General features: G+C 49.2%; 1 protein-coding gene across 1 annotated transcript; it reads right to left on the bottom strand.

The window, feature by feature from the left end:
* Positions 1–24,372: 24,372 nt before the first annotated feature.
* Positions 24,373–41,330, bottom strand: LOC120393595 (C-type lectin domain family 4 member F-like). The gene is made up of 8 exons (XM_039518224.1): positions 41,163–41,330; positions 38,688–38,841; positions 30,431–30,550; positions 29,178–29,285; positions 27,552–27,650; positions 26,607–26,761; positions 25,699–25,817; positions 24,373–24,798 (listed from the first exon to the last, which is right to left on the bottom strand). Exons 2-8 carry the CDS (start codon positions 38,746–38,748, stop codon positions 24,648–24,650), a joined length of 813 nt encoding a protein of 270 aa, XP_039374158.1. The 5' UTR covers positions 38,749–38,841; positions 41,163–41,330; the 3' UTR covers positions 24,373–24,647.
* Positions 41,331–71,104: the final 29,774 nt, after the last annotated feature.

Here is a 71,104-nt window from a genome sequence, read left to right as displayed (position 1 = left end):
GGACGAGCCCCAAAATTGTCGGAGAAAAACTCAGTTCTCGCTTTTTGTTTGGGTGCAACAAAATCAAATACTTTATTATTTCTCCAGTAATTACAATGGAGGGAGAGAGTGCCATAGGACACAGGGTCGCCCCAGTCCTGGACAGGTCTCTCAACTGGTAAACAATTACAGCAAGCCTTTATACCTTTGTTACAGACAATAACTAACAATAATACAGACACTACATTTTGTTTATACATAAGCCATTCTGCAACACTACATTTTGTTTATACATAAGCCATTCTGCTATCTTATTTGTCTCACTCCTAAGAAAAGCAAGCCTGCATATTTGGTTATCAGTTACAAGGTCGTAATAACTTTGTACACAGTTCTTGTCCTCTCGCCTCGCACTATCCTTGCTTCTACAAGTCTCACGTCATTAGGGTTACAGTATGGCCTAACTCTTGCTAACTGACTGACATGCATTAATATCCCCTTCAAATCCTTATTAATTCTTTCCCTGCTTCCACAACTCTTAACTGTTTCTTAGCTAAAAAAAGCAGACCCCAAGCATCTTTCTCGCCATGTAGCACATTTACAAAGGTGTGTTAATAAAGGTTAAAACCATAAGCCCTTACTAACTAAGAGTTTTTAAAAGCTTTAACCTATGTTTTAGACAAACATTGGTCATTTTTTAGTGAGGACAATTTGAAATATTATGCTTTTGCAGCAAAGCTGCTGTTAACAAAAACAGCTTCTGTGAGCCAGTGGATCAGAGATAAGAAGGCTGCTTCCTCCCCTGCTTTTTAACAAATACAAGTGAAAGTTATATTAAGTTTAGTAAAAGAAAAAACACTTTAAAAGACAAACAGGAGGGGGAAGGATAGCTCAGTGGTTTGAGCATTGGCCTACTAAACCCAGGGTTGTGAGTTCAATCCTTGAGGAGGCCACTTAGGGATCTGGAGCAAAAATTGGTCCTGCTAGTGAAGACAGGGGGCTGGATTCAATGACTTTTCAAGGTCCCTTCCAGTTCTAGGAGATTGGTATATCTCCAATTATTACCTAAGCCTATATCAAGACAGAGCCCTTTATTTAACATTTTTATGTGTGTGTTTCAATTTTAAAAAATGAGCATGCAGCAACACCCTAGAGTGAAAACCACAGAACCTTAGTAACAGCCAGTTTATATTCCCCTTATTCGGTAAATCAGTGGATCAGAGAGAAGTTTATTTTCCTCCCCACTTTTTAACAAATCCATGTGAAAGTTAGATTAAGTTTTCATTTTCTTAGGACTTCTAGATTGAAATTTTCTGTTGCCTTATCAGAATGTCTGTTTTTAAATGTTTGCAACCCGTGTGCTGAGACACAGGTACAAGCTCCTGTGTTTGGTTTGGGTCCATAGATTTTATTAAAATAATACATCCCAGGCTGGAGCTGTGGCGTTCTCTACATTTTAAAGCAGATCAGACTAGTAAGGCTGCCAGTGATCCATGCACGATAGTCTGCCTTAGCAATGCTCTAGGGTCGCCCTGCCGGTTTGCTTGTTTTTACACAGACGTCTTTCCTAGCCTTTTTAAACACTGTTACAGTTGTAAGAAATGGTGAGATTGCAGTGAAAGACACTTTGTGAAAGTTATAACAAGTGTTTTATTCCATTTACTGATAGTAAAAGACAAAAGCCGTCAGCGTTGTGACCGCATGAAGCCTATCTGAAGAACACCCCACCCTTGACTTTCCCCTTTATCTGTTGGTTTGATGATTTCATCTAAAATGCCATTTGGGTCCTCGGCCTCTGTCACTTTCTCCACCAATTCTGCCCCTAGAGCTAAATGTTCCTGGGTTAAACAGAGGCACTGCAGTGCCTATCCCAACGTGATGACGATATTTAACACACTCTCCAGACACAAACTACTGCTAATTTCTTTCCTTTTACAGTTTAAAGTCATGATGCCTCTGACCAGGGCATCTATGGGGCACCCAGGACAATCCTCATTTTGTTTCGCTCTCAGGCAGTGTTTGATGATTCCGTGCACAGCTGCTCACACCATTGCACTCATTGTGGTTTCTGATTTATGAACTCGCACAGGCTTAATACCGAATTTCCCCCTCAGCTTTAGATAGTACAGGCCTATAGGATAAGCATCCCCCTCTGTTTCAGCATTCTGTTGAGCATCTGCTGTTGGGTCTGGGCCACAACAGACTGGGCCCAATCCGCTCAGCCCTTCGGAGCTGTCGGTGTCCAGAACCGCCAAGTCCTCTGAAGACCCATCGCTCAGCTGCTGAAAAATGTACAGTAAGAACTACGTGTGAGGCATCTTTGCACTTTGTCACAGCATGCAGCTTTTAAAACCTTTTACAACCTTTTAGGCCCCTTCTGCATGCAGCTTTTAAAAACAACAAACGACAACAAATGCAGCATGTCTCTGTGCAGGCTTGATCCAAAAGGCTCCAGCCAACCGAGCACCAGTGACCGGGTCCCTGCCAAACCATCCCTTGAACATTCTTACATACAATGTACCAGTGCCTCATCTCTGTACAGCCCTTTGTTTGATTTGTTTGGGTTCTCCTCGCCGGGGGCCGGAGTCTCAAACAAATCTTGGTCAGCGGTCTGGCCTCGTGTTTCTCCACCACGTTGTTCTTGTGCGTACAGGCTGTGTGATGCTGTTCTGGTGGGACCCAACTGAGAGTGCCAATTCAGGACCAATTGCTTAAACAAGGCAGTTACAGCCCAAGGCTGGGGTTTTTCCACCTCTAAGGCAAACCAAACCAGCCAGAAAAAGGGGACTTTGGTTTCACCCCACTGGCTAACAACAAGTCACACAAGCAATTTCCTTAGACACTCCAGTTACCCAGTATCACCACCAGTGCCATTTGTCCTGGGGATGAATGGTTATGAAAACCAACACCCCAATAAAGAAAAAGGTTCTCTCGATCCCAAAGAATCAAGCCCCAGACCCAGGTCAAAATACAAATCAGATCTTACCCAAAAATCACGCTCTTGCCAATCCTTTAGAATCTAAAATCTAAAGGTTTATTCATAAAAGGAAAAAAGTAAAGATGAGAGCTAGAATTGGTTAAATGGAATCAATTACATGCAGTGATGGCAAAGTTCTTAGTTCAGGCTTGTAGCAGTGATAGAATAAACTGCAGGTTCAAATCAAGTCTCTGGAGTACATCCCCCGCTGGGATGGGTCATCAGTCCTTTGTGCAGAGCTTCAGTTTGTAGCAAAGTCCCTCCAGAGGTAAGAAGCAGGATTGAAGACTAGATGGAGATGAGGCATCAGCCTTTGATAGTCTTTTCTAGGTGTAAACGCCTCTTTGTTCTTACTGTGGAAAATTACAGCAAAATGGAGTCTGGAGTCACATGGGCAAGTCCCTGCATACTTTGCCGAGTTACAAGGCTTATCTGCCTTCTCTCAATGGGTCAATTGTGTAGCTGATGGTCCTTAGTGGGCCATCAAGCAGGCTAGGCAGAGCTAACGCCAACTTGTCTGGGGTGTCTCCCAGAAGCACAGCATAAGTTTGAAGTACAGACAGTGCAGAGCCAATACTCATAACTTCAACTACAAAATGATACATACATACAGACAGCATAATCATAACCAGCAACCCATAACCTGGTCTTAGACACCTTATATGTCTGCCTTTACATAAGATGTAGTGTCACTACACGACCTTGGTTGCAACCATGTTCTATATGGTCTCAGATTATATCAATAACGTCACACAGGCATCATTAACTATCCCTGTTTCCGCTCCCATGACCCATCTCAAACACTCTTCAGGTCCATAGCAGTGATCGTATAATGTCTGTTCATGAGAGGCTTAACTGCGGTGTTGGCCAGGGCCTTCTAGGTGCAGCCATCTTTCATCATCAGACCTGTTTAAATAGAAGCTCCTCCTTATCTTATCTAGTCTCTTATCCACTGGCTCACAGATGCTGTTTTTGCTACCAGTGGCTTTGCTGAAGAAGCACGCTGCTTCAAATTGTCCTAACTAAAAATGACCAATGTTAGTCTAAAACATAGGGAAAACATTTTATCATTACAAATTACTTTTATAAACAGGTTAGCTCTGTTTTAACCCTGGGATGTTTCTGCATGGTCACTTTTTATTGAAATGCATATGCAAAAGTGCTAAATGAAGGAATGTGTCTTCAGACAGGCTTCTCTTTTAAAGTGTTTATTCCTTTACAAAACTTAATATAACTTTCACAGTCGGAAGGGTAAGATCTAGCTCCTCACTCTCTCTCACTCAACCACGTGCTGTTTATCTTTGCCATTTGCAAAGGGGCTTTCTTTTCTCTCCTGTTCTCTCTTTTAACCTACCTTTATATGTTTCTCTTTTATTTAACTCTTTTTAAATGCTCTTTTCTTAACCTATCCTGCTATTTAATAGTTTAAATGGTTCTTTCTTAACCAAGCTTTAAATTTGTACCATGAGCTTACTAAATAGTCTCTGCCTTAGTAAATGCCCTGTTTTGCCATGTGTTCTTTTTTAACCTATTTTTCAATATTATTTAATATTTTTAAATGCTCTTTCTTAACCTACCCTTATATTTAATACACCTTTTACATTTCTTTCAAATATTTTTATTCTTTAATAACATACCAAACTCGCCCTTGCGTCTATTCTTCAAACTATCCCTTTAAAACAAAAATCTTCATTTTCTTTAAGTTCTCTTTCTATTCTTTAATAACACGTCAAACTAAATATACTGGCACTAGAAAAGGTTCAGAAAGGGCAACTAAAATGATTAGGGGTTTGGAGAGGGTCCCATATGAGGAGAGATTAAAGAATCTAGGACTTTTCAGCTTGTAAAGAGAGGAGACTAAGGGGATATGATAGAGGTATATAAAATTATGAGTGATGAGGAGAAAGTAGATAAGGAAAAGTTATTTACTTATACCCATAATAAAGAACTGGGGTCACCAAATTAAATTAATAGGCAGCAGATTTAAAACAAATAAAAGAAAGTTCTTCTTCACAGCGCACAGTCAACTTGTGGAACTCCTTGCCTGAGGAGGATGTGAAGGCTTGGACTACAACCGCATTTAAAAGAGAACTGGATAAATTCATGGAGGTTAAGTCCATTAATGGCTTTTGGCCAGGATGGGTAAGAATGGTGTCCCTAGCCTCTGTTTGTCAGAGGATGGAGACGGATGGCAGGAGAGAGATCACTTGATCATTGCCTGTTAGATTCACTCCCTCTGGGGCACCTGGCATTGGCCACTGTTGGCAGACAGGTTACCTGTTGTAGTCTCCCATTTAACTGGGTCCTGATCCACCTTTCAATGGGATCAGGAAGGAATTTTCCCCCAAATCAGATTGGCGAGACCCTGGGTTTTTTTGCCATCCTCTGCAGCCTGGGGCATAGGTCAGTTGCAGGTTTGAACTAGTGTAAATGGTGGATTCTCTGTAACTTGAAGTCTTTAGATCATGGTTTGAGGACTTCAGTAACTCAGCCAAAGATTATGGGACTATTACAGGAGTGGGTGGGCGAGGTTCTGTGGCCTGCAGGAGGTCAGATTATGATCATGATGGGCCCTTCTGGCTGTAAGGTCTATGAGACCTGTCTCTGCCTCAGTTCTCTACCTGTGAAACGGGGAGAGGAGACTTCCCTACTTCATAGGGGTGTTGTGCGACATTAAATAATATATGAAAGGCTGTGAGGTGCTCAGATCCTGCCGTGAAAGGAGCCAGAGACGTACGATGGATCACGGGAAAGATTCCGCAGGCAGCACTTAGATCAAAGGTCTGTTGATGATGCACAAGCTGGAAGAGAAACTGGCTCCCTGGGGCATCGCTGTGTTGACCCTGCAGCACTAAGGGGAGTGAAAGCTGATTTTTAGGGACAGATGTTCTGCAGGTGTAAATCGAAGTAGCTCCTCTGAAGTCAGATTGACACCATCTGAGCAGCTGGCCATTAGTCTGCAAGCCCAGATCCTCAGAGGCATTTGGGCTCCTGGTTTCCATAGAAATCACTAGTAGTTTGGGGCCTGAACACCTCTAAGGGTCTGGGCCGCCAGTTAGCAGACAGGCCCCTGAGACACACCAGGAGCAGCGCTGTCACGAGCGGCACTTGGACAGCCACAGTGCCCAGAAGCTGCACTCAGGTCCTGCTTTCCATAGCACTAGGTGCTGCACAAACACACAGGAAAATGAGATCATAGAATCACAGAACCATCGGGTGAGAAGGGAGCCCAGGGGCATCTAGTCTAACCCCTGCCAAGATGCAGGATTTGTTGTGTCTGAAACATCCCACACAGACGGCTCCAGCCTCCTTTTGAAAACACTCCGTGAAGGGGCTTCCATGATGCCCTGAGGCGTCTGTTCCTGAGATTTCATCTCAATCTGTTATGCTGGAGTTATGACGGTGCAACATAGACCAGCCAAGAGACCCGAGCAGGGCCTTGGCCTTGCCGGTGTCCCTCCTCAGGAGGGGAGCTGTCCAAGATTAAAATAAAAGACGTCATAGAGAACAGCCTCGCACTCGGAGCATGTTCCTTCTCTGGGCGTGGCTGGTCTCCAGCCGCAGTTCGGTTCAGTTGCTGACCTGCAGACGTGTGATTTCTAGAACTCCGGGCACAGAGCAAGCTGCAAGCGGTTGAAGAAGCTCCAAGTCTCTCTGCAGCCTGACAATGCCTCGGACGCGTCAGCAAAGGGATCAGACAGTAAGTCGCAGGAGGAGGCTCTTGGGGACCAGTGTCAGTTCCTGACTACAGGGATGGTGGGTGCCTGGCATCCTCCTGCTCCTCTCCATAGACTTCCCTGCCAGGTGGTCCCGTCCCCCGTCTAACGAGCTGCTGCTCTGCACCTTCCTCTGCCAGCGGAGGCTCTGTTCCCAGGGATGGGTGGCTGCTCCAGGCTCCCTCCTAGCTCCCTTCCTGGCAGTGGCAGGCTGGCTGCATCCGCCCCATGCTCCTGCGCAGGATGCCTAGTGGTCACCATCTTCCGTCCTTTCACTGTTGCTCCCTTCGCTCCATAGTTTTCACCTTGGCCCCTGTATTGTCAGGGTTGCATTGGCGGGAAAGATGGATGCAGCTCATGAGACACACAGGGCCGAATTCAGACCCTGGTGTAAGCAGGACGTCAGTGGAGCTGCACTCGTGGGTCTCCATTTGCCCCCCAGTCCCAGAGCCCTCCCTGTGCAGCTCCAATAATTTGGGTACCTGCCACAGTCCCATTGCTGGAGGCAGAGCGCCCCCTTGTGGCCGCGTCTCACAACTGTCTGTCTGTCTGGCACAGGGCTGCACATACAAACCCGTCCATGGATCAGGTTATTCAGCGTCCAGTCAGAAAATGGGCCTGAACTAAACCCCGGCACAGAACTCGCCTGAATGCTGGGCTGTTCAAAATCCTGGCCTGGAGCCCCAGGCCAGGGCTCGAACCACGGATGTTCTTGCAGCCCCAGCTCTGCCCCATGCTGCAGGGGACCCACTCACAGCTCACAAGGGGGGAGCGATTAGGAAGAGGTGGCTGGGGAGACTGGGGGGACAGGGCTAGAATTCAGGAGAGCTGGGGTCAATTCCCAGCTCTGCTGCAAACTTCCTGTGTGATCTTGTGCACCTCTCCCTGCACCTCAGTTCCCCTGCAGGAAAATCATCCTTTATTTCTCCCACCTCGCGTCTATTCTGACTGTGAGCTGTTGAGAGCAGGGACTGTCCCCTTGTAGCAGGGTGGACCCTGCTCCGGGGTTTTAAGGGGTTTAAAATGTGGCCTGACAGAGCTGAGCTGATTGGGGAAGTGGCTGCAGATGGGGGCCACGCCCCAAACTGAGTAGCAGGGCCTTATAAAAGGCCAGATCAGCCAGGAAGCCAGAGAGTCTCTCTCTGTGGTTAGAGAGATGGGCCTGGCTGCTTAGACGTTAAGATAAGTACCTAGGGTGAAGCAGGATGGGGAAAAGGCTGAGGGGCTGAGGAAAGCTCCAGCCTAGGAAAGCCCCAGGCCTGCGGCCTAGTACGGGGCTAAGAGGTACTGGGGTTTGCAGGGGGCAACCTAAGGCTAGGCAAAGCAGCAGGTCCGACCCCCGTTGCCAGTGATGAGAAGGCTGACACTGCAGTCTGTCCCAGGATATGGGGCTCGATAGTGACTGAGCAGTAGCCATTCTGAGGCAAGTGGGGATAGCGTGGTGGCGGGGGTTCCCCTGAGAGGGAGACCCAGTTAGAGTCAAAGGCACCGGGTCCAGGGAGGGACATGGGGCTGAGAGTAAAGCAGGTGGATCACCAGCCTGCAGAGGCGCTCGGACTGGAAAGAGCTAGGTTGTGGAGTAACCAGTAGGAGGCGCGCAGGGGTGAGTCCGACCGTTTACACCCCTCCTGTCCATACAGCGCCTGGCACACAGGGGCCTGCAGGTGCTGCTCTATGGCACGTGCTGATAATCAAGTGTTCTGCATCTCCACTGACGTCGCTGTGACTTTGTTCTAGGTCTGCAGCTATTGGATGAAGCACAGGCAGGAGTCCGGCTGCTGAAAGCCCAGCTGGGTAACGTCAGTGCAGCGTATGGAGAAATCCAGATCCATCTGGACAACGTCAGTGCAGCACGAGCAGCAGTGCAAAGTCACTGCAATAAGTACTAGCTGCAGTGCTGGCTGGTGCTGTTTCTGCTGGTGCTGAAGATGAACGGAGGATTTCAGCTCCCAGGCTTACAGCGCAGTGCCTTTCTCCAGCACCGAGTTCTCTTCCATTAAAAATCACCGTGCACCTGGGCCCACACCGTGTGGAGTTAAATTACACCATAGGCCTCGTTAGCCTAATGGGAGCATCCAGCTATCAGGTCTTCTTAGATGCTCCAAACCCGTCAGGTCACAGGCAGAAAGTGATCCTGGCATTTCAGCGTATGGGGCGTTACTTTCAGAACCATCCCTGAGCCAGCGTCCCCGGCAGGGTGTTGTGGGAGGTGCCAAAGTGCAAAAGACCCGAGACCTTCACCACTTATGATCATTGAAAATTGTTGATACTGAACCGGGAGATCTTCCACCTTGGGCAGCTAAATTCCCCCTCCTGAATTCCCCCTGCCAGCTCAACTGAACAGTGAGTCTCCCCTTTCCCATTACAGCTGTGCTGCTCTGCACTGGGACCAGCGCCCATGCTCCAGCCCAGATGCAGCTGCATTTCAGTGCTGGGGCAGTGACCCCGTGGTGTCTGCTTTCTGCAGCGCTCTTTGGGATCCATCACGTGGCCACAAAAGTTTCTTATTGTGATGCTGGAGAATCAGTATTCAGAAGCTCCCTGGGCTTTGGACAGCTGAAGGGCAGGGGAAATGCAGCACTAGAAACCCTGAGTTCCCTGCGTGTGTCCCCGGGCATCTCACCTCAGTATCTGCTCCTAGGTGATGTGCTGACAAAGCTCCCCAGGGGCTGGAGGTTTTACGGTGGGAACCTCTATTACTTTTCACAAGAAAGGAAGTCGTGGGATGAGGCAGGTTCCCGCTCTCCTTGGGATTGCGCTGCGCTCTCCCCTTGGTCAGGCTGGGCACGGGGAGGCTGTGGGGCCGGGGGCATGGCCGGAGCCAGCTGCAGTCGGTGCAGTGACCTCAGGGGGCCGTGGGTGGGGCCCATAAGCAGGGCCAGGGAGAAGTTAATGACTGGCCCCCGCTGCCCTCTCTCCCGTTCCTGCGTTCCCATCTCGGGGGTGCCTGGGATGTGCTGTGCCACCTGCTCTGGTTCTGGGCACTGAGATCCGAGTTGCTGCTGCTCAGCGTTTGGAGCCACACACTGACTTTGGCTCTTTGCTGGCCTGTCAGGCGCAGGGCAGGTGCTACCCCCGGCCGTCAGAAGCCCTTCGTTACCATGGCCACAAGAGCTGTGGAGAACTCTGAGGGGTGGCCGGGGGGTGCGTCGCTTCACCGCGTCACTGCTGGGTGTCTTGGTCCCCTGCCAGCAACAGAGTCCACAGAGCAGAACTGAGCTCAGGAATTGGCTGTGGTTCTCCACGGAGACGTTAACACTCTGATCCGCAGGTTCTGGGCGGAGAATCAGCCAGACAACTGGCATCAGGGGACAGGAGGCAGAGAAGACTGTGTTAAGACACGCGCAAAGAAGCTGAATAGGTGGAATGATGCCAACTGCACTCTGCCTTCTAGGTGGATTTGTAAGCAGGCCCATGGACAGGCTGGGCTGTGACATGCAGGTCCCAGCACCTCAGAAAGCGCCTTAATTTCCAAGCTATGCAGCATGTTTTCCAGCCACCTGCCGATGAGGAGCCCTGTGCACGGGGTGGGGCCGCATGGGATGTGCATTGCAGGGACGCTTTATCTTGCTGTGATATTTCTGGCTGTAGCAGAGAGAGCTGCCCTTATGCCGCTCAGTGTGACTGGCTCTGTAATTTGTATGTTTCCAGGTCTGTCACTGGATCGTGGAGTTATTGTTTCATAATCACCCAATAAATGATTTGCTTGACTTGAATTTCTAATTTTTGCACCTTTTGATCAGATGTTATGATGTTGTCAGAACCATCGATATATCCTTTTAAAATGTCCAATTGTATGTGCTAAGCAAGGGGTCTCAAAATATGTTTGGGCCACCGAGGAGATAAATTCAGGCTCAGCTGGGAGACCGGCTTCAACAGCTGTTCAAATTCTCCTATCCCTGCCTCGCTGTGCCATGTATCAAAACGTATCTGTCCCTTCCAACCCAACAGGTGCAGTCCCTCCCAAAACTGTCACGTCCTTGGAAGGGCCCAATCGGATGTATTTCTGCATCTCAGGCTGCTCTTCCTTCAAAGCCGTGGAATATTTATTTCCAAGGGCATTTATTACTGTGAGAAAGATGACAGCTCTGAGGACTGATGTCTTCAGCAAGTAACTCAACCGATGGACCTCTATCAACACCCCGCCCTCCTCATGGGGATGGGGTAGCTCCATCTCTGAGACCCACTCAGTTCTTAACCAATAAGCTACTAAGCTCTGAGATGACAGACAGGGGGTCGGAGTTCTTTAAAATACTCACATATTTTTGCTATTGTGTCCATATTAAAGTAAAACAGAACAGCAAGTGAAGTAGACAGCACAGGTACCCAAAACTGCCCAATAAACAGAGAATTGCCCATTTCAGACACTTCTGAAAGGAAAAAAGTTATTCTAAATTGGGCTGACCCTCAACCCAGCTATGCAGAACCTGCCCAGAACCTGCCCCAACAGCCAGAAGGCCATTTAAAGCTTCCCCATGATTTTTGAAAGGGACAGTGTCATGACACACTTCTTAAGGCTGCAACGCTCAGGCCAGGCTGCAATTAGATGGGGAAAAGAATCCTGAGCTGGGTTTATACGCTGGGGTCTGACTCTGGTCTTTCATACACAGGAGTAACTCAAGCCAATAGAATGAGACTAGTGTGAGAACAGAACCCGGCCCTTGCTTTTCAAAGCAATAGCTCAGTTCCAAAGCCAGCATGACTGTGTCTTGACAGCAGAGTGAGTCTTATGCATCCCTGGGAAATTCTTCTTCCTTGAGGATTTTGAGTCGGGTGACGATATTTCCCGGATAAAAGAATGTTATTGTCTCAGTGGAGAATCAAAGCCACTTTCTGAGCTCGGTTCTGCTGCACAGATTCTGTTGTGAGCAGGGGACCAAGATCCCCAGAAACATTGTGGCAAAACGTTCTTCCCCTTTATCTGCCCATTGCAGAGTTCGCTGGGATGAAATTCAATAGTGCAAATCCAAGGTCATGCACTTAGGGACTGACAACAACATTAATCCCCATCTTCTCCAATTTGACTAATAATTCCTCATGTGGAACTGTTTCAAATGCCACTGAAATCCAGATAGATGAGATCTGCTGCATTTCCTTTGTCTAAAAAATCACTTATCGTCTCAAAGAAAGAGATCAGGTTGGTTTGGCACCATCTACCTTTTGTAAAACCGTGTTGTATTTTATCCCAATTACTATTTACTTCTGTCTTTCCAAATTTGTTCTAAAACCATGTATCCAATTGAGGTCAGACTAACAGGCCTGTAGTTTCCTGAGTCGCTTTTCCCCATTTCTTGAAATCTCCACCTCATCCTCCATGTTTGGCAGTTCCACTCCTTCCTTCCTTCTTTCCTTTGTGTTTATATGGCTAAAGAACTGTTTACTATTGGTTTTAATTTCCTTTGCAAGGTCCAATGTGCTTGGCTATTGACAGTTCACGTTGTCCCTGCACTTTCTGACCTCCAAGAGGTGGCTTTCGTGCTGATCCATCCCATCTTCCATTCCTTGTAGGATTTCTGCTTTCGCTTAATCACCTGTGTGAGACGCTTCTTCATCCAGCCTGGTCCTCAACCCTTCCCTAGGAAGTTTTCCCCCTTGCTTGGGATGCAGGCGTCAGAGAGCTTCTGCAACTGGGACTGAAAGTAATTCCAAGCCTCCCCCACTTTCAGATCCTTGAGTTCTTCAGCTCAGTCCATTCCCCTCGTTAATTGCCTTAATATTTTAAAGTTTCCCCTTTTGAAATCAAGGCCCCTAGCTGCAGACTAGTTTTGTTTATCCCTCCATTTAGTTGAAATTGAAGTAGCTCACGATCACGCAGGGCCGCTCAGAGGGGGGGCAAGTGGGGTAATTTGCCCCAGACCCCAGGATCCGCAGAGGCCCCCACGAGAATGGCCCAGCCCCAGCCCGACCCGACCCCGGCTCACCCATCTCCCGGACCCACAGCGCATCCAGGAGCTTCTGGACAGCTGCAGCGTGGCTCCGGCGCGGCCCCGGGCTCCACCCCGCTCAGAGCCACGTGGTCAGGGGGCGGGGCTGCGAGCTCCAGCGGGGCCTGAGTTCCCTCCGCTCGGCCTGGATCTCGCAGCCCCACCCCCGTTACCACGTGGCTGTGAGCGGGTGTAGCTCAGGCCCGCCGAGCCACACTAGCGCTGTCGAGGAAGCTCCTGGATACACTGAGGCTCCGGGTGAGGGGAGCCAGGAGTGAGGGCCGGGGCCAGGGGTTGGCTAAGGGGCAGGGAGTCCCAGGGACAGTCAGGGGACAGGGAGGGGGCAGAGAGTGGGGCGGTCGGGGACAGGGAATGGGGGGGTTGGATCATGGGCGTTCCGAGGGTCTGTCAGGACTCAGCGGGGGGGTGGATAGGGGTCGGGGCAGTCAGGGGACAGGGAGCAGAGGTGGGGTCCCAGGGTGGTGGTTGGGGGGGTGGGGTCTCTGGGGGACGGTGAGGGGACAAGGAGCAGGATGGGTTGGGGATTCTGAGTAGGGGCGGGCAGTCGGGGGGCAGGAAGTGGGTGGAGGTCGGATAGGGGGCAGGGCCAGGCTGTCTGGGAGGCACAGCCTTCCCCACCCTAAAGCTCATTCAGCAGTTTGAGGTTTGCAGAAGAGCCAAGCTGTTAGCTTTTCCACTAGGGCTCCCATCCCTTTCACTTCTCAAATGCCAAATTACAGTCTGTATGTAATTTCAGTGCCACAGGGAGATTCATGTCAGGGGAGGGGAGCTTCCTTTAAAATTAGCCACTGGGGTAGGGATCGCATGAGAAGAGCAATATCCTTCCCAACCCTACCAAGCGAGACCCTCCCCGCCCCCCTGCATTCCCTGAGGCTTCAGAGGGGTTAATTCAGTGGTTCTCAAACTTTTGTCCTGGTGACCCTTTCACATAGCAAACCTCTGATGCGACCCCCCCCTTATAAATTAAAAACACTTTTTTATATATTTAACACTATTATAAATGCTGGAGGCAAAGCGGGGTTTGACATGGAGCCTGACAGCTCGTGACCCCCAGTAATAACCTTGTGACCCCCTGAGGGGTCCTGACCCCCAGTTTGAGAACCCCTGGGTTAATTTAATTTTAGCACCCTGTGTCCATTCACAGGCATGTGCTATTTTGAGCATTTCAGTGTTCACAACATAGGCTCATCCCAGATTCTGGAACAAGCTCAAATGCTCAGTTCATGGAGTATGTACATAGTCTATACTAAAGACAAACCCAGAGTAACCGTCTCCAGTTTGTGAGGGACCCCATGGAGCCAGTCTCTAGGAAACAGATAAATGCATGGAGGTTAAGTCCATTAATGGCTATTAGCCAGGATGGGTAAGGAATGGTGTCCCTAGCCTCTGTTTGTCAGAGGATGGAGGTGGATGGCAGGAGAGAGATCACTTGATCGTTACCTGTTAGGTTCACTCCCTCTGGGGCACTTGGCATTGGCCATTGTCGGTAGACAGGATACTGGGCTGGATGGACCTTTGGTTTGACCCAGTCTGGCTGTTCTTATGTTCTAAGCTAAATGAACCCAAAGTTATGGAGACAGATATGAGTCAAGGAAGCCAGCAGAGTATCAGAAACCTGGAAAAATCTCTGCCTGGATGGGCTCAGGCGTTTGGTCACAAGCTGAGGTGGTTCAAAAGTTTTGGATTTTTTTTTTAAGCAGAATTTTTTTATTGTTTCTTTAAACAATCAAACACAGCAAGCAGCAGATATTTGGCCACACACTTCTGAAACCCCAAACCATAGTCAGGTTTTGGCAGACTAATTTCAGCTTTTCAATTAAAAAAAACACAACAAATTTTGAAGGAAAGCAGACATTGTCCGTGCTTTTTTAAAAAACCCTAGTTTTCGATCCAGAAAAAGTTTTGATGGAAAATATTTGTCCAACCCTTTTAATGAGCTTTAGTGCCTTTTAGCTCTAGCTGATGCTGAGAACCAGTGATACCTTGTAAAGAAGTTTTCTCAAACCTGGGTTTGTGCCGAGATGCAGAAGGTTTATTTTTCCCAGGGCTGCCTGTGGGTGCGGAGCAAGTGGGGCAATTTGTGCTGGGCCCCGCAGGGGACCCCACGAGAATATAGTATTGTATAGTATTGCAAACTTTTTTATGGAAGAGGGCCCTGAAATTGCTTTGCCCCAGGCCCCCTGAATCCTGTGGGTGGCCCTGGTTAGAGTGAGAGAAGCCACTTCTGCAATGTAAGGGGATTATCTGGGCATCTGAGTGTTGTCTGCTGGTTCCAGGAACCACACCCCATGGGGAGCGCGAGCTAATGGCTGAGGGCCAGATCAGACAGGGAGGGGTGTGGCAGGCTGAGACTTTCAGGGAGAGGAGAATCTGACAGTCTTGCGTCTCCAAGCAGCTGCCGTTCACCCTGGGGAGACCAAATCCAGAGCACATCGAGCACACTTACTTTTGTCCACACATAGATCCTGGCTCGAATGCAGCTCTAGTCTTCTCCCTTTAATGTGCAGGGGAGACGTAAGCCTGGTCTACACTAGGCATTTAAACCGGTTTTAGGAGCATAAAACCGATTTAACGCCACACCCATCCACACTGAGAGGCCCTTTATATCGGTATAAAGGGCTCTTTAAACCGGTTTCTGTACTCCTCCCTAACGAGAGGAGTAGCGCTAATATCGGTATTACCATATCGGATTAGGGTTAGTGTGGCCGCAGATCGATGGTATTGGCCTCCGGGCGGTATCCCACAGTGCACCACTGACTGCTCTGGACAGCAATCTGAACTCAGATGCAGTGGCCAGGTAGACAGGAAAAGCCCCGCGAACTTTTGAATATTTCCTGTTTGCCCAGCGTGGAGCTCCGATCAGCACGAGTGGCGATGCAGTTAAAAATCAAAATAAAGAAAGAGCTCCCGCATGGATGATGCGGATGTGATTGCTGTAAGGGCAGGCAAATCTGTTCTATCAGCGCTCCAGTACAGAAGACGAAATTCAAAATCATTTTTAAAAAATCTCCAGACAGACGCCATAGCAGGGGCTCAGCGCACTGCTGCGTGACAAGCGTAACGGAAAGCCAAAGAATCAAATGGACGCTCATGGACTGGAGGACTCAAGCTATCCCACAGTTCCTGCAGTCTCCGAAAAGTATTTGCATTCTTGGCTGAGCTCCAAATGCTTCTAGGGTCAAACACAATGTCCGCGGTGGGTCAGGGCATAGCTCGGCAATCTATGCACCCCCCCACCCACCCCCAGAAGTGAAAGGGAAAACAATCCTCTCTTGACTCTTTTACATGTCACCCTATCTCTACTGAATGCTGCAGATAGACACGATGCTGCAGCACTCAACGCCAATATCCTAGTTCCCCCCACCGCCATGGGTGGCTGATGGTACAAAATGACTGGTACCCGTCCTTATCATCAGTCTATTGGCACATGGGGCAGTGCAAAAGGATTGGTAACCATGCTGATTAGCATTGGTAAGGTCAATCAAGGGCATCTGGTCCTAATTTTTCCTGGTAGATGGTACAGTATGACTGATAACCATCGTCATCATAGCAACAGGGGGCTGAGATCCATCAGCCCCCACCCTTCATGTGTAAAGAAAAGATTCAATTGCCCCTGGACTAGCAGAGGGATGCTGGGCTCCTCTCCTCCACACTCCTTACTGTCCTGTCTGGACTATCATAGCAGCTGGAGGCTGCCTTCCACTCATTTCTCACTAACAAGTCACTGTGTCTTCTTCCTTCATTCTTTATTACTTCATCACACAAGTGGGGGGGACAATGCTACGGTAGCCCAGGAAGGCTGGGGGAAGAACGGAATCAACAGGTGGGGTTGTTGCAGGAGCACCCCCTGTGAATGGCATACAGCTCATAATTTCTGCTGGATCTGACACAGAGCAGCTGTGCTCTCTGGTTCTATGATACAGTAGTTCTCTAGTACACTTGCCCAAATTCTAGACAGGACTGATTCTATTTTTAGATACCAAAAAGAAGGGATTGACTCAGGGAGTCATTCCCAATTTTGGCTTTTGCGCCCCTGGCTAAGAGCAGCCAGGGGCACTTATGACAGCAACAGATGGTGCAGTGCAAAAGGACTGGTAACCATGATCATCTTTTTACCAATTTATGGATTGGTAGATGGTACAGTACAGCTGGTAACCATCTCTGCTGTCATGCAAAAGCAAAAGCATGCTGCTGTGTAGCGCTGCTGAATCGCCTCTGTCAGCGGCATCTAGTACACATATGGTGCCAGTGACAAAAGGCAAAACAGGCTCCATGATTGCCATGCTATGGCATCTGCCAGGGCAATCCAGGGAAAAAAGCTGTGAAATGCTTGTCTGCCGTTGCTTTCCCAGAGAAAGGAGTGACTGACGACATTTACCCAGAACCACCCGCGACAATGATTTTTGCCCCATCAGGCACTGGGATCTCAACCCAGAAAGTCCAAGGGGCGGGGGAGGCTGCGGGAACTATGGGATAGCTACGGAATAGCTACCCACAGTGAAATGCTCCAGAAATCGACGCTAGCCTTGGACCGTGGACGCACACCACCGATTTAATGTGTTTAGTGTGGCCGTGAGCACTCGATTTTATACAATCTGTTTTACAAAACCGGTTTATGCAAATTCGGAATAGTCCCGTAGTGTAGACGTACCCGTAGTCTTAGGGCTTTGCCCTGTGATTCGCCCCTTGGCTGCCTTGCAGGGAGGAGCCCAGCATCCTGGGGATGGGTTATCAGACAGGGATGCTGTAGAAAGGCCCTTCTGAGCATGGGCGGCAGGTTATATACATGTGCGGTGCTCGGGCTCCAGGAATACTCAGTGCCCGGTGCCCGGTGCCCTGCTCCAGCAATATTTGGAGCAGGGTCTCTCCCCCGGCCCTGCCTGGATCGGGCCCCGGCCCCCGTGGGCCTCCCCCCCACCCGCCGCCTCCCTGTCTGGAGCAGGTCTCAGCCCCTGCCTGCCACCCCTCCCCCTGCGTGTCCCCCCCCTGGCTGCGCCACGTCCCTGCCTGACAAAAAGCAGCGCGTGCCTCTCCCCTGCCTGCTCTGTGCTGCTGGAGATCGGCTCCCGGCAGAACTGCTGTCTGCTGCCCCAGGGTCCTAGCGCCTGCTCTCCAATAATGGCAAGGCAGGCTGCCCTTACCCTGCCCTTCCGCCCTTGCCCTGAGCCTCCCCAACGCCCCCAACCCTCATCCCCAGCCAGCGCCCTCATCCCCGCACCTAATCCTCAACCCAGCCAGAGCCCTCATCCCCGCACCCTAATCCTCATCCCCAGCCAGAACCCTCATCCCCGCACCTAATCCTCAGCCCCGGCCAGAGCCCTCATCCCCGCACCTAATCCTCAGCCCCAGCGAGATCCCTCCGCCCCGCGCACCCCAATCCTCTTCCCCCGCCAGAGCCCTCAGCCCCCCAAACCCTAATCCTCACCCCAGCCAGAGCCCTCAGCCCCCCGCACCCTAAACCTCAGCCCCCCCCCGAGCCCACATCACCCCCCACCCGAATCCTCCACCCCCGCCAGAGCCCTCATCCCCGCACCTAATCCTCATCCCCAGCCAGAGCCCTCATCCCCCCGCATCCTAATCCTCATCCCCAGCCCTGAGCCCTCATCCCCCCGCACCCGAATCCTCATCCCCAGCCAGAACCCTCATCCCCCCGCACCCTAATCCTCAGCCCCGGCCAGAGCCCTCATCCCCGCACCCTAATCCTCAGCCCCAGCCAGATCCCTCAGCCCCCCGCACCCTAATCCTCAACCCCAGCCAGAGCCCTCAGCCCCCCGCACCCTAATCCTCATCCCCAGCCAGAGCCCTCAGCCCCCCGCACCCTAATCCTCAGCCCCAGCCAGAGCCCGCAGCCCCCCGCCCCCGAATCCCCAGCCCCAGCCAGCGCCCCCAGCCCCCCGCACCCTAATCCTCAACCCCAGCCAGAGCCCTCACCCCCCGCACCCTAATCCTCAGCCCCAGCCCTGAGTCCCCCTGCTGCATGAACCCCTCATCCTCAGCCCCACAGCCCTCACCCCTGCACTCCCTCCTACCCCCAAAGTCCCTCCCAGAGCCTGCACTCCTCACCCCTTCCTATGCCCCCACCCCCAGCCCAGAGCCTGCACCCCTCACCCACTCCTGCACACCCACCCCCTGTCCCAGCACGTAGCCTGCACCCAGCACCCAAACTCCATCCCAAAGCCTGCACCCTGCACCCCTCCTGCAACCTAATCCCCAGCCCAGGATCTGCACCCCAGACCTCCACCCCCCCGAAACCCCTCCCAGAGCCTTAGGCAGGTGGGGCAGAGTTTGTGGGGGCGGAGTTGGGTGGCAGGGTTCTGTGCACCACCAAAATTTCTACAAACTTGCCACCCATGCTTCTGAGCACACTGCTGCTGTCAGCCCCACTTTTCTCCTGCCCAGAATCATTTTCCCCTCATTTCACTGCCTCGTTGTATTCATATTTCATAAGTTGTTTCAGGTTCCTTTTCTCATTTAAAAATATTCCTTTGGGCCTGGACTTCACAAGTCCTAAAAGTCCCTCTCAAGAAATGCTTAGGCAGGGCGGAAATCCTGCTCCCAGATCTCTCTCACAGGATGCCTGCCTGGCACTAGAGTCACTCCTGATTTAGGGAGGGTCGCTTTTCACATTCGAGTTCAGGTCGGTTCTGACCTTATTTGGCCTCATTCCGCTGTTGCTGTTAACCACAGTCAGGGACTAGGAGGCTGAGCAGTTACTGGATTTGGGGGGTGGAGTTTCCTCGGTCAGTGGCATTTGAGCTGTAACTTTCCATGGATACGTTTCTTCTTCTCCTTCAAGGAAACCCTCCTGAGACATCGGTCCCTTGGCGGCACAGGACGCGGGGCATCGTCACTGCTGTCCTTCTCCTCCTGGGTCTGGCCCTGGCCACATCCCTCCTTGCTATGACGCTTCTATGTAAGTTCAACTGCAGCTCCAAGCCCAACATTTGCCAACTTCCATACAGGCCAGCTGGCTCGACTAGGCGGGGGAGGGGAACATATTTCAGCAGAATATAGACAACGTTTCCACTCTGTCCCTCCAAATAAATCTCCTGCTCCAGGGAGTTCGAATGGAGCTGTAAGATCTTGCACTGCTGGTTTGATATTGGCACAGACTTTCTAAGTCTAACGATGGCCCAGCACTGGCACAGGTCACCGGGGGAGGCTGTGGAACCCCCATCACGGGAGGTTTTTAAGGACAGGTTAGACAACCACCTGTCAGGGATGGGCTGGGTGAACTTCATCCTGCCTGAGCATCACCTCAGGGACTTCAGATCACATGGGGCAGCCCCACATGCTCAACCTGTGCTCTGAGGGTCACGCTGGGTCCATTCCTGACCACATTTCACCAGCATGAGCCTCAGCCCCAGGCGTCCTCATGGCACCATTGAAATGCCCTACGGAGAGACTGGACGGCCCAGTGGTTCGGACACTTGTCTGGGGCTCAGACTACTGGGTTTAATTCCCTGCTCTGCCAAAGAGTCCCTGCCCTGGAGCCAGCAAACAGCTGAAAACAGGGAGCTGGAGTGGAGAGCTCTTGGAGGAGAGAGGAGACAAGCCCCTGTTCCTTAGGGGCAGTGAGTGGCAAAGACGACTGGTGCCACCATCTAAAGGGGAGGACACGTGACCGCCCCACGTGTCTCCTCTGCCCAGCGACCCCCGCGCCCAGCCCAGGGCCACCATGCACTCCCTGCCCTGCCAGAGTTACCTGCGGGGGGCTCTGTCCTTCTCCCGCCGCGCCTCCCCCTCCCCGCAGCACATTCGGCCAGTCTCCCTGGCAGCTCTGTGCAATGCAGCAGCTGCCTGAAAGCCCGTCAGGGGGTGCGGCGCTGGGTCACCCCCACCAGGGCCATGCTGTTGGGGACAGGGGCTGAGTGAGCCAGAAACGTGCCAGGGGGCCAGGGGACTCCAGCTTGCTTGACCCCCATCCCTGGTAGCTTGGCCTTGATGGGGTAGCCCCTGCCACCTCCCCACCAGGCTCTCTCAGGCAGCCGCTGTGCTCCACAGAGCAGAGACCCTGAGCGGCCAACATGAGAAGTGGCTGGTCCTGCCCCCTCCACTCCCTGCCCGGGCCCGGCTGTCGGGGATGCGGCCGAGCGTGACAGGGGTCAGTGTCAGTGGGAGAAGGACACAGCCCCTCTTCCTCCTCCCCCACCCCCCGGCATGCCAAGCAGAAATATGGGGGGAGCTTCACCCTGCACACACCCCCTATGCGTCGCCTCTGGCGAGTGGGTTCTGGAGAGTTTGCTGGTTTGTTGTGTTCAGTTTGCAGAGGCTGGTACGGGCCGTGCGCTGAGAGATGCAGAGCCTGTGATCACATCAGATCGGGCGAGGGGCTTCCCTGGTTAGGGGACCTACAAAGGCAGCCAAGCTGTGGGAAAGAAGCCAGCAAACAACTGGGAACAGGGGAGTTAGCGTGCGGGATTGTAAGGAGAGTTTGGGGGAGGGGCGGTGACATTCTGTTTTTGTGTGGTGTGGGGTTTTGTCTCTCCTTGACAGGTGCTTAGGCAGGAAGGGTGTGACAGACACAGAGGCAGCAGTGGTAGTGACCCAAGCAATGGAAGAGACAATGAAGATTTCCAGATGTGGAAGCTGCGGGATGTACATGTTCCTGGTGCAGGTACCTGAAAAGAGCTTGTTTGTATGAAGCGCTGCCTGAGAGAGCTGATGGAAGAGAAGAGCCGAGGTTTGGAGATGCAGGTGGAAACTATGGTTGAGTTTTGAAGGGGATTCAAGCAGATGATGGAGGGAAGGTGAGAGGAGGCTGAAGGGAAAACTTAGGACTGGCAGATCCAAGCTGGACTGGAGAACGCGGCAGGGAGACTGCTGGGTGAGTAAAGTGGCCAGTGGAAACGTGATGATGAGAACCGGGCAGAGGAAAAGACCAGCTAGTTAAGGAGAAGTAGAGCTCAGGAATAGGTTTGCTGAGTTGGAAAGTGAAGAAGGCTGCAGCAGGGAGTAGCAGAAGGTGGGAGGGCCAGGGAGAAGAGAAGAGCAGCTAGTCCTACAAGAAGAGGGGAAGAGTCAATGTACATACCCAGAGTTCAGAGCCCCAGGGGGACAGAGGATGACTTGCAGTAGATTGCAAGGGAGAACAAAATACAAGGAGACTTGCATTCAGAAGGAACAGGAGGAAGGCTGGAGAATGGCACCAACACCAGGAAGAGGCAGGTCTACAGACTGGTGACTCCTTACTAAGAGGAATGGACAGGCCTGGCACCCGAGCCTGTACAAAGAATAGAAGGATGAGCTGTCTGCAGGGAGCTAAGTTAGGGATGTGGACCTGAGGCTGAAGAGGATCCCAATGGGAGCAGGAAGGAATCCACTGATTGTCCTTCACATGGGAACAAACGATACTGCTAGATTCTTGCTGGAATGGATCAGGGGAGATGATGCCAGGCTGGGGAAGACACTTAAAGAAATGGTGGCTCAGGTGATCTTCAATGGGATACTACCTGTCCCTAGACAAAAACGGAGAAAGGAACAGCAGAGGGAAGGAATATGGACATCAAGAGGAAAGACAGTTCCCAAACCAATGATGCTAACACTCAAGTAGTAGGTGATACTGGCAGTAGCATGACTGTGCCTAATCGCGAGAGGAGCCCTGTCAATTCCGAGCGGAAACAACTAAGGTGTCTATGCACCAATGCAAGAAGCCTGGGGGACAAAATGGAGGAACTGGTGCAGGAAGTGAAACCAGATGTTACAGGGATAACAGAAACATGGTGGAATAGTAGCCAGGACTGGAGTACAGACAATGGAGAGTATGTGCTGTTCAGGAAAGACAGAAATGAAGGCAAAGGTGGTGCAATAGCGTTGTATATTGATGAGGAGATAGACTGACTGTAAAGAGATTAAAAGTGCTACAATGGATAAATGAGAGACTGTTTGAGTCAAAATCACTTTGGGAAGAAAGCTACCAGAGGCTCCCCTGAGATAGTGCTTGGGGTCTGCTACAGCCCCCCCGGATTCTATCTGGATAGGGATAGAGACCTCTGGAAAAACTTTAATGATATAGTATCAGAGGGGTATCTGTGTTAATCTGGATCTGTAAAAGCAGCAAAGAGTTCTGTGGCACCTTATAGACTAACAGATGTATTGGAGCATGAGATTTTGAGGGTGAATACCCACTTTGTCAGACACATGTAATGGAAATTTCCAGAGGCAGGTATAAATATGCAGGCAATAACAAGGTTGTTAGTTCAACCAGGGAGGGTGAGGTCCTCTTCTAGCAGTTGAGGAGTGAACACCAAAGGAGGAGAAACTGCTTTTGTAGTTGACTGGCCATTCACAGTCTTTGTTTAATCCTGAGCTGATGGTGTCAAATTTGCAGATGAACTGAAGCTCAGCAGTTTCTCTTTGAAGTCTGGTGCTGAAATTTTTTTGCTGCAGGTTGGCTACCTTTAAATCTGATATTGTGTGGCCAGGAGGTTGAAGTGTTCTCCTACAGGTTTTTGTATATTGCCATTCCTAATATCTGATTTGTGTCCATTTATCCTTTTACGTAGGGACTGTCCAGTTTGGCCAATGTATATAGCAGAGGGGCATTGCTGGCACATGATGGCGTATATTACATTGGTGGACGTCCAGGTGAATGAACCGGTGATGGTGTGGCTGATCTGGTTAGGTCCTGTGATGGTGTTGCTGGGCAGAGTTAGCATCGAGGTTTGTTGCATGGATTGGTTCCTGAGCTAGAGTTACTATGGTGCGTGTGCAGTTACTGGTGAGAATATGCTTCAGGTTGGCAGGTTGTCTGTGGGCGAGGACTGGCCTGCCACCCAAGGCCTGTGAAAGCGAGGATCATTGTCCAGGATGGGTTGTAGATCCCTGATGATGCGTTGGAGGGGTTTTAGCTGGGGACTGTATGTGATGGCCAGTGGAGTCCTGTTGGTTTCTTTCTTGGGCTTGTCTTGCAGCAGGAGGCTTCTGGGTACACGTCTGGCTCTGTTGATCTGTTTCCTTATTTCCTCGTGTGGGTATCGTAGTTTTGAGAACGTTTGGTGAAGATCTTGTAGGTGCTGGTCTCTGTCTGAGGGGTTGGAGCAGATACGGTTGTACCTCAGTGCTTGGCTGTAGACCAGGGGTCGGCAACCCCCGGCACACGTGCCGAACACGGCACACAAGCCGATTTTGAGAGGCACGCAGCTGCCTGCCGCTATCCCGGCCCCCCGCCCCACTCAGCCCCTCCGCCCACCGCTCTCCCCTGCGGGGGCAGGAGGCAGAAGATTGGTTCTGCGGCAGCCAAGCTTCCTCCCCACATCTTCCCCAGCGTGGTGCTTTCTGCCCCCATCCCTGTGCCAATGAGCTGATGGCCCTAGCGAGGGGGATGGGGAAGAGCGGCAGGGTGTACACAGCTCCGTAGGGACGCAGCCTGGGGGAAGGGGGTGGAACAGGGCACATCCCTTCCAGCCCCCGGCCGTGAGCCGCTCAGGACAGGGGGCTGGGAGCACCCCCATGAGACGAGCCTGTAGAATTTGGTATTGGAGAGTTGTCTGGCAGCCTCCTTCTGGTAGACTCCTGAGGGTCACAACGACAGTCTGGACCTATACATAGAATGCTTCCGCCGACATGGACAGGCAGAAATTGTGGAAAAACAGCATTGCTTGCCTCATAACCTAAGTCGTGCAGAACGCAATGCCATCCACAGCCTCTGAAATAACCCTGACATGATAATCAAAGAGGCTGATAACGGAGGTGCTGTTGTCAGCATGAACTGATCTGACTACCAGAAGTCAAGAAAATCATTATTTATTGGGTGATTGTGAAACAATAACTCCACGATCCAAGGATTTTATTCAGTGACAGACCTGGAAACATACAAATTACAGAGCCAGTCACACGGAGCGGCATAAGGGCAGCTGTCGCTGCTAAAGCCAGAAATATCACAGCAAGACAAAGCGTCCCTGCGATGCACATCCCATGCGGCCCCCTCCAGTGCGCAGGGCTCCTCATCGGCAGGTGGCTGGAAAACATGCTCCATAGCTTGGAAATTAAGGCGCTTTCTGAGGTGCTGGGACCTGCATGTCACAGCCAGGCCTATCCATGGGCCTGCTTACAAATCCACCTGAAAGGCTCAGTGCACTTGTAATCATTCCACAAATTCCGGAATCTTGGGTCGGTGTGAACACAGTCTTCTCCACCATCGTTCTTTGGATCGTGATTGTTTGGCTCATTCTCCGCCCAGAACCTACGGATCAGAGTGTTAATGTCTCAGGGGAGAACCACAGCCAATTCCTGAGCTCAGTTCTGCTCTGTGGACTCTGTTGTTGGCAGGGGACCAAGACACCCAGCAATGACGCGGTGAAGCGATGCACCCCCCGGCCACCCCTCAGAGTTCTCCACAGCTCTTGTGGCCATGGTAACGAAGGGCTTCTGACGGCCGGGGGTAGCACCTGCCCTACGCCTGACAGGCCAGCAAAGAGCCAAAGTCAGTGTGTGGCTCCAAACACTGAGCAGCAGCAACTCGGATCTCAGTGCCCAGAACCAGAGCAGGTGGCACAGCACGTCCCAGGCACCCCCGAGATGGGAACGCAGGAACTGGAAGAGAGGGCAGCAGGGGCCAGCCATTAACTTCTCCCTGGCCCTGCTTATGGGCCCCACCCACAGCCCCCTGAGGTCACTGCACCGACTGCAGCTGGCTCCGGCCATGGCCCCGGCACCACAGCCTCCCCGTGCCCAGCCTGACCGAGGGGAGAGCGCAGCGCAATCCCAAGGAGAGCGGGAACCTGCCGCTCACTCCAGACTCCCCTGGCTGCACTGAGTCGACTTGGGGCCAGATCCTCAGCTGGTGTAAATCCCTGTGGTTCATTCCAGTCAATGCCGAGTTACCCCAGGGGAGGCTCTGGCCCTGGGTCTCAGTGGGCACTGAACACACACTCCGTGTTGAGGCTCCTGCTCTAAGCAAAGGGGCATTAGCAGAAATTCCTGAGAGGATTCACTGCTGTCGTGGCAGCGCCCGGGGGCCTCCCTCAGGATCGGGCCCACTGTGCCAGGTGCTGCATAGACACCAGGGGCCGCACAGACGCTGCCCGAAAGAGCTTGTGACCAATCGTGTAATAAATAATCACGTCTCTCAAGCTTTACTCACCCCCTGCTTGCGTCTGCTCTGTATTCTGTGCCATCCGCCCAGCGCCAGCTGCCTTCTGTCTCCCGGTCGGTGAGTCCAATCCAGTGAGCTTCTCCCTGGGTCTCGCTGGAGAGAAACGCCTGCACAACACAGTTTGCAGCATGTGCAGGTCACCCAAGAGAGGCTGCAGGATGCAGCCGCAGCTTCCTGGGCTGAACAGATTTTGGGGGAGAGGAAAGGGCGTCTGGTGGTGTGAGCAGGGCACTGGACAGCGGGAGACGTGGTGTCCTGCCCCCAACGCTGACAGTGACTAGCTGGGAGACCCTGAGGGAGCCCTGGAGCAGCTCTGTGTCTGCGTCTGCATCTGTGTCACACCAGCCCCTGCCCTTGCAGGAGGCAAAGCTCGAGCAGAGAACTGGGTGCAAAGCCTGGCCCTGCCGAGGGTGGGATTTTCCTCCGAAAGTGCCACAGAGGCCTGGGGTGAGGGCTGCAGTGGGCACGTGGGGAGAGAGGATTCTCTGAGAGGTGCATGGTCCCTTGCACACAAGCCTTCCAGATACAGGCTTCTAGATTGTCCAGCAGGAGCTCAGGCCTGGGGAGAGGGATCAAAGGGGTCCTCACTGGGAAAAGCCATTGGGTTTGCAGGAAATGCTAAGTTGGAAGTAGGGAAAATCAGAAATGAGCCTGACACCAAATCTCCCCACCTCCTCCCGGCACCCCAGATCCTGGCTCTGTTCCTCTGCCCATCTCTGCTTTTAAACTGATGGGTGAATCCCCTGAGTCAGGTACTAAGGCTTCACATCCTCTCCGATAGTTTGCCAAAAGGCACATCGCAGAACTGGAACCTCAGCTGCCCCCTCCCACCTCCTTCTGGTGTGAAACAAGGCACTGACCCATTATCCAAGCCCCTAGGAGCTTCCTGCACTCACCTGTTCCGCCTGCGAGGAGACAGAGGTCAGGTGTAAGTTCCAAGACACACAGAACTGCTCGGCCTCGTCCCACGACTTTTTTCCTTGTGAAAAGTAATAGAGTTTCCCACGGTAAAACCTCCAGCATCCGGGTAACCCCATTTTCAGCATGTCACCTAGGAGCAGACACTGAGGTGAGACGCCCGGGCTAAAGTCACAGGGACACACGCAGGGAGCTCAGGGTTTCTAGTGCTGCATTTCCCCTGCCCTTCAGCTGCCCCCAGGCCAGGGAGTTTCTGAATCCTGATTCTCCAGCATCACAATAAGTAACTTTTGTGGCCACGTGATGGATCCCACAGAGCGCTGCAGAAAGCAGACACCCCGGGGTCACTCCCCCAGCACTGAAATGCAGCTGCATCTGGGCTGGAGCATGGGTGCTGGTCCCAGTGCAGAGCAGCACGGCTCTAACGGGAAAGGGGAGACTCACTGTGTAGCTGAGCTGTCAGGGGGAATTCAGGAGGGGGAATGTAGCTGCCCAAGGTGGAAGATCTCCTGGTTTTGCATCAACAATTTTCATTTATCATAAGTGCTGAAGGTCTCGGGTCTTTGCACTTTGGCACCTCCCCCAACACCCTGCTGGGGGCGCTGGCTCAGGGGTGGTTCTGAAAGTAACGCCCCATACGCTGAAATGCCAGGGTCACTTTCTGCCTGTGACCTGACGGGTTTGGAGCATCTAAGAAGAAGTGACAGCTGGGTGCTCCCATTAGGCTAACGAGGCCTAGGGTGTAATTTAACTCCACACCGATCACCACGGTGTGGACCCAGATGCAGCCACCGGTGATTTTAATGGAAGAGAACTCAGGGCTGGTGAAAGGTGCTGCGTTGTCAGCCTGGGAGCCTGAAATCCTCCGTTCATCCTCAGCACCAGCAGAAACGGCACCAGCCAGCACTGCAGCTAGTACTTACAGCAGCGACCTTGCACTGCTGCTCGCGCTGCACTGACGTTACCCAGCTGGGCTTTCAGCAGCCGGACTCCTGCCTGCGCTTCATCCAATAGCTGCAGAGCTAGAACAAAGTCACAGCGACGTCAGTGGAGATGCAGAACACTTGATTATCAGCACGTGCACTAGAGCAGCACATGCAGGCCCCTGTGTGCCAGGCGCTGTACGGACAGGAGGGGACAGTCCCTGCTCTCAACAGCTCACAGTCAGAATAGACGCAGGTGGGCGAAATAAAAGATTATTTTCCTGCAGGGGAACTGAGGTGCAGGGAGAGGTGCCCAAGTTCACACAGGAAGTTTGCAGCAGAGCTGGGAATTGACCCCAGCTCTCCTGAATTCTAGCCCTGTCCCCCGAATCTCCCCAGCCTCCTCTTCCCAATTGCTCCCCCCTTGTGAGCTGTGAGTGGGTCCCCTGCAGCATGGGGCAGAGCTGGGGCTGCAAGAACATCCATGGCCCCGAGCCCTGGCACTGGGCTCCAGGCCGGGATTTTGAACAGCCCAGCGTTCAGGCGAGTTCTGTGCCGGGGTTTAGTTCAGGCCCATTTTCTGACTGGACGCTGAATAACCTGATCCATGGACAGGTTTGAATGTGCAGCCCTGTGCCAGACAGCCAGACAGTTGTGAGACGTGGCCACAAGGGGGCGCTCTGCCTCCAGCAATGGGACTGTGGCAGGTACCCAAATTATTGGAGCTGCACAGGGAGGGCTCAGGGACTGGGGGGCAAATGGAGACCCACGAGTCAGGAGCGGCTCTACAAATTTGGCCGCCCCAAGCAATCATGCCCGGGAGGCGCCCCCGAGCCGCGGGAGCAGCGGACCTGCCGCGGGCGTGACTGCGGAGGGTCCGCTGGTCGCGCGGCTCAGCTGGACCTCCCGCGGCTGCGGACGGTTCGCTGGTGCGGCGGCTCCAGTTGAGCTGCCGCAGTCATGCCTGCGGGAGGTCCAGCCGAGCCGCGGGACCAGCGAACCGTCCGCAGTCATGCCTACGGCAGGTCCGCCGTCCCCGGGGCTCCGTGGACCTCCCACAGGCATGACTGCGGCAGGTCCGCCGCCCAGCCTGCCGCCCCTGGGAAAGGGCGCGCCCAGGCGGGTGCTTGCCCGCTGGGCTCTGGAGCCACCCCTGCCACGAGTGCAGCTCCACTGACGCCCTGCTTACACCAGGGTCTGAATTCGGCCCTGTGTGTCTCATGAGCTGCATCCGTCTTTCCCGCCAATGCAACCCTGACAATACAGGGGCCAAGGTGAAAAATATGGTGCGAAGGGAGCAACAGTGAAAGGACGGAAGATGGTGACCACTAGGCATCCTGCGCAGGAGCCTGGGGCGGATGCAGCCAGCCTGCCACTGCCAGGAAGGGAGCTAGGAGGGAGCCTGGAGCAGCCACCCGTCCCTGGGAACAGAGCCTCCGCTGGCAGAGGAAGGTGCAGAGCAGCAGCTCGTTAGACGGGGGACGGGACCACCTGGCAGGGAAGTGTATGGAGGGGAGCAGGAGGATGCCAGGCACCCACCATCCCTGTAGGCAGGAGAGTGCTCAGTTTCCAGGCCAAGGGAGGGGAGCTGACCCTGATGCCTAAGACCCTCGTCCTGCGACTTACTGTCCGAACCCTTTGCTGACGCGTCTGAGGCGTTGTCAGGCTGCAGAGAGACTTGGAGTTTCTGCACCGCTTCTTCAACCGCTTGCAGCTTGCTCTGTGCCCGGAGATCTAGAAATCACACGTCTGCAGGTCAGTGACCGAACCAAACTGCGGCTGGAGACCAGCCACGCGCAGAGAAGGAACATGCTCCGAGTGCGAGGCTGTTCTCTATGACGTCTTTTATTTTAATCTTGGACAGCCTCCCTCCCGAGGAGGGACACCGGCACAGCCAAGGCCCCGTTCGGGGCTCTCTCCTGGTGTATGTCACAGAGCAGGGACCTGGAGCAGCCGGCTTCAGCCTCATGAGAGGCGGCTCCCTCCTGCTCCTCGCCCGGGCCTGGCTGCCAGGGAGAGCGGCCGAATGTGCTGGAGGGAGGCGCGGCGGGAGAAGGACAGAGCCCCCCACAGGTAACTCTGGCAGGGCAGGGAGTGTATGGTGGCCCTGGGCTGGGCGCGGGGGTCGCTGGGCAGAGGAGACATGTGGGGCAGTCACGTGTCCTCCCCTTTAGATGGTGGCCCCCCAGCATGGGGAGGCACCAGTCGTCTTTGCCACTCACTGCCCCTAAGGAACAGGGGCTTGTCTCCCCTCTCCTCCAAGAGCTCTCCACTCCAGCTCCCTGTTTTCAGCTGTTCGCTGGCTCCAGGGCAGGGACTCTTTGGCAGAGCAGGGAATTAAACCCAGCAGTCCGAGCCCCCAGACAAGTGTCCGAACCACTGGGCCTTCCGGTCTCTCCGTAGGGCATTTCAATGGTGCCATGAGGACGCCTGGGGCTGAGGCTCGTGCTGGTGATACGTGGTCAGGAACGGACCCAGCGTGACCCTCAGAGCGCAGGTTGAGCACATGGGGCTGCCACATGTGATCTGAAGTCCTGAGGTGATGCTCAGGCAGGATGAAGTTCACCCAGCCCATCCCTGACAGGTGGTTGTCTAACCTGTCCTGAAAAACCTCCCGTGATGGGGGTTCCACAGCCTCCCCCGGTGACCGGTGCCAGTGCTGGGCCATCGTTAGACTTAGAAAGTTTGTGCCAGTATCAAACCAGCAGGGCAAGATCTTACAGCTCCATTCGAACTCCCTGGAGCAGGAGATTTATTTGGAGGGACACACTGGAAACATGGTCGATATTCTGCTGAGATATGTTCCCCTCCCCCAGTCGAGCCAGCTGGCCTGTATGGAAGTTGGCAAACGTTGGGCTTGGAGCTGCAGTTGAACTTACAGAGAAGTGTCACAGCAAGGAGGGACGTGGCCAGGGCCAGACCCAGGAGGAGAAGGACAGCAGTGACAACGATGCCCCGCGCCCTGTGCCGCCAAGGGACCGATGTCTGGGGAGGGTTTCCTTGAAGGAGAAGAAGAAACGTATCCATGGAAAGTTACAGCTCAAATGCCACTGACTGAGGAAACTCCACCCCCCAATTCCAATACCTGCTCAGCCTCCTAGTCCCCGACTGTGGTTAACAGCAACAGCGGAATGAGGCCAAATAACGTCAGAACCGACCGGAACTCAAATGAGAAAAGCGACCCTCCCTAAATCAGGAGTGACTCTAGTGCCAGGCAGGTGTCCTGTGAGAGAGATCTGGGAGCAGGATTTCCCCCCTGCCTAAGCATTTCTTGAGAGGGACATTTAGGGCTTGTGAAGTCCAGGCCCAAAGGAGTATTTCTAAGTGCGGAAAGGAACCTAAAACAACTTATGAAATATGAACTCAACGAGGCAGTGAAATGAGGGGAAATGATTCTGTGCAGGAGAAAAGTGGGGCTGACAGCAGCAGTGTGCTCAGAAGGGCCTTTCTACAGCATCCCTGTCTGATAACCCATCCCCAGTATGTTGGGCTCCTCCCCGCAAGGCAGCCAAGGGGTGAATCACAGGGCAAAGCCCGAAGACTGTGTCTCCCCTGCACATTAAAGGGAGAAGACAAGAGCTGCATTCGAGCCAGGATCTATGTGTAGACAGAAGTAAGTGTGCTCGGTGTGCTCTGGATTTGGTCTCCCCAGGGTGAACAGCAGCTGCTTGGAGACACAAGACTGTCAGATTCTCCTCTCCCTGAAAGTCTCAGCCTGCCGCACCCCCTCCCTGTCTGATCTGGGTCTCAGCCATTAGCTCGCCGCTCCCCATGGGGTGTGGTTCCTGGAACCAGCAGACAACACTCAGATGCCCAGATAATCCCCTTACATTGCAGAAGTGGCTTCTCTCACGCTAACCAAAGGGTGAAGCTGCCTCTCACTAATGTACTGAGTTTACAGTTCTCAGCCTTTCCTGAAACAGATTCTCGGAGGAGCTTCTCTGTCACTGAGCGCACACTACATTTTTCCTTATGTGTTCATAGAATCACAGAATATCAGGGTTGGAAGGGACCTCAGGAGGTATCTAGTCCAACCCCCTGCTCAAAGCAGGACCAATTCCCAACTAAATCATCCCAGCCAGGGCTTTGTCAAGCCTGACCTTAAAAACCTCTAAGGAAGGTGTGACGTTATTGATATAAATTGGGACCATATAGAACATGGGTTGCAACCAAGGTCCTGCAGTGGCACCAAATCTTAGATAAAGGGGGTCATCTAAGGTGTCTAAGACCAGGTTCCGGGTTGCTGGTTATAATTATGCTGTCGGTATGTCTGTATCATTTTTAGTTGAAGTTATGAATGTTGGCTCTATGCTGTCAGTATTTCAAGTTTGTGCTGTGCTTCTGGGGGAAGCCTCCCAGACAAGCTGGTGTTAGCTCTGCCTAGCCTGTTTGATGGCCCATTAAGGACCATTAAGGACACAATGGACCCATGGAGAGAAGGCAGACACGCCTTGTGACTCAGCAAAGTATGCAGGGACTGGCTCATGTGACTCCAGGCTCCATTTTGCTGTAAAATTCCACAGTGAAGACAAAGGGATTCTTACACCTGGAAAAGTCTATATAAGCCTAATGCCTCATCTCCATCTTGTCTTCAATCCTGCTTCTGACCTCTGGAGGGACTTTGCCACAAACTGAAGCTCTACACCAGGGACTGAGGACCAATCCCAGCGGGGGATGTTCCAGAGACTTAATCTGAACCTGCAGTTTACTCCAGCACTGCTGCAAGCCTGAACTAAGAACTTTGCCATTACTGTATGTAATTGATTCCATTTAACCAATTCTACCTCTCATCTCTACCTTTTTCCCTTTGTAAATAAACCTTTAGATTTTAGATTCTAAAGGATTGGCAACAGCGTGATTTGTGGGTAAGATCTGATGTGTATATTGACCTGGGTCTGGGGCTTGGTCCTTTGGGATCGAGGGAACCTTTTTCTTTTATTGGGGTGTTGGTTTTCATAACCATTTATCCCCAGGACGAGTGCACTGGTGGTGATACTGGGAGACTGGAGTGTCTAAGGAAATTGCTTGTGTGACTTGTGGTTAGCCAGTGGGGTGAGACCAAAGTCCTTTTTGTCTGGCTGGTTTGGTTTGCCTTAGAGGTGGAAAAACCCCAGCCTAGGGCTGTAACTGCCCTGTTTAAGCAATTGGTCCTGATTTGGCACTCTCAGTTGGGTCCCGCCAGAATCGCTCTGTCACAGAAGGAGATTCCACCACCTCCCTAGGGAACCCATTCCAGTGCTTCACCACCCTCCTAGTGAAATACTGTTTCCTAATATCCAACCTAGACCTCCCCCACTGCAACTTCAGACCATTGCTCCTTGTTCTGTCCTCTGCCACCACTGAGAACAGTCTAGATCCATCTGTGATGAAGTGGAACTGCAAAAAACAGCCGCCCCAAAAGCAGAACTATGTGGCCTCAAAAAAAAAAATGCCCAGCCCTGGTGCAGGCCCTTGGAAAGCTGCAGCTGTATCATTTGGGGCAGCGCTTTACTGTGTATACTGACCACTCTCCTCCGACGTGGCGGTGTCAAATGCAAGGGGCTGAGGCCAAGCTGCTGGGAACAGACACACCTGTTCAGAGGGTGGCCAAAGTCAAGCTGGGGGCTCTTAACCAAGAGAGCCCAAATTGCAGCCCTCCAAACTGGAGCGCTGGGAAAAGACCCAATCCCAGTTTAAACCCCAGGGCTATTGGGGTGGCAAAAGGGCCCGGGCTGCATGAACCTTCCCACATGCAGCCTGCAAGCGCCATCTAGCACAACAGACCCACGGGAGGGGGTGAAACTGGACTGTCCTGGTGTAACTCACCCCAAAGAATGGGAGAGATGCTGGGGCACCCATGGAAACGTTGCTGGGTTCAAACTTCCCCAGGTCACTGTCTAAAGTGACCTCGCTCAGTTCGGTCTCGAAGAGGGGAGAGATGTGACAAAATGGGGCTGTTCGTAATGTTTCCTCTGAATACTGTGTGGGTGCCTCCGTTTCTAACCGGACACTCTGTCAACTAGCAACTAAACCTGTTTTATTGGCTGGCTAACAGTCACGTCCAACGGAAAAGTGGGGGTGTGTGCAGGACCCTCTGGCTTCCCCAGAACCCTGCTGTCACCAAGTGTGGGGGAGTCCGGGCCCGGCACCCCCGGCTTCCTGCAATTCACCATGACTCTCAGCCAGCCAGTAAAGCAGAAGGTTTATTTGGATGACAGGAACAGAGTCCAAAACAGGTCTTGCCGGTACAGACAACAGGACCCCCTTAGTTAGGTCCATCTGTGGGCCCCAGGGAGGCCACAGCCCTGTTGGGAAGCCCAAGCCCCCTAGGGGCTCCCCTCCATTTCCCAGCCAGCTCCCAAACTGAAACTCCCCCCAGCCTCTCACTCAGCCTCCCCCCGGCTCCTCTCCCAGCCTCTGTCCTTTGTTCAGTGTCCATGGCAGAAGTGTCACCTGGCCTCCAACCCCCCTCCTGGGGTCTCAGGTATCTCCCTTCCCCAGTGCAGCAAGTCCCAGCCATAGGCGGCAGGTTTGTATAATTTTTGGTGGGGCCCAAAATGGTGGTGCCCCCCCGCTCCCGCCCTGTAAGCCGATATAAAATGAAGCTACAACGCGTCAGTGCCACAAGATTACAAGGGTCAATTAAAAGTGGAAAGTCAGAAGCAGCACTTGCCTACTTCAATATACAGTATTATATTTTGTTGCATCTGTTGTGATGAAGTGGGAATGTTCTTAATATTTTCTCTGAATACTGTGTGGGTGCCTCAGTTTCCCCTGCAAGATGCCAACTGAAGGTGTTGGGGACAAAGAGATCAGGTGGCCTCCTTGTCCAGAAGAGACACAGAGGCCAGAGGAGGGGGTGTCAGTTTGGAGCTGGCTGGGGAAATTGGGAGAGACCCAGAACTTGGTTCTGGGCTCCCCACCCCACAAGATGGACCTGACAGAGGGGTTCTGTTTTCTGTACCAACAAGCTCTGTTTAAACTGTGTTCCCGTCATCTAATAAACCTTCTGTTTTACTGTCTGGCTGAGAGTCACATCTGACTGCGGAGTTGGGGTGCAGCGACCTCTGGTTGCCCCAGGACCAGCCTGGGCAGACTCACTTTGGAAAGTGCATGACGTGGAAGGGCATGCTGAATGCTCCGAGGTCAGACCCAGGAAGGTGTAAGCTTCTTGCCCTGGAGACAGTATGCTCCAAGAGAGGAGGCTCCCCCAGAGTCCTGACTGGCTTTGTATGGAGATGTTCTAAAGCATCACAGCATCCCCTTCCACACCGTGCACTTCCCAGAAGTCCGCACAGGCACTGACACTCCCTCCTCCGGCCTTTGTCTCTTTTCCAGGCATTAGGAGGCCACCTGATCTCTCTGTTCTCCAACACCTTCAGTTGGCACCTTGCAGGGGAAACTGATTTGGGAGAAATGAAGTAAAAGCTGCCCAAACCGAGCTTGAGCACTCCTGAATTTTGAGGTGTTCAAATCTGGAAGGCAGGTGCTGAGGGTGGGAGAGGGCTGTGGGCTCCATGGGGGAGCATGGCAGCAACTGTCTGGAGCTGAATGGAGCCAGATACGCTGGTCTGAGTGGCACAGTAAGCGGTTTGGGGGTTGGAGAAGAGGTAGGGAGTTCCGGGGGGCAGTCAAGGGACAAGGAGCAGGGGGAGTTGGATGGGGCAGAGGTTCGAAGGGGCAGTCAGGGGACAGGCAGCAATTGGATAGGCATGGGAGTCTAAGAGGTTTATCAGGGGACAGGTTGGGGGTGCGGTCCTGGGGGAAGGTGGGTGGGGTCTCAGGAGGGGGCAGTTGGGGACAAGGAGAAGGGAGGCGTAGATAGGCGCTGAGGTCCCACGGGGCAGGGGTCTCGGGAGGGTAATCGGGGAACAAGGACCAGTGGGGCTTAGATAGGGGGTGGAGGCTCTGGGGGGCAGTTGCGGCAGGGGTCTGGGGAGGGGACAATCAGCGGGATTCAAAGGGCTCTGGGCTGCTGGCAGCCGCGGGGATCCCAGAGCCCTTTAAATCCCAGCCCCGGATGGGAGTCAGAGGACTCTGGGCTGCCTGCAACCGCGGGGAGCCCAGAGCCTTTTAAATCCCAGCCGCGGCCGGGAACCAGAGAGCTCTGCGCTGCCCGCTGCGGCGGGGAGCCCAGAACCCTTTAAATCTCAGCCGCGGCTGGGATTTAAAGGGATCAGGGCTGCCTGCAACCGCGGGGAGCCCGCAGCCCTTAAAAACTCAGCCGCGGCAGGGATTTAAAGGGCTCTGGGCTGCCTGCAATCTGGGAGCCCAGAGCCTTTTAAATCCCAGCCGCGGCCGGGAATCAGAGGGCTCTGGGCCAGGGCCGCCCAGAGGGGGGGGGGGCAAAGGGGGCAATTTGCCCCGGGCCCCGCCCCTCTCCGGGAGCCTCCGGAATCAGAGGGCTCTGGGCTGCCTGCTGCGGCGGGCAGCCCAGAGCCTTTTAAATCCCAGCAGCCGCCGGGAATCAGAGGGCTCTGGGCTGCCTGCTGCGGCGGGCAGCCCAGAGCCTTTTAAATCCCAGCAGCCGCCGGGAATCAGAGGGCTCTGGGCTGCCTGCAACCGCGGGGAGCCCAGAGCCTTTTAAATCCCAGCTGCGGCCGGGAATCAGAGGGCTCTGGGCTCCCCGCGGCGGCAGGCAGCCCAGAGCCCTCTGATTCCCTGCCGCGGCTGGGATTTAAAAGGCTCTGGGCTGCCGGCAGCGCACAGCAGGGGAGAAACCTAGCTCCAAATATTGCTGGAGCAGAGCCCCTGTCTGTGAATATTCCTGGGGCTAAAGCCCCAGGAGCCCATATAAGTCGGCGCCCATGGTCCCAGCACAACTCCCCTGCACCCTTCCCAGGTCAATAGTCCCCTCTCAGCATTCACATCACACAGCCGGAACATTCCCACTTCCTCACACCTGCCTGGACAGACTTGCGTGGGAAGCGCACAAAGGGGCATATGCTACATGCTCCCAGAAGAGACCCAGGAGGTGAAGCCGTGTGAGCTTCTTGCCCTGCAGACAGTCTGCTCCATGGGAGAGGAGGCTCCCCAATGTCCTGACTGGCTTTGTGGGGAGCAGTTCCAGAGCATCGCCCGGGGACTCCGTAACACCGTCCTCTTTGGAACCCCCTTTCAGGGAGTTGAAGGCTGCTTTCAAATCCCCCCTCACTCTTTTCTTCTGCAGACTAAACAATCCCAGCTCCCTCAGCCTCTCCTCATAAGTCATGTGCTCCAGCCCCCTAATCATTTTTGTTGCCCTCCGCTGGACTCTTTCCAATTTTTCCACATCCTTCTTGTAGTGTGGGGCCCAAAACTGGACACAGTGCTCCAGATGAGGCCTCACCAATGTCGAATAGAGGGGTATGATCACGTCCCTCGATCTGCTGGCAATGCCCCTACTTATACAGCCCAAAATGCCGTTAGCCTTCTTGGAAACAAGGGCACGAGGGCACACTGCTGACTCATATCCAGCTTTTCCTTTGTCGCAGCAGAGAGCCTAGCTGAGCTTGGTGCTTAGCTGCAGCTGCCTACTGAACCTCACATCCTCACCCGAACCCTCCACTTCCGTCAGCCCCATCTCCCTGCCTGTCTCCTGACCCTTCCGGGCATCTTTCATGTGTTCAAATCCAGAACAGCTGCCACATGGCATCTGGATGGCACTGAAACCAAAGTGGATAAATAGGCCCTTGTTCAGCTGATACCTGTACAACGAAACATGAGAACGGCCAGACTGGGTCAGACCAAATGTCCATTGAGCCCAGTGTCCTGTCTGCCGACAGTGACCAGTGCCAGGTGCTCCAGAGGGAATGAACAGAACAAGGCAATTATCGAGTGATCCATTCCCAGTCGCCCATTCCCAGCTTCTGGCAAAGAGGTTAAGGACACCATCCCTGCCCATCCTGGCTAACAGCCATTGATGGACCTATCGGCCATGAACTTATGTAGGTCTTCTTTGAACTCTGTTATGGTCTTGGCCTTCACAATATCCTCTGGCAAGGAGTTCCACAGGTTGACTGTGCATTTTGTGAAGAAATACTTCTTTTTGTTTGTTTTAAACCTGCTGTCTATTAATTTCATTTGGTGGCCCCTAGTTCTTTTGTTATGTGAAGGAGTAAAGAACACTTCTGTATGTACTTTCTCCACACCAGTCATGATTTTAAAAATCTCAGGCATATCCCCCCTTAGTCGTTTTCCAATTTCAATATATATTTTTTGAGATGGGGCGGCCACATCTGCACGCAGTATTCAAGATGTGGGCGTACTATTGATTTATATAGAGGCAATATGATATTTTCTGTCCCTTTCTTAATGATGCCGAACATTCTGTTCGCTTTTTTGAAGCAGCTGCACATTGAGTGGATGTTTTCAGAGAACTGTCCACAATGACTCCAAGATCCCTCTCTTGAGTGGAAACAGCTAATTTAGACACCATCGTGTTATAAGTATAGTTGGGATTATGTTTTCCAATGTGCGTTACTTTGCATTTATCAACATTGAATTTCATCTGCCATTTTGTTTCCCAGTCATCCAGCGAAAGCCCTGAGAGGGGCCCCTTGTGCTGGGAGTTTTAGGAAAACAGCCTGGTCCTTATCTCAGAACTTGCTCCATTTATTCCTTGTCCCTCGTCCCTGAGCCCTGGGGAAAACCCTTCTCTGCTAACACAGCTACATCTCCCTGCCCCTGCTCATGGTTAGACGCGTGTGCTCGGGCAGGGAAGGGGCAGAGGGTAAGGAAAGGAGGTGTCACTGTGAAATGGGGGGATGAGAGGGAGCTGGTCCCCAGAGATGGGCGCTGTGAGGATTCGACCCTGGTGATCTCCTCCTGGGAGAGGCTGATGGTGGCAGTGAGCTGGGGAGGGGGAGCCTGGCTGGCTTTTATGGCCAGCCCATGGCACTGCTCTGCCTGGCAGGAGGCTGGGATGCTGGGCAGGGACTCCCATCTCTCCCCCTGTGCCCTTCTCCCGTTGGGGACTGGCAGGGGAGAGAACGCACTGGGAAGCACTGACCGAGCACCCTCGCCCACTGCCGTGGTGCTGTCTGGCCAGCACAAGGCTGAGCTCTGGGGACGTGGTCAGTGGAGCAAGCGATCGCTGCCCAGGATGCTCTGCAGAGACCACAAAGCCAAGGAGAGGCCAGCGGGAGTCCAGGGTCCGGTGCAGCCTCTTGTGCTTACCTTTGGGCTGGCGAGCAGCTTCCATCATCTCCATGTTCTCATAGATACCCTCATCCGACATTGTCCTGCCTTCGTGCTGAGCCGAGCCCCTGATCACTGGCCTGTGGGTCCTTTCAGCAGCCTGCTGGGTTAGAGCCTCCCTCTGACAGCAGCCCTGGCCCAGAAATAGAAATGGGAAGTGATGCCTGGTGGTTGGATGAGGGAAGGAGGGGTAGTGAGAGGTGTGGAGTGTAGCATGTATGATTACCTACCCTTTGGGCGGGTGGCGTATGTGTGCAGTCGGTGCAAGGAGCTCCTGGCCCTCAGAGACCATGTACGGACTTTGGAGGCCAGGGTGGCGGAACTGGAGGAGCTAAGAGAGGCAGAGAGGTATGTTGATGAGGCTTTCTGGGACACTGTAGAATTGTCCCACCTCCGCTCAGGCAGCCCCTGCGCTGTTGAGGAGGAAGAACAGCCCAGGGAATCAGAGCAGTCAATGGGAGCAGAGGGAAACCTTCCCGTAGTTGGGACCCTCCTTCTAGATGGTGCTGGGATTGCCTCTCACACTGGGGTAGGGGCAGGGCTGCTTGTAAAATGGAGCCTCTGTCTCACAGAGGGGAGACAAGGGGCTCAGAAAGACATAGGGGGCTGGTGGGAGAGGCCCAGAACCTTGCAAGGGGCTGGTGGAGCTCCCTCACTCAGAGAGAGCTGGTGCCTGGTGCCCTGATAGACGGGGAAAGGGCAGAAAGAGACCTGTGGAGGATCCAGAGGGGATCCTGGGAGCACCTTTCCCCACACCAGCCAGAGGGAAAGGCCTGGCTGGAGCTACCTGAGTGAGGGCCAGGAGCCAACCCTTAAGGCCTGGTCGTCACTGCAGAAGAGGGACATTAACTCAGAGATTCATAAAACCATCAAGTTAGAAGGGGCCACAAGGGTCGTCTAGTCTAACCCCTGTCAGGCTGCCAGGTTTGCTGTGTCTAAACCATCCAAGACAGTCAGAAAGCCTGTGAAACCCCCCAGTGAAGGAGCTTCCGCAACCTCTCTAGGCATCTGTTCCATTAACCTCCTGTTCTTACAGTGAGGAAGTTTGTCGTGAGATTTAATCTCGATCTGCTGTGCTGTAGTTTGAACCCATCGCCCGTCGTCCTGCCGTCTGTGTTTTCTCCATCTTTCTTATGTCAATCTTTCAAGTGTTTGAAGCCTGCTGTCATATCCCCCCTTAGTCTCCTCTTTTCCAAACCAAAATACCCAGTTCCTTCAGTCTTTGCTCAGACACCTTGCATTGCATTCCATCCCTCTGGCCATCTGTGTCCACCTCGGGATACTCTCCAGTTTCTCTACATCCTTTCTATACATTGGTGACCAGAACTGGACACAGTTCTCCAGCTGAGGCCTACCCAGCACTGAGTAGAGTGTTACTGTCACCTCCTGTGACTTGCATGCGAGGCCTCTGTTACTGCAACCTAAAACTGCATTTGCTTTTTCTGCAACAGCATCACATTGCTGACTCATGTTGAGGTTGGGATCCACCAACCCAGATCCTTCTCAGCAGTGCTGCTGCCAAACCAGCTTCCCCCCATTCTGTATTTGTTCATTTGGTTGTTCTTCCCTATGTGCAGCACCTTACGTTTGTCTTTGTTGAATTTCATGTTGTTGTCAATAGCCCAGTTCTCCAACTTAGCAAGATCCCTCTGAATTTTAGCTTTATCCTCCAAAGTGTTGTAACCCTTCCCTCCTAGCCTTGTGTCATCTGCAGACTCGATCCGAGTGCTCTCCATACCTACACTCAGTGTACGGGAGATTTTGGCAAACCAGTGAAGTGCCTGAAACCAGTCTGGCTTAGTGCTAAAAGCAGGCCGTAAAGTGGTCATGCAGCAGGCTTAGCTTGACCAAGGTAGGAGGGGAGGGGGTTCTGGGTGATACAGAAAGGGCAGCTTGACCCCATGTCCTTCCTGAGAAGAATTGTGTTGAAGTTGCTGATGCATGCATTTTAGAGGAGCAGGATGTGCCCTCAGGAACGTGTCTGACAGGGTCTCAAGGCTTCAAACTCTGGGAAAAACCCACACCTGGTTATTCCATAATTAGAAGGAAGCCTCTTGCTGTACCATTGAAATTGCTTGCAGAACAAGTTTTCTTTAAGGGACGTGTCATTGTATTATAAATAAGGGTGAAAAGTTTGAGGTAGTGGGACTCTTTGTGATGTCCTGTTTGTGCCAGCCATCTAGCAGTCGGACAGTCACATCTCCCCTGATTTATTTACTGACACCACCTCGCACAGAGTAAACGTTACCAAGAGCTTTCAGTTGAAAGAACCCCGGGTAACACCAGGTCATTACTGAAGTTGTTAAACAACACTGGATCTAGAACTTGAGTTAACAAACTTGAGGTAAAATCCTAGTGAAGAAAAGGCGGTGTGTAGTTTTCATATGAGTTGTTAGCAGGTCAAGTTAAAGCCTGTGGAGGTGCCTAATAACTAATGTGATTAATATGACCTACCTTGTCTCCATGAGGTTTTAGCTTGAGTTAAGGGCAAACCTTTCTTCCCATCCAGATGAGACCATCCAGAGCTCAGGAGCGCTGCAGGGGACTGCTTAGCATGGCGAGAAAGACTTTCAGTTAATATTAGAATCTTTTGGTTAAAACCAAATGACAAAATCTCCTGCCACACAGAGTACAAAGAGATCCCGAATGCATGTTATCTTGAGGTTAACACTAGGCTGGGGCGGAACTTGGTTTTAACAGGAACCCCCCCTTTCCTCCTCTAAAAATATTTCTCACGTTGGCTGAGGATGGAAGCTATCTTAGAAAAACCTCCCGATGCAGTAGGGCTGGGTTCTGCCCTGCTAATCCACACTGGGTTATACCTTCCTCCACAAGCAGCCTCACTCATTTGAAGGGGACCAGCTGCAAATTAAAGGATTTTTCATACTGAGTAAAATTGGCAGAATCTCACCCTCTGGCTTGGTCTACACTATAGAGTTAGACACTGTGGGTTTCAAAGTTAAAATCAAAGCCATGAGAGTGTCATTTTGGAGGAAAATAAGTATATGTGAGCAATCGCCACCATAGTGATATAACTTTTCAAAGTCACTAGCATGTTCATCAATTATTTTCTTTAACTCTATTGGCAGCTGTTGATTTAAACCATCTTGTACAAGTGACTTCGCCACACTAATTAACCACTGCTGAGCCTCAATGCACGAAGAGCTTCTGAGAGATTTGATTGCAAAATGCTCAGAGCACCCAATATTTGGAAGTGGTTTTGCTGCTGCATCTCAAGCCAGTGTTGAAGAATAGTCACTATGTCAAATGTTATTGATTCCAGGCTTTGGAATGCCGGAGTGAGAAGTTCTGAGAGGGGGGCTGCATCAAGGCCCAATTCTCCTAGACATTTAGCCTATATTGCTGACCCACAGCATTAAGTTCCCCCAAACTAGCTCCCATTCTGCCTAATAAGATTGCTCCCAAATCTCGCTTCTTCCTCTTGATTACTGAAGAAGTTTGAGGCAACACTCCCTTTAGCCACACTCTCCCCCACAAAAGCAGCAGACAGATATAATGGGCACAAGGGGCACACAGTGTGGCAATAGATAATTGAGTTGGCATGATTGTTTTACAGAGTATTGCAGATTTATCATTAGACTTCTAGTTATATCCTTCTTTACCACAAATGGTCCTACTTGGTACCTGGAGGGTGATGTCATTACTTGCATCTTTCCCAACCCTAAGTTCGAAAGGAGCTTCAAATGTCCATTCTCCATAATGGTTCAGGGAAAAATTCAATGTCAATGTATTAGAACATAACGTAGCAAACTGAATATTAACATCTTCAACTGGACAAAATTTATATTTAATTTACTCTGTCTTGGAAATATCATAGTTAAACTCATGGTAAGTACAATTCAAGTTCAGCACCATGACATCATGATTAGGCCATTTTACATGGATATTCCCAGATTTTATCAGAGCATCTTGATGATGCATTATGAGAGACAAAGATATTTCTCCAGGTGATACCACAGATGGGGATATGACATTTAATAAAGTGCATCTAGTGAGGTCCCTAGAACAGTTAGAAAATTTTTTTGGGGAGACCTGCCATACACATTCTGGGAGAGATGAGTGTATAGGGCCAAACCCCTGGGTTGAATTCTGCAGATTTTTGGTGACAGCTGGACAGCAAATCCCTTTGATTTACATGCAGATAACGTGGCCCATTCCTTTTCCTCATCTCTTATTTCTCTTCCAAATCGCATCCCTTTTCTTAGCCCTATGCCTCTGTCTTCTTGGACTTGCTGGAGCTCTCCATCCACATATGCAATCCCAATGCAAGGCGTCAGAGCAAAGACTGAGGGAAATGGGCACGTTTGGTTAGGAAAAGAGGAGATTAAGGGAGGATCTGACAGCAGTCTTCAAACATTTGAAAGGTTCCCTCCCCATGCTGAACTCTGGAGTACAGATGTGGGGACCCGCATGAAAGACCCCGTAAGTTTATATTTCACCAGCTTAGATTAAAAACTTCCTCAAGGCACAAATTCCTTTCCTTGTCCTTGGATGGTATTGCTGCCACCCCCAAGTGATTTAAACAAATATTCAGGGAGGGACCACGTGGAGACCTATCCCCCCCCAAATATCCCCCCAAGCCCCTTCAGCCCCTCTCCTGCGGGGCTTGAGAATAATATACCAACCAATCGGTTAAGAAAGTGAGCACAGACCAACCGCTATGGAGTTTAGGACACTAAAAATTAATTAGGTCCTTAAAAGAAGAATTTTATTTAAAAAAAACCAAAAGAATAATACCTGCAAAAATCAGGATGGAAGGAACTTTTTACAGGGTAATAAAAAGATTTAAAACACAGAAAATTCCCCTCTAGGCTCAAGTTCAAAGTTACAAAACAAACAAACAAACAAAAAAAACAGGAATAAACCTCCCTCTTAGTACTGGGAAAATTCACAAGCTAAAAGAAAAGATAATCTAACACATTTCCTTGCTATTACTTACAATTTCTGTAACTGTAGATGTATCATGTCAAGATCTTTTTAGGAGCTGGTTTACCTGCTTGGTCTCTCTCTCTGTCCCGAGAAGGAAGCAAACAAAAAGAGCACCAACAAAACCTTCCTCCTCCCACCCCCGATTTGAAAGTACCTTCTTTCCACTTTGGTCCTTCTGGTCAGGTGCCAACTAGGGTAATTGAACTGATTAACGCCTTACAGGTAAGTGATCCAGTACCTCTGGCCAGGAGGGATTTTTTGTTACTGCACACATAAGGGTTGTTACCCTTCCCTTTATATTTATAATAGTTAGCATAAAAAAAGATGGAGAAAAGTTGTTAGTAGTACATGGCTCGATAGTATTCATTACCATGTATTTTGCCAGGTTTCCATGCCCCTTTTAGGGCTAATGTCCTGCCCTCCATTCCCATTTCCGTTGGTGTCAACATTTGGCGCCATCGGCCTTTTTTTTTTAATGTTTGAATGGGGGAATGTTGCGTGCTTGTGCTTTGATACATTTGGTTGATTATTTAGAGGAAAACGTTGAAAGAATAGAGTGAGAGAACAAAGAAAATAAATATTTTTGTTTTTAAAGGGTTAGTTTGAAAGAATAGAGGCAAGTTATTAAAGAAAACAAAGATTTTTGGTGAGGCTGAGAAAGGAGAGATGATTTTAAAGGCCTAGTTTGGCATTTTATTAAAGAATAAAAAAATTGAGATAAATTTAAAAGGTGTATTAAATACAAGGGTAAGTTAAGAAAAGAGCATTTAGAAAGAGTTATATGAAAGAGAAACGTATAAAGGTAGGTTAAAAGAGAGAACAGGGTAAGGAAAGGGAAAAGAAAGCCCCTATTCCAAAGGGCAAAGATAGACAGCACGTGGTTGAGTCAGAGAGCGTTAAAGAAAGTGTAGATTCAAATGAAGTAAAAATCTTAAGCGAAGCCACAGGTTCCATAGAGTCTCTATGGATAGAAATTTCATGCTCTAGTAAAAATATAACAGTAGGGATCTATTATCGACCACCTGACCAGGACAGTAATAGTGATGATGAAATGCTAAGGGAAATTAGAGAGGCTATCAAAATTAAGAACCCAATAATAGTGGGGGATTTCAATTATCCCCATATTGACTGGGAACATTACACTTCAGAACGAAATGCAGAGATAAAATTTCTCGATACTTTAAATGACTGCTTCATGGAGCAGTTGTTACGGGAACCCACAAGGGGAGAGGCGACTCTAGATTTAATCCTGAGTGGAGCAAAACACAAACCTGAGCTGGCTTTTGTAGGTGACAAATCTGAGGAACTGTCACAGATTGAAGTATCACTAGAGGAGGTTTTGGAATTAATTGATAAACTCAACATTAACAAGTCACCGGGACCAGATGGCATTCACCCAAGAGTTCTGAAAGAACTCAAATGTGAAGTTATGAACTATTAACTAAGGTTTGTAACCTGTCCTTTAAATCGGCTTCGGTACCCAATGACTGGAAGTTAGCTAATGTAACGCCAATATTTAAAAAGGGCTCTAGGGGTGATCCCGGCAGTAGTCAACATGGTTTCTGTAAAGGGAAATCGTGTCTTACTTATCTATTAGAGTTCTTTGAAGGGGTCAACAAACATGTGGACAAGAGGGATCCGGTGGACATAGTGTACTTAGATTTCCAGAAAGCCTTTGACAAGGTCCCTCACCAAAGGCTCTTTTGTAAATTAAGCTGTCATGGGATAAAAGGAAAGGTCCTTTCATGGATTGAGAACTGGTTAAAGGACACGGAACAAAGGGAAGGAATTAATGGTAAATTCTCAGAATGGAGAGGGGTAACTAGTGGTGTTCCCCAAGGGTCAGTCCTGGGACCAATCCTATTCAATTTATTCATAAATGATCTGGAGAAAGGGGTAAACAGTGAGGTGGCAAAGTTTGCAGATGATACTAAACTACTCAAGATAGTTAAGACCAAAGCAGACTGTGAAGAACTTCAAAAAGATCTCACAAAACTAAGTGATTGGGCAACAAAATGGCAAATAAAATTTCATGTGGATAAATGTAAAGTAATGCACATTGGAAAAAATAACCCCAACTATACATACAATATGATGAGGGCTAATTTAGCTACAACGAGTCAGGAAAAAGATCTTGGAGTTATCGTGGATCGTTCTCTGAAGATGTCCACGCAGTGTGCAGAGGCGGTCAAAAAAGCAAACAGGATGTTAGGAATCATTAAAAAGGGGATAGAGAATAAGACTGAGAATATATTATTGCCCTTATATAAATCCATGGTACGCCCACATCTCGAATACTGTGTACAGATGTGGTCTCCTCACCTCAAAAAAGATATTCTAGCACTAGAAAAGGTTCAGAAAAGAGCAACTAAAATGATTAGGGGTTTAGAGAGGGTCCCATATGAGGAAAGATTAAAGAGGCTAGGACTCTTCAGTTTGGAAAAGAGAAGACTAAGGGGGGACATGATAGAGGTATATAAAATCATGAGTGATGTTGAGAAAGTGGATAAGGAGAAGTTATTTACTTATTCCCATAATACAAGAACTAGGGGTCACCAAATGAAATTAATAGGCAGCAGTTTTAAAACAAATAAAAGGAAGTTCTTCACGCAGCGCACAGTCAACTTGTGGAACTCCTTACCTGAGGAGGTTGTGAAGGCTAGGACTATAACAATGTTTAAAAGGGGACTGGATAAATTCATGGTGGCTAAGTCCATAAATGGCTATTAGCCAGGATGGGTAAGAATGGTGTCCCTAGCCTCTGTTCGTCAGAGGATGGAGATGGATGGCAGGAGAGAGATCACTTGATCATTGCCTGTTAGGTTCACTCCCTCAGGAGCACCTGGCATTGGCCACTGTCGGTAGACAGATACTGGGCTAGATGGACCTTTGGTCTGACCCGGTACGGCCTTTCTTATGATCTTACCCTTGTGGCTGTCCCTGGGGAAAGAGGCAGCTCCCAAGGCTCACAACCCCTCAGGATAGTTATCTCTACCTCTGGAGCTGACCAATCAGATGCTGTTCTACAGTTGTGTCATAAAATACATTTTCCTGAACCAGTCCTATAGTCCCAAGATTTTTAAACACGAGCCATCTCCCCTCACAACCCCTCCACCCTTAACTGCTTCTTAGCTAAAAAAGCAGACCCCAAGCATCTTTCCCGCCATATAGCACATTTACAAAAGTGTGTTAATAAGGTTAAAACCATAAGCCCTTACTAACTAAGAGTTTTTAAAAGCTTTTCCTCTATGTTTTAGACTAACATTGGTCATTTTTTAGTGAGGCCAATTTGAAATATTATGCTTTTGCAGCAAAGCTGCTGTTAACAAAAACAGCCTCTGTGAGCCAGTGGATCAGAGATAAGAAGGCTGCTTCCTCCCACACTTTTTAACAAATACAAGTGAAAGTTATATTAAGTTTTGTAAAAGAAAAAACACTTTAAAAGACAAGCCTATATCAAGACAGAGCCCTTTATTTAACATTTTTATATGTGTGTTTCAATTTAAAAAATGAGCATGTAGCAACACCCTAGAGTGAAAATCACTGAACCTTAGTAACAGGCAGTTTATATTCCCCTTATTCTGTAAATCAGTGGATCAGAGAGAAGTTTATTTTCCTCCCCACTTTTTAACAAATCCATGTGAAAGTTATATCAAGTTTTCATTTTCTTAGGACTTTTATATTGAAATTTTCTGTTGCATTATCAGAATGTCTGTTTTTAAATGTTTGCAACCCGTGTGCTGAGACACAGGTACAAGCTCCTGTGTTTGGTTTGGGGCCATAGATTTTATTACAATAATACATCCCAGGCTGGAGCTGTGGCGTTCTCTACATTTTAAAGCAGATCAGACTAGTAAGGCTGCCAGTGATCCACGCACGATAGTCTGCCTTAGCGATGCGCTAGGGTCGCCCCTTCGGTTTGCTTGGTTTTTTACACAGACGTCTTTCCTAGCCTTTTAAACACTGTTACAGTTGTAAGAAATGGTGAGATTGCAGTGAAAGACACTTGGTGAAAGTTATAACAAGTGTTTTATTCCATTTACTGATCGTAAAAGACAAAAGCCGTCGCTTTGTGACCGCATGAAGCCTATCTGAAGAACACCCCACCCCTTGACTTTCCCCCTTTATCTGTCGGTTTGATGATTTCATCTAAAATGCCATTTGGGTCCTCGGCCTCTGTCACTTTCTCCACCAATTCTGCCCCTAGAGCTCAATGTTCCTGGGTTAAACAGAGGCACTGCAGTGCCTATCCCAGCGTGATGATGATATTTAACACACTCTCCAGACACAAACTACCGCTAATTTCTTTCCTTTTACAGTTTACAGTCCTGGTGCCTCTGACCAGGGCATCTATGGGGCACCCAGGACAATCCTCATTTTGTTTCTCTCTCAGGCAGTGTTTGATGATTCCATGCACAGCTGCTCACACCATTGCACGCATCACGGTTTTATGGTTATGAACTCGCACAGGCTTAATACCGAATTTCTCCCTCAGCTTTAGATAGAACAGGCCTATAGGATAAGCATCCCCCTCTGTTTCTGCATTCTGTTGAGCATCTGCTGTTGGGTCTGGGCCAAAACAGACTGGGCCCAATCCGCTCGGCCCTTCGGAGCTGTCGGTGTCCAGAACCGCCAAGTCCTCTGAAGAACCATCGCTCAGCTGCTGAAAAATGTACAGTAAGAACTACGTGTGAGGCATCTTTGTACTTTGTCACAGCATGCAGCTTTTAAAACCTTTTACAACCCTTTAGACCCCTTCTGCATGCAGCTTTTAAAAACAACAAACAACAACAAATGCCGCATGTCTCTGTGCAGGCTTGATCCAAAAGGCTCTAGCCAACGAAGCACCAGTGATCAGTTCCCTGCCAAACCATCCCTTGAACATTCTTACATACAATGTACCAGTGCCTGATCTCTGTTCAGCCCTTTGTTTGATTCGTTTGGGTTCCCCTGGCCGGGGGCTGGAGTCTCAAACAAATCTTGGTCCAGCGGTCTGGCCTCGTGTTTCTCCACCGTGTCATTCTTGTGCGTACAGGCTGTGACGATGCTGTTCTGGCGGGACCCAACTGAGAGTGCCAATTCAGGACTAATTGCTTAAACAAGGCAGTTACAGCCCAAGGCTGGGGTTTTTCCACCTCTAAGGCAAACCAAACCAGCCAGAAAAAGGGGACTTTGGTTTCACCCCACTGGCTAACCACAAGTCACACAAGCAATTTCCTTAGACACTCCAGTCTCCCAGTATCCCCACCAGTGCACTCGTCCTGGGGATGAATAGTTATGAAAACCAACACCCCAATAAAGAAAATGGTTCTCTCGATCCCAAAGGACCAAGCCCCAGACCCAGGTCAAAATACAAATCAGGTCTTACCCAAAAATCACGCTGTTGCCAATCCTTTAGAATCTAAAATCTAAAGGTTTATTCATAAAAGGAAAAAGGTAGAGATGAGAGCTAGAATTGGTTAAATGGAATCAATTACACACAGTGATGGCAAAGTTCTTAGTTCAGGCTTGTAGCAGTGATAGAATAAACTGCAGGTTCAAATCAAGTCTCTGGAGTACATCCTCCGCTGGGATGGGTCATCAGTCCTTTGTGCAGAGCTTCAGTTTGTAGCAAAGTCCCTCCAGAGGTAAGAAGCAGGATTGAAGACCAGATGGAGATGAGGCATCAGCCTTTTATAGTCTTTTCTAGGTGTAAGAGCCTCTTTGTTCTTACTGTGGAAAATTACAGCAAAATGGAGTCTGGAGTCACATGGGCAAGTCCCTGCATACTTTGCCGAGTTACAAGGTGTATCTGCCTTCTCTCAATGGGTCAATTGTGTAGCTGATGGTCCTTAGTGGGCCATCAAGCAGGCTCGGCAGAGCTAACACCAACTTGTCTGGGATGTCTCCCAGAAGCACAGCATAAGTTTGAAATACAGACAGTACAGAGCCAATACTCATAACTTCAACTACAAAATGATACATTCATACAGACAGCATAATCATAACCAGCAACCCATAACCTGGTCTTAGACACCTTATATGACTGCCTTTACATAAGATGTAGTGTCACTACAGGACCTTGGTTGCAACCATGTTCTATATGGTCTCAGATTATATCAATAACGTCACACGGGCATCATTAACTATCCCTGTTTCCCCGCCCCCATGACCCATCTCAAACACTCTTCAGGTCCCATAGCAGCAATCGTATAATGTCTCCTCATGAGAGGCTTAACTGCCGGTGTTGGCCAGGGCCTTCTAGGTGCAGCCATCTTTCATCATCAGACCTGTTTAAATAGAAGCTCCTCCTTATCTTATCTAGTCTCTGATCCACTGGCTCACAGATTCTGTTTTTGCTAACAGGGGCTTTGCTGAAGAAGCACGCTGCTTCAAATTGTCCTAACTAAAAAATGACCAATGTTAGTCTAAGACATAGGGGAAAACATTTTTATCATTACAAATTACTTTTATACACAGGTTCGCTCTGTTTTTAACCCTGGGATGTTTCTGCATGGTCACTTTTATTGAAATGCATATGCAAAAGTGCTAAATGAAGGAATGTGTCTTCAGACAGGCTTCTCTTTTAAAGTGTTTATTCCTTTACAAAACTTAATATAACTTTCACAGTCGGAAGGGTAAGATCTCGCTCTCTCACTCTCTCTCTCACTCAACCACGTGCTGTTTATTTTTGCCATTTGCAAAGGGGCTTTCTTTTCTCTTTTCTTGCCCTGTTATCTCTTTTAACCTACCTTTATATGTTTCTCTTTTATTTAACTCTTTTTAAATGCTCTTTTCTTAACCTATCCTGGTATTTAATAGTTTAAATGGTTCTTTCTTAACCAAGCTTTAAATTTTTACCATGAGCTTACTAAATAATCTCTGCCTTAGTAAATGCCCTGTTTTGCCATGTGTTCTTTTTTAACCTATTTTTCAATATTATTTAATATTTTAAATGCTCTTTCTTAACCTACCCTTATATTTAATACACCTTTGACATTTCTTTCAAATATTTTTATTCTTTAATAACATACCAAACTAGCCCTTGCCTCTATTCTTCCAAACTATCCCTTTAAAAACAAAAATCTTCATTTTTCTTTAAGTTCTCTTTCTATTTTTTAATAACACGTCAAACTAGATATACTGGCACTAGAAAAGGTTCAGAAAAGGGCAACTAAAATGATTAGGGGTTTGGAGAGGGTCCCATATGAGGAGAGATTAAAGAAGCTAGGACTTTTCAGCTTGTAAAAGAGGAGACTAAGGGGGGAATATGATAGAGGTATATAAAATTATGAGTGATGAGGAGAAAGTAGATAAGGAAAAGTTATTTACTGATTCCCATAATAAAAGAACTGGGGGTCACCAAATGAAATTAATAGGCAGCAGGTTTAAAACAAATAAAAGGAAGTTCTTCTTCACGCAGCGCACAGTCAACTTGTGGAACTCCTTGCCTGAGGAGGATGTGAAGGCTAGGACTATAACAGTGTTTAAAAGAGAACTGGAAAAATTCATGGAGGTTAAGTCCATTAATGGCTATTGGCCAGGAAGGGTAAGAATGGTGTCCCTAGCCTCTGTTCGTCAGAGGATGGAGATGGATGGCAGGAGAGAGATCACTTGATCATTGACTGTTAGATTCACTCCCTCTGGGGCACCTGGCATTGGCCACTGTTGGCAGACAGGTTACCTGTTGTAGTCTCCCATTTAACTGGGTCCTGATCCAGCTTTCAATGGGATCGGGAAGGAATTTCCCCCCAAATCAGATTGGCGAGACCCTTGGTTTTTTTGCCATCCTCTGCAGCCTGGGGCATAGGTCACTTGCAGGTTTGAATTAGGGTCAATGGTGGATTCTCTGTAACTTGAAGTCTTTAGATCATGGTTTGAGGACTTCAGTAACTCAGCCAAAGGTTATGGGACTATTACAGGAGTGGGTGGGCGAGGTTCTGTGGCCTGCAGGAGGTCAGATTATGATCATGATGGGCCCTTCTGGCTGTAAGGTCTATGAGACCTGTCTCTGCCTCAGTTCTCTACCTGTGAAATGGGGGGAGGAGACTTCCCTTCTTCACAGGGGTGTGCGACATTCAATAATATATGAAAAGCTGTGAGGTGCTCAGATCCTGCCGTGAAAGAAGCCAGAGACGTACGATGGATTGTGGGAAAGATTCCGCAGGCAGCACTTAGATCACAGGTCTGTTGATGATCCACAAGCTGGAAGAGAAGCTGGCTCCCTGGGGCATCGCTGTGTTGGCCCTGCAGCACTAAGGGGAGTGAAGGCTGATTTTTAGGGACAGATGCTCTGCAGGTGTAAATCGAAGTAGCTCCTCTGAAGTCAGATTGACACCATCTGAGCAGCTGGCCATTAGTCTGCAAGCCCAGATGCTCAGAGGCATTTGGGCTCCTGGTTTCCATAGAAATCACTAGTAGTTTGGGGCCTGAACACTTCTAAGGGTCTGGGCCGCCAGTTAGCAGACAGGCCCCTGAGACACACCAGGAGCGGCGCTGTCAGGATCGGCACTTGGCCGGCCACAGTGCCCAGGAGCTGCACCCAGGTCCTGCTTTCCATAGCGCTAGGTGCTGCACAAACACACAGGAAAATGAGGTCATAGAATCCCAGAACCATCGGGTGAGAAGGGACCCCAGGGGCATCTAGTCTAACCCCTGCCAAGATGCAGGATTTGTTGTGTCTGACCCATCCCAGACAGACGGCTCCAGCCTCCTTTGAAAATCTCCCGTGAAGGGGCTTCCATGATGCCCTGAGGCGTCTGTTCCTGAGATTTCATCTCAATCTGTTATGCTGGAGTTATGAAGGTGCAACATAGACCAGCCAAGAGCCCCGAACGGGGCCTTGGCCTTGCCGGTGTCCCTCCTCGGGAGGGAAGCTGTCCAAGATTAAAATAAAAGACCTCATAGAGAACAGCCTCGCGCTGAGCATGTTCCTTCTCTGCGCGTGGCTGGTCTCCAGCCGCAGTTCGGTTCAGTCGCTGACCTGCAGACGTGTGATTTCTAGATCTCCGGGCACAGAGCAAGCTGCAAGCGGTTGAAGAAGCTCCAAGTCTCTCTGCAGCCTGACAACGCCTCGGACGCATCAGCAAAGGGATCGGACAGTAAGTCGCAGGAGGAGGGTCTTAGGCACCAGGGTCAGTTCCTGACTACAGGGATTGTGGGTGCCTGGCATCCTCCTGCTCCTCTCCATAGACTTCCCTGCCAGGTGGTCCCGTCCCCTGTCTAACGAGCTGCTGCTCTGCACCTTCCTCTGCCAGTGGAGGCTCTGTTCCCAGGACGGGTGGCTGCTCCAGGCTCCTCCTAGCTCCCTTCCTGGCAGTGGCAGGCTGGCTGCATCCGCCCCATGCTCCTGCGCAGGATGCCTAGTGGTCACCATCTTCCGTCCTTTCACTGTTGCTCCTTCGCTCCATAGTTTTCACCTTGGCCCCTGTATTGTCAGGGTTGCATTGGCGGGAAAGACGGATGCAGCTCATGAGACACACAGGGCCGAATTCAGACCCTGGTGTAAGCAGGACGTCAGTGGAGCTGCACTCGTGGGTCTCCATTTGCCCCCCAGTCCCTGAGCCCTCCCTGTGCAGCTCCAATAATTTGGGTACCTGCCACAGTCTCATTGCTGGAGGCAGAGCGCCCCCTTGTGGCCACGTCTCACAACTGTCTGGCTGTCTGGCACAGGGCTGCACATACAAACCCGTCCATGGATCAGGTTATTCAGCGTCCAGTCAGAAAATGGGCCTGAACTAAACCCCGGCACAGAACTCGCCTGAACGCTGGGCTGTTCAAAATCCTGGCCTGGAGCCCGGGCCAGGCTCGGGGCCATGGATGTTCTTGCAGCCCCAGCTCTGCCCCATGCTGCAGGGGACCCGCTCACAGCTCACAAGGGGGAGCGATTGGGAAGAGGTGGCTGGGGAGACTGGGGACAGGGCTAGAATTCAGGAGAGCTGGGGTCAATTCCCAGCTCTGCTGCAAACTTCCTGTGTGATCTTGGGCACCTCTCCTGCACCTCAGTTCCCCTGCAGGAAAATCATCCTTTATTTCTCCCACCTCGTGTCTATTTTGACTGTGAGCTGTTGAGAGCAGGGACTGTCCCCTCCTGTCCGTACAGCGCCTGGCACACAGGGGCCTGCAGGTGCTGCTCTATGGCACGTGCTGATAATCAAGTGTTCTGCATATCCACTGACGTCGCTGTGACTTTGTTCTAGCTCTGCAGCTATTGGATGAAGCGCAGGCAGGAGTCCGGATGCTGAAAGCCCAGCTGGGTAACGTCAGTGCAGCGTATGGAGAAATCCAGATCCGTCTGGACAATGTCAGTGCAGCGCGAGCAGCAGTGCAAAGTCACTGCAGTAAGTATGCCACTATGGTGGCATTTTCAGAAATGCTCCCAGTTCCACGCGCAGGGCCAGGTAGGCAGACAGAGCTTCACAGTCTCAATGCGTGGATGAGACGATGGTGTAGAGAGGAGGGGTTCACGTTCATTAGGAACTAGGGAAACTTCTGGGATGGGAGGAACCTATACAGGAGAGATGGGCTCCACCTAAACCAAAGTGGAACCAGACTGCTGGCACTAAACATTAAGAAGGTTGTAGAGCAGTTTTTAAACTAGGAGATGGGGGAAAGCCGACTGCTGCAGAGGAGCGTGTGGATCGGACAGAGACTTCTCTTAGGGGAGAGTCTGATGATAGAGAATCTCCAGGTTATATTCAGGAGCAGAGGAATGAGAAGTATAATGTAAGGGCCGGATCAGATGATAAACAGTCACATAAAAAAGAATCTGGCACATCAGAAAAAGGCAGGCTAATAAACAGGGACAAGTTTTTAAAGTGCTTGTACACAAATGCCAGAAGTCTAAATAATAAGATGGGTGAACTAGAGTGCCTTGTGATAAAGGAGGATATAGATATAATAGGCATCACAGAAACCTGGTGGACTGAGAGCAATCAATGGGACACAATCATTCCGGGGTACAAAATATATCGGAAGGACAGGACAGGCCGTGCAGGGGGAGGAGTGGCACTATATGTTAAAGAAAGTGTAGATTCAAATGAAGTAAAAATCTTAAGCGAATCCACAGGTTCCATAGAGTCTCTATGGATAGAAATTTCATGCTCTAGTATAAATATAACAGTAGGGATCTATTATCGACCACCTGACCAGGGCAGTAATAGTGATGATGAAATGCTAAGGGAAATTAGAGAGGCTATCAAAATTAAGAACCCAATAATAGTGGGGGATTTCAATTATCCCCATATTGACTGGGAACATTTCACTTCAGGACGAAATGCAGAGATAAAATTTCTCGATACTTTAAATGACTGCTTCATGGAGCAGCTGGTACGGGAACCCACAAGGGGAGAGGCGACTCTAGATTTAATCCTGAGTGGAGCGCAGGAGCTGGTCCAAGAGGTAACTATAGCAGGACCGCTTGGAAATAGTGACCATAATACAATAGCATTCAACATCCCTGTGGTGGGAAGAACATCTCAACTGCCCAACACTGTGGCCTTTAATTTCAAAAGGGGGAACTATACAAAAATGAGGGGGTTAGTTAGACAAAAGTTAAAAGGTACAGTGACTAAAGTGAAATCCCTGCAAGTTGCGTGGGCCCTTTTTAAAGACACCATAATAGAGGCCCAACTTCAATGTATACCCCAAATTAAGAAAAAAAGTAAAAGAACTAAAAAAGAGCCACCGTAGTTTAACAACCATGTAAAAGAAGCAGTGAGAGATAAAAAGACTTCCTTTAAAAAGTGGAAGTCAAATCCCAGTGAGGCAAATAGAAAGGAGCACAAACACTGCCAACTTAAGTGCAAGAGTGTAATAAGAAAAGCCAAAGAGGAGTTTGAAGAACGGCTAGCCAAAAACTCCAAAGGTAATAACAAAATGTTTTTTAAGTACATCAGAAGCAGGAAGCCTGCTAAACAACCAGTGGGGCCCCTTGACGATGAAAATACAAAAGGAGCGCTTAAAGATGATAAAGTCATTGCGGAGAAACTAAATGGATTCTTTGCTTCAGTCTTTACGGCTGAGGATGTTAGGGAGATTCCCAAACCTGAGCTGGCTTTTGTAGGTGACAAATCTGAGGAACTGTCACAGATTGAAGTGTCACTAGAGGAGGTTTTGGAATTAATTGATAAACTCAACATTAACAAGTCACCGGGACCAGATGGCATTCACCCAAGAGTTCTGAAAGAACTCAAATGTGAAGTTGCGGAACTATTAACTAAGGTTTGTAACCTGTCCTTTAAATCGGCTTCGGTACCCAATGACTGGAAGTTAGCTAATGTAACGCCAATATTTAAAAAGGGCTCTAGGGGTGATCCTGGCAATTACAGACTGGTAAGTCTAACGTCGGTACCGGGCAAATTAGTTGAAACAATAGTAAAGAATAAAATTGTCAGACACATAGAAAAACATAAACTCTTGAGCAATAGTCAACATGGTTTCTGTAAAGGGAAATCGTGTCTAACTTATCTATTAGAGTTCTTTGAAGGGGTCAACAAACATGTGGACAGGGGGGATCCGGTGGATATAGTGTACTTAGATTTCCAGAAAGCCTTTGACAAGGTCCCTCACCAAAGGCTCTTACGTAAATTAAGCTGTCATGGGATAAAACGAAAGGTCCTTTCATGGATTGAGAACTGGTTAAAGGACGGGGAACAAAGGGAAGGAATTAATGGTAAATTCTCAGAATGGAGAGGGGTAACTAGTGGTGTTCCCCAAGGGTCAGTCCTGGGACCAATCCTATTCAATTTATTCATAAATGATCTGGAGAAAGGGGTAAACAGTGAGGTGGCAAAGTTTGCAGATGATACTAAACTACTCAAGATAGTTAAGACCAAAGCAGATTGTGAAGAACTTCAAAAAGATCTCACAAAACTAAGTGATTGGGCAACAAAATGGCAAATGAAATTTCATGTGGATAAATGTAAAGTAATGCACATTGGAAAAAATAACCCCAACTATACATACAACATGATGGGGGCTAATTTAGCTACAATGAGTCAGGAAAAAGATCTTGGAGTTATCGTGGATAGTTCTCTGAAGATGTCCACGCAGTGTGCAGAGGCGGTCAAAAAAGCAAACAGGATGTTAGGAATCATTAAAAAGGGGATAGAGAATAAGACTGAGAATATATTATTGCCCTTATATAAATCCATGGTACGCCCACATCTCGAATACTGTGTACAGATGTGGTCTCCTCACCTCAAAAAAGATATTCTAGCACTAGAAAAGGTTCAGAAAAGAGCAACTAAAATGATTAGGGGTTTAGAGAGGGTCCCATATGAGGAAAGATTAAACAGGCTAGGACTCTTCAGTTTGGAAAAGAGGAGACTAAGGGGGGACATGATAGAGGTATATAAAATCATGAGTGATGTTGAGAAAGTGGATAAGGAAAAGTTATTTACTTATTCCCATAATACAAGAACTAGGGGTCACCAAATGAAATTAATAGGCAGCAGGTTTAAAACAAATAAAAGGAAGTTCTTCTTCACGCAGGGCACAGTCAACTTGTGGAACTCCTTACCTGAGGAGGTTGTGAAGGCTAGGACTATAACGATGTTTAAAAGGGGACTGGATAAATTCATGGTGGCTAAGTCCATAAATGGCTATTAGCCAGGATGGGTAAGAATGGTGTCCCTAGACTCTGTTCGTCAGAGGATGGAGATGGATGGCAGGAGAGAGATCACTTGATCATTGCCTGTTAGGTTCACTCCCTCAGGGGCACCTGGCATTGGCCACTATCGGTAGACAGATACTGGGCTAGATGGACCTTTGGTCTGACCCGATACGGCCTTTCTTATGTTCCTATGTTAAGTACTAGCTGCAGTGCTGGCTGGTGCTGTTTCTGCTGGTGCTGAAGATGAACGGAGGATTTCGGCTCCCAGGCTCACAGCGCAGCGCCTTTCTCCAGCACCGAGTTCTCTTCCATTAAAAATCACCGGTTGCTGCACCTGGACCCACACCGTGTGGAGTTAAATTACGCCATAGGCGTCGTTAGCCTAATGGGAGCACTCAGCTGTCAGCTCTTCTTAGATGCTCCAAACCCGTCAGGTCACAGGCAGAAAGTGACTCTGGCATTTCAGCGTATGGGGCGTTACTTTCAGAGCCATCTCTGAGCCAGTGCCCCCGGCAGGGTGTTGTGGGAGGTGCCAAAGTGCAAAAGACCCGAGACCTTCACCACTTATGATCATTGAAAATTGTTGATACTGAACCGGGAGATCTTCCACCTTGGGCAGCTACATTCCCCCTCCTAAATTCCCCTGCCAGCTCAGCTGAACAGTGAGTCTCCCCTTTCCCATTACAGCCGTGCTGCTCTGCACTGGGACCAGCGCCCATGCTCCAGCCCAGATGCAGCTGCATTTCAGTGCTGGGGGAGTGACCCCGTGGTGTCGGCTTTCTGCAGCGCTCTTTGGGATCCATCATGTGGCCACAAAAGTTTCTTATTGTGATTCTTATTCAGAAGCTCCCTGGGCTTTGGACAGCTGAAGGGCAGGGGAAATGCAGCACTAGAAACCCTGAGTTCCCTGCGTGTGTCCCCGGGCATCTCACCTCAGTATCTGCTCCTGGGTGATGTGCTGACAAAGCTCCCCAGGGGCTGGAGGTTTTACGGTGGGAACCTCTATTACTTTTCACAAGAAAGGAAGTCGTGGGATGAGGCAGGTTCCCGCTCTCCTTGGGATTGCGCTGCGCTCTCCCCTCGGTCAGGCTGGGCACGGGGAGGCTGTGGGGCCGGGGCCATGGCCAGAGCCAGCTGCAGTCGGTGCAGTGACCTCAGGGGGCTGTGGGCGAGGCCCATAAGCAGGGCCAGGGAGAAGTTAATGACTGGCCCCCGCTGCCCTCTCTCCCCGTTCCTGCGTTCCCATCCCGGGGGTGCCTGGGACGTGCTGTGCCACCTGCTCTGGTTCTGGGCACTGAGATCCGAGTTGCTGCTGCTCAGCATTTGGAGCCACACACTGACTTTGGCTCTTTGCTGGCCTGTCAGGCGCAGGGCAGTTGCTACCCCCGGCCGTCAGAAGCCCTTCGTTACCATGGCCACAAGAGCTGTGGAGAACTCTGAGGGGTGGCCGGGGGGTGCATCGCTTCACCGCGTCATTGCTGGGTGTCTTGGTCCCCTGCCAACAACAGAGTCCGCAGAGCATAACTGAGCTCAGGAATTGGCTGTGGTTCTCCACGGAGACATTAACACTCTGATCTGTAGGTTCTGGGCGGAGAATCAATCAGACAACTGGCATCAGGAGGCAGAGAAGTCTGTGTTGAGCACAAGGAAGCTGAAATGGTGGAATGATGCCAACTGCACTCTGCTTTTCAGGTGGATTTGTAAGCAGGCCCATGAACAGGCTGGGTTGTGAGTAGTATATACCTCGTTAGTATTCATCACCATGTATTTTTAACCGGTTTCCACACCCCATTTAGAACTTATGTCCCGCCCTCCGTTCTCGTTTCTTTTGTTGTGAAGGTTTGGTGCCATTGGCCATTTTGAAAAAAAAAGTTTGATGACTTATTGTTTGTATAGGGGGAATGTTGCGTGTTTGTGCTCTGAAACATTTGATAGATTGTTTAGAGAAAAAGGTTGAAAGAAGAGAGAGAGAGAGAGAGAGTTTAAAGATTAATAAAAGAAAGCTTTGGTAAGTGTTAGAGGGGGGAAAAAGGAAAGAAAGATTGTTTGGTTAGGTTTAGTAAGAAGAGATGATTTTAAAGGCATAGTTTGACGTGTTATTAAAGAATAGAAAGAGATTTTTGTTTTTAAAGGGATAGTTTGGAAGAATAGACGCAAGGGCTAGTTTAGTATGTTATTAAAGAATAAAAATATTTGAAAGAAATGTAAAAGGTGTATTAAATATAAGGGTAGGTTAAGAAAGAGCATTTAAAAATATTAAATAATATTGAAAAATAGGTTAAAAAAGAACACATGGCAAAACAGGGCATTTACTAAGGCAGAGACTATTTAGTAAGCTCATGGTAAAAATTTAAAGGTTGGTTAAGAAAGAACCATTTAAACTATTAAATACCAGGATAGGTTAAGAAAAGAGCATTTAAAAAGAGATAAATAAAAGAGAAATGTATAAAGGTAGGTTGAAAGAGAGAACAGGGCAAGAAAAGGGAAAAGAAAGCCCCTTTGTAAATGGCAAAGATAAACAGCACGTGGTTGAGTCAGAGAGAGAGTGAGCGAGATCTTACCCTTCCGACTGTTCCTGAAGAAAGAGGCAACTTCCCAGGTTCACAGCCCTCAGGATAGTTGTCGCCACCTTTGGATCGGACCAATCAGATGCTGTTCTACAGCTGGGTGATAAAATACATTTTCCTGAACCAATGCGACAGTCCTAAGGTTTTTAAACAAGAGCCATCTCCCTCCCCCACCCCCTTAACTGCCTTATTCTTAACTAAAAAAACAGATCCCAAGCATCTTTCCCGCCATGTTGCCCTTTTACATAGGGGCTTTAATAAAGGTTAAAACCATAAGCCCTTAGTAACAAACAGTTTTTAAAAGTTTTCCATTATGTTTTAGACTAACATTGGTCATTTTTCAGTGAGGACAATTTGAAAAGGCAGCAAAGCCGCTGTGAGCAAAAATAGCATCTGGTGAGTCAGTGGATCAGAGATAAGAAGGCAGCTTTCCCCCCCACTTTTTAACATAAGCATGTAAAAGTGATATTAAGTTTTGTAAAGGAATAATCACTTGAAAAGACTAGTGTATGTGAAGAGACAGCCCTTTATTTAACACTTTTGCTTGTGTTTTGATAAAAAATGAGCATGCAGAAACACCCCAGGGTTAAAGCCACAAACCCTTGCTAACAAAAAGTTTTAAAAGCTTTTCCCTATGCTTTTAGTGAGGACAATTTGAAGCAGCAGCAAAAACAGCGTCTGTGAGCCAGTGGATCCAAGAGAAGAAGATTGCTGTTTCCCCCACTTTTTTTAACAAATAGAAGTGAAAGATATATGAAGTCTTTTAAAGGAATAAACACTTTTTAAAAGACAAGCCTATATGAAGATACGTCCCTTATTTAGCACATTTGAACATGCATTTCAATAAAAAGTGAGCGTGCAGAGACATCCCAGTGTTAAAAACACAGAGAACCTGTTTATAGAAGTAATTTATAGTGATAAAAAAGTTTTCCCCTCTGTTTTAGACTAAGGTCGGCCATTTTTTAGTAAAGACAATTTGAAGCAGTGTGGTGTGACGGAGTAGTGAGTGGGGAGTATTGACATGGTAACGTTGTGTGGGGGATTTACTGGTACTGTCTGCATTGGTGCTGGATGGTGGTGGGACATCAGAGTGTGACTTTCATGAGGGATGATACATGAGCATGTAACCTGAGCCCAGGAGGTGGTTGGGGCCAGATGACACCTTCTGTCCAGGAAACTGGACAAAGGCTGGAGAAGGGGTGGTGGGGGGGGGGGCCAGGGCTGGAGGGAGTTTGAGTTTGGAGCTGGCTGGGGAAATGGAGGGAGGCCGAGAACCGGGGTCTGTGCTCCTTGCCCCCCAAGATGGACCTCACTGAGGGGTCCTGTTTTCTGTACCTACAAGCGCTGTTTTGTACTGCATTCCTGTCGTCTAATAAACCTGCTGTTTTACCGTCTGGGTAACTGAGAGATACGGAGAATTGCAGGAAGTGGGGTGCAGGGCCCTCTCCCCTACACTCCATGACACGTGCTTCTTCAGCAAAGCCCCTGTGAGCAAAAACAGCATCTGTGAGCCAGTGGATCAGAGACTAGATAAGATAAGGAGGAGCTTCTATTTAAACAGGTCTGATGATGAAAGATGGCTGCACCTAGAAGGCACTGGCCAACACCGGCAGTCAAGTCTCTCATGGAGAGACATTATATGATCGCTGCTATGGGACCTGAAGAGTGTTTGAGATGGGTCATGGGAGCGGGGATCAGGGATAGCTAATGATGCCCATGTGACATTATTGATATAATCTGGGACCATATAGAACATGGTTGCAACCAAGGTCCTGTAGTGACACTACATCTTATGTAAAGGGGGTCATATAAGGTGTCTAAGACCAGGGTATGGGTTGCTGGTTATGATTATGCTGTCTGTATGTCTGTTTATCATTTTGTAGTTGAAGTTATGAGTATTGGCTCTGTACTGTCTGTACTTCAAACTTATGTTGTGCTTCTGGGAGACATGCCAGACAATTTGGTGTTAGCTCTGCCTAGCCTGCTTGAGGGCCCATTAAGGACCATCAGCTACACAATTGACCCATTGAGAGAAGGCAGATAAGCCTTGTAACTCCGCAAAGTAAGCAGGGACTGGCCCATGTGACTCCAGACTCCATTTTGCTGTAATTTTCCACAGTAAGAACAAAGAGGTTCTTACACCTATAAAAGCCTATAAAAGGCTGATGCCTCATCTCCATCTGGTCTTCAATCCTACTTCTTACCTCTGGAAGGACTTTGCTAGAAACTGAAGCTCTGCACAAAGGACTGATGACCCATCCCAGCTGGGGATGTTTTAGAGACTTGATTTGAACCTGCAGTTTATTCTATCACTGCTACAAGCCTGAACTAAGAACTTTGCCATTACTGTATGTAATTGATTCCATTTAACCAATTCTAGCTCTCATCTCTACCTTTTTCCTTTTATGAATAAACCTTTAGATTTTAGATTCTAAAGGACTGGCAACAGTGTGATTTTTGGGTAAGACCTGATTTGTATTTTGACCTGGGTCTGGGGCTTGATTCTTTGGGATCGAGAGAACCATTTTCTTTATTGGGGTGTTGGTTTTCATAACCATTCATCCCCAGGACGAGTGGAATGGGTGGTGATACTGGGAGACTGGAGTGTCTAAGGAAATTGCTTGTGTGACTTGTGGTTAGCCAATGGGGTGAAACCAAAGTCCCCTTTTTCTGGCTGGTTTCGTTTGCCTTAGAGGTGGAAAAACCCCAGCCTTGGGCTGTAACTGCCTTGTTTAAGCAATTGGTCCTGAATTGGCACTCTCAGTTGGGTCCCGCCAGAACAGCATCGTCACAGCCTGTACCCAAAAGAACAACGCGGTGGAGAAACACAAGGCCAGACCGCCGGACCAAGACTTGTTTGAGACTCCGGACCCTGGCGAGGAGAACCCAAACAATCAAAAAAAGGGCTGTACAGAGAAGAGGCACTGGTACATTGTATGTAAGAATGTTCAAGGGACGGTTTGGCAGGGACCCGATCACTGGTGCTCGGTTGGCTAGAGCCTTTTGGATCAAGCCTGCACAGAGACATGCTGCATTTGTTGTCATTTGTTGTTTTTAAAAGCTGAATATGGAAGGGGTCCAAAAGGTTGTAAAAGGTTTTAAAAGCTGCATGCTGTGACAAAGTACAAAGATGCCTCACACGTAGTTCTTACTGTACATTTTTCAGCAGCTGAGCGATGGTTCTTCAGAGGACTTGGCGGTTCTGGACACCGACAGCTCCGAAGGGCCGAGCGGATTGGGCCCAGTCTGTTGTGGCCCAGACCCAACAGCAGATGCTCAACAGAATGCCGAAACAGAGGGGGATGCTTATTCTATAGGCCTGTACTATCTAAAGCTGAGGGGGAAATTCGGTATTAAGCCTGTGCGAGTTCATAACCGTAAAATCGCGATGCGTGCAATGGTGCGAGCAGCTGTGCACGGAATCATCAAACACTGCCTGAGAGAGAAACAAACTGAGGATTGTCCTGGGTGCCCCATAGATGCCCTGGTCAGAGGCACCAGGAGTGTAAACTGTAAAATTAACGAAATTAGCGGTAGTTTGTGTCTGGAGAGTGTGTTAAATATCATCATCACGCTGTGATACGCACTGCAGTGCCTCTGTTTAACCCAGGAACATTTAGCTCTAGGGGCAGAATTGGTGGAGAAAGTGACAGAGGCCGAGGACCCAAATGGCATTTTAGATGAAATCATCAAACCGACAGATAAAGGGGGAATGTCAAGGGGTGGGGTGTTCTTCAGATAGGCTTCATGCGGTTACAAAGCGACGGCTTTTGTCTTTTACTATCAGTAAATGGAGTAAAATACTTGTTATAACTTTCACCAAGTGTCTTTCACTGCAATCTCACCATTTCTTACAACTGTAACAGTGTTTAAAAGGCTAGGAAAGACGTCTGTGTAAAAAACCAAGCAAACCGAAGGGGCGACCCTAGCGCATTGCTAAGGCAGACTATCGTGCGTGGATCACTGGCAGCCTTACTAGTCTGATCTGCTTTAAAATGTAGAGAACGCCACAGCTCCAGCCTGGGATGTATTATTGTAATAAAATCTATGGACCCAACCAAACACAGGAGCTTGTTCCTGTGTCTCAGCACACGGGTTGCAAACATTTAAAAACAGACATTCTGATAATGCAACAGAAAATTTCAATCTAAAAGTCCTAAGAAAATGAAAACTTAATCTAACTTTCACATGGATTTGTTAAAAGTGGGAGGAAAATAAACTTCTCTTTGATCCACTTGTTGTGTATTTGGTTGTCATGGGTTTTGTTACTATGGCAACTGAGTTAGACTATTAGGATAGCTCAGCCGGTTTCAACCAGCTGAGTGAGCTCTCTGTCTCTGTAAATAAAATGGAGGTTTTGGTTAGCTGTCTGCTCTCTGGCCTCAAGTGATTGCTTCCTACACCGGCTGCCCCAAGGATACAACACTGGCGATGAGGATGGGATCCTGGTGCTGCTCCAGTAACAGAAGGAAGTAGAAGTCAAGGTAAAGACCAAACAAAGAAAAAGCTGCTTGTTGCACTGACTGTGAAAGTGAAACTAAAAATCATGGCTACTCTGACCAGGCCCCTGGAGCCTTTTGATGAGAATACAGAGCAGTGGCATGTGTATACTGAGCGTTTTGAGCTTTTTGGTATTGCAAATGACATTACAGAAGTGAAGAAGGTGCCAATATTCTTAACTGTTTAGGGGCTAAAACCTACTCTCTGCTACGCAGCTTATTACACCCTGTTAAGCCTGAGACTAAATCTTACAGTGACATTGTGGAAATCCTGGGGTCTCATTTCTCCCCAAAACCACTGGTAATTGCTGAAAGATATAGGTTCCACAAAAGAGACCAAAAGGAAGATGAAACAGTTGTACAATTTGTAGCCATTTTAAAAAAGCTAGCAGAACACTGTGAATTTAAAGAGATGTTAAATGATGCCCTGCGTGACACGTTAGTGTGTGTGGCCTCTGCAGTGAAGCTATACGGAAGCGCCTACTGACAGAGGCTCAGCTTACATTACAGAAGGCTGTTGATATTGCTGTCTCCATGGAACTGGCTACAAGGGAGGCACAATACATCGGTGCATCCCCTAGGGTGCAAAAAGTGTCACAAGAACTGACCCACAAAACGGTGCAGAGTCAGGAATGTTACCGCTGTGGTAAGCTGGGTCACCAGGCATCAGAATGCTGGTGTAAGGACCTGGTGTGTCGACACTGTGGCAAAAAGGGACACATTGAGTATGCCTGTAAACAAAAGAAAAAGAGGCCTGTGGTCTGGCCGACAAAAAGAGGAACCTTGCATACCCTAGAGCAGACCCAGGATGATCAAGGTGACACCTCCTCACAAGAGGAAGTGCCAGTGCATGCTTTGTCTTTGGCAGCGGGCTCACATGAATACTGGGTAACCCCCTTATTGGAGGGCAAACCTATACGCATGGAACTAGACACCGGTGCAGCTGTCTCGCTGGTTCCGGAGACTGTGTATAAGGAAAAGCTACAGCATCTTCCGCTTAAGGCAACAAAAACTGTTCTGAAGACGTATACAGGTGAAGCTGTGCCCATGTTGGGCACTATTGATGTTAAGGTGGAGCTCAATGGACAGGCGGCTAAATTGCCACTATTTGTGGTGAGAGGTAACTACCCAGCCTTAATGGGTAGGTCTTGGCTTGGGAAGATTCAACTGAACTGGGTAGAAGTGCACCGGATGACTAAAGAAGAAACCAGTCTAACCCCTATACTAAGGAAACATGCCGCTGTTTTTGGAGATGATTTGGGAAGTATGAAGGGAATCACTGTGACATTGAACATTAAACCTGACAGTCCACCAAAATATCTGAAAGCCCGAACTGTGCCATATGCCATCAGGCCAAAAGTTGAAGCAGACCTGGAGCGCCTGGTCACCAATGGAGTCCTAATACCAGTTACCCATAGCTCATGGGCCACTCCTATCGTTCCAATCGTGAAGAAAGATGGCTCTCTCCGGATTTGCGGTGATTTTAAAGTCACTGTCAACCCAGTGTTGTGTGCAGAGCAATACCCGCTTCCCCGCATCGATGACCTCTTCGCAGGCCTGGCTGGGGGACAAAAGTTCAGTAAGATTGATCTGAGTCAAGCATATTTACAGATGCACGTCGATGAAAAGTCCCAAGAGCTGTTGACTATTCTGATTCATAAGGGGCTTTATCGATAGTGTCGCCTACCCTTCGGAATCACATCGGCTCCCGCCCTGTTCCAGAGGGCTATGGACCAGATCTTGTGTGGCTTGTCAGGAGTTCAGTGCTATCTGGATGATATCCTGGTCACTGGAAGAAATGACGAGGATCACTTAAAGAATTTAGAGGCTACCCTACAAAGACTGGAAGAGTATGGCCTACAAGTTCGCAAAGACAAGTGTGAATTCTTCAAGCCCTCTGTTGAATATTTGGGACACATCATCGATTCTGCAGGTCTTCATAAGGCCCCTGCAAAAGTTAAAGCTATTGTGGAGGCTCCCCCATCTCGAAATGTAAGCCAGCTACGCTCATTTCTAGGACTACTGAACTATTATGAAAAGTTCATCTCACAGTTAGCCACACTGCTAAAACCACTTCATGAGCTCCTTGGGCAGAACAAGGCCTGGAAGTGGACTGAAGCCTGTGATGTTGCATTTAACAAAGCTAAGGATGCATTGTTAAATTCTGAAGTTCTAACGCACTTTGATCCATCCTTACCCCTGCAATTGGCCTGCGATGCTTCCCCTTATGGAGTGGGAGTGGTCGTGTCACACATTATGCCTTTGGGAGAAGAAAGACCTATTGCTTTTGCTTCACGCACTCTAAGCAAAGCAGAAACTAACTACGCCCAAATCGAACGTGAGGCATTAGGAATTGTTTTTGGAATTAGGAAGTTTCATCAGTACCTGTTTGGGCGAAAGTTTACTCTTCTTACAGACCATCGACCTCTGACATCAATTTTTGGACCCTACACAGGCATTCCCCCATTAGCTGCTAGTCGTATGCAACGTTGGGCATTGATACTTTCTGCACACACATATGAAATCAAATATCGGAAATCCACTCTGCAGGGCAATGCAGATGGCCTCTCAAGGTTGCATTTACCAGTCAAACATCAAGATAGTGCCCAAAAGGAAATCTTCTACTTTGAACAGGTAGATAATACACCCATCACTGCTGCTCAGATAAAGAAGGCAACCCGCGTTGACCCAGTATTATCCCAAGTTATGGACCTGGTGATGCATGGAAAATCTCGACAAACCTCTCCGGTCTCACCCGACCTTGTTCCCTACATGTCCAGGCGGACGGAGTTATCGGTCCAATCTGGTTGTTTGTTGTGGGGGAGGCGTGTCATTATTCCACCACCCCTGAGATCACAGATGTTAGAACAGCTACATTCCGGTCACTGTGGAATAGTGCGCATGAAGGAAATTGCACGAAGCTATTTTTGGTGGCCTAGATTGGACAGTGCTATTGAAGAGAAGGCAAAAGCTTGTATGTCATGTCAGGGTGTAAGAAATGCACCCCAGTGGGCACCCCTACACCCATGGGACTGGCCTGAAAACCCGTGGCAACGTATTCACGTTGACTTTGCTGGCCCCCTTGAAGGAAGCATGTTCTTGGTGGCAGTAGATGCCCATTCTAAATGGCCAGAAGTCTCTATAATGCAGTCCACTTCTGCAGAGAGTACTATCCAAAAACTACGAGGACTCTTTAGTCGTTTTGGTCTGCCAGAACAACTTGTGAGCGTCTCTCAGGAGTTTCAAAATTTTATGAAGGCAAATGGGATACACCACATCATGTCAGCACCATATCATCCGTCCACCAACGGATTAGCTGAAAGATTTGTGCAGACAATGAAAAACGCTTTGAAATCAGCAAAGGGACAACACTCCATTCAAAAGCGTCTGGATACCTTCTTACTTTCCTATAGAAACACACCTCATGCTACGACCCAGGCTTCCCAGCCTTTCTAATGATGGGACGACAGCTGCGCACTTGCTTTGATCTGCTGAAACCTTCTGAACCCAGACAAACTGTGCAACATCAGCAGCAATATCAAGTCATCAGACGGGCACCCAGAGCAAAAGACCGAACCTTTAGCCCAGGACAGCCAGTTTTGGCTCGGAATTATACTTCCAGAGCTAAATGGGTCCCGGCCACAGTCATCACTCAAACAGGACCTGTTTCCTATACAGTCCGGACTGCAGAGAATCTTACCTGGCGGCGACATGTAGATCAGCTGTTGCCAGGTCATGCCAGTCTTCAGGACCCATCTGCAGTTGAGGGTCTGACTTCACCTCCTGGTGAGACACCGAATCATGAGTCACCTGTTCCTGACTGTTCTCCTCCATTACTGCCGGCAGCTGAGATACCCCTTTGCCCAGCACGAGCTGATACCACCTCCTCACCTATTCGTGCTGCGGACCCTGAGCCCCTAGTACTTTCGGGTGCAACAACACCAGAAGTTCGTCAGAATCCACCTAGAGACAGAAGGCCTCCTCATCAGCTGGATCTTTAGTTAGGCGAACCCATGGTTATGGGGCAAAATAATCCCCAGGGTTTAGCCGGGAATGGAGGCAGTCTACCCTCCTTCTCTAGTTTAGTGTGTGTTTTATTTAGGGGACGTTCTTATTAGGGGGGGAGGAATATGTTGTGTATTTGGTTGTCATGGGTTTTGTTACTATGGCAACGGATTTAGACTATTATGGATAGCTCAGCCGGTTTCAACCGGCTGAGTCAGCTCTCTGTCTCTGTAAATAAAATGGAGGTTTTGATTAGCTGTCTGCTCTCTGGCCTCAAGTGATTGCTTCCTACACCGGCTGCCCCAAGGATACAACACCACTGATTTACAGAATAAGGAGAATATAAACTGGCTGTTACTAAGGTTCTGTGGTTTTCACTCTAGGGTGTTGCTGCATGCTCATTTTTTTAATTGAAACACACATTTAAAAATGTTAAATAAAGGGCTCTGTCTTGATATAGGCTTGTCTTTTAAAGTGTTTTTTCTTTTACAAAACTTAATATAACTTTCACTTGTATTTGTTAAAAAGTGGGGGAGGAAGCAGCCTTCTTATCTCTGATCCACTGGCTCACAGAGGCTGTTTTTGTTAACAGCAGCTTTGCTGCAAAAGCATAATATTTCAAATTGTCCTCACTAAAAAATGACCAATGTTGGTCTAAAACATAGGGGGAAAGCTTTTAAAAACTCTTAGTTAGTAAGGGCTTATGGTTTTAACCTTATTAACACACCTTTGTAAATGTGCTACATGGTGGGAAAGATGCTTGGGGTCTGCTTTTTTAGCTAAGAAGCAGTTAAGGGTGGAGGGGTTGTGAGGGAAGGGGAGGGAGATGGCTCGTGTTTAAAAATCTTGGGTCTATAGGACTGGTTCAGGAAAATGTATTTTATGACACAACTGTAGAACAGCATCTGATTGGTGAGCTCCAGAGGCAGAGATAACTGTCCTGAGGGGTTGTGAGCCTTGGGAGCTGCCTCTTTCCCCAGGGACAGCCACAAGGGTAAGATCTCTCTCCCTGACTCAACCACGTGCTGTCTATCTTTGACTTTTGCAAAACGGGCTTTCTTTTCCCTTTCCTTACCTTGTTCTCTCTTTAACCTACCTTTATACGTTTCTCTTTTATTTAACTCTTTCTAAATGCTCTTTTCTTAACCTAACCTTGTATTTAATACACCTTTTAAACTTATCTCAAAATTTTTTATTCTTTAATATAATGCCAAACTAGACCTTTAAAATAATCTCTCCTTTCTCAGCCTCACCAGAAATCTTTGTTTTCTTTAATAACTTGCCTCTATTCTTTCAAACTAACCCTTTAAAAACAAAAACCTTTATTTTCTTTGTTCTCTCACTCTATTCTTTCAACCTTTTTCTCTAAATAATCAACCAAATGTACCAAAGCACAAGCATGCAACATTCCCCCTTCAAACCTTAAAAAAAAATAGCCGATGGCGCCAAATGTCGACACCAACGGAAATGGGAATGGAGGGCAGGACATTAGCCCTAAAGGGGGCATGGAAACCTGCCAAAATACATGGTAATGAATACTATCGAGCCGCGTACTACTAACAACTTTTCTCCATCTTTTTTTATGATAACTATTATAAATATAAAGGGAAGGGTAACAACCCTCATGTGTGCAGTAACAAAAATCCCTCCTGGCCAGAGATACTGGATCACTTACCTGTAAGGCTTTAATCAGTTCAATTACCCTAGTTGGCACCTGACCAGAAGGACCAAAGTGGAAAGAAGGTACTTTCAAATCGGGGGTGGGGCGAGGAAGGTTTTGTTGGTGCTCTTTTTGTTTGGTTCCCTCTCAGGACAAAGACAGAGACCAAGCAGGTAAACCAGCTCCTAAAAAGATCTTGACATGATACATCTAAAATTACAGAAATTGTAAGTAATAGCAAGGAAATGTGTTAGATTATCTTTTCTTTTAGCTTGTGAATTTTCCCAGTACTAAGAGGGAGGTTTATTCCTGGTTGGGTTTTTTTTTTGTACCTTTGAATTTGAGCCTATAGGGGAATTTTCTGTCTTTTAAATCTTTTTATTACCCTGTAAAAAGTTCCTTCCATCCTGATTTTTGCAGGTGACATTCTTTTGTTTTTTTAAAAATAAAATTCTTCTTTTAAGAACCTAATTAATTTTTAATGTCCTAAACTCCATAGGGGTTGGCCTGTGCTCAGTTTGTTAACCGATTGGTTGGTATATTATTCTCAAGCCCCACAGGAGAGGGGCTGAAGGGGCTTGGGGGGATATTTTTTCGGGGGATAGGGCTCCACGTGGTCCCTCCCTGAATATTTGTTTAAATCACTTGGGGGTGGCAGCAATACCGTCCAAGGACAAGAAAAGGAATTAGTGCCTTGGGGAAGTTTTGTATCTAAGCTGGTGAAATATAAACTTACGGGTCTTTCATGGGGTGCCCACATCTGTACTCCAGAGTTCAGCATGGGGAGGGAATCTTTCAAGTGTCTGAAGACTGCTATCAGATCGCCCCTTAATCTCCTCTTTTCCTAACCAAACGTGCCCATTTCCCTCAGTCTTTGCTCTGACGCCTTGCATTGGGATTGGAGACGTGGATGGAGAGCTACAGCAAGACCAAGAAGAACAGAGGCATAGGGCTAAGAAAAGGGATGAGATTTGGAAGAGAAATAAGAGATGAGGAAAAGGAATGGGCCACGTTATCTGCATGTAAATCAAAGGGATTGTGCTGTCCAGCTGTCACCAAACATCTGCAGAATTCAACCCAGGGGTTTGGCCCTATACACTAATCTCTCCCAGAATGTGTAT

The sequence above is a fragment of the Mauremys reevesii genome, unplaced genomic scaffold (assembly GCF_016161935.1).
Source record: "Mauremys reevesii isolate NIE-2019 unplaced genomic scaffold, ASM1616193v1 Contig25, whole genome shotgun sequence".
Taxonomy (NCBI): Eukaryota; Metazoa; Chordata; order Testudines; family Geoemydidae; genus Mauremys; species Mauremys reevesii.
This window is presented reverse-complemented; position numbering and strand designations above follow the sequence as displayed.

Coding starts and splice junctions, on each gene's coding strand:
- LOC120393595 (XM_039518224.1), bottom strand. CDS start 38,748: ATGTCGGATGAGGGTATCTATGAGAACATGGAGATGATGGAAGCTGCT. Junction 25,818..26,606: donor TCTCCTCGCAGGCGGAACAG/GTGAGTGCAGGA, acceptor TGTGTTGTGCAG/GCGTTTCTCTCCAGCGAGAC. Junction 24,799..25,698: donor AGAGCAGACGCAAGCAGGGG/GTGAGTAAAGCT, acceptor TCTGATCCGTAG/GTTCTGGGCGGAGAATGAGC.